The sequence below is a fragment of the Schistocerca gregaria genome, chromosome 10 (genome assembly GCF_023897955.1).
Source record: "Schistocerca gregaria isolate iqSchGreg1 chromosome 10, iqSchGreg1.2, whole genome shotgun sequence".
In the NCBI taxonomy this organism is placed as follows: domain Eukaryota; kingdom Metazoa; phylum Arthropoda; class Insecta; order Orthoptera; family Acrididae; genus Schistocerca; species Schistocerca gregaria.
Window position 1 is genome coordinate 90,686,113 of NC_064929.1, and position 72,089 is coordinate 90,758,201.

Consider the following 72,089-nt stretch of genomic DNA (forward strand, 5'->3'; position numbering starts at 1 on the left):
TGTTATTTGTGGGTGTTGTAATGGTACTTTGTATTGGCGGAGGCGAGGTAGTCAAAGATAAAACTTACGATCGCGCACGCAGAAGAGTGCTGCATCAGCGACCGATTTTTATAAATAATTTTGATCTTTTTTATACTTTTGTGTAGCTGTTTGTTTTTAACAACTAATTGGTTACTCTCTCTCTCTCTCTCTCTCTCTCTCTCTCTCTCTCTGTCTGCATACGAAAGACGTGTATTTTTCGGCGCTGCGTTGAATGTGCTTTTGGGTGGAAATTAAAATTACACTCCTGGAAATGGAAAAAAGAACACATTGACACCGGTGTGTCAGACCCACCATACTTGCTCCGGACACTGCGAGAGGGCTGTACAAGCAATGATCACACGCACGGCACAGCGGAAACACCAGGAACCGCGGTGTTGGCCGTCGAATGGCGCTACCTGCGCAGCATTTGTGCACCGCCGCCGTCAGTGTCAGCCAGTTTGCCGTGGCATACGGAGCTCCATCGCAGTCTTTAACACTGGTAGCATGCCGCGACAGCGTGGACGTGAACCGTATGTGCAGTTGACGGACTTTGAGCGAGGGCGTATAGTGGGCATTCGGGAGGCCGGGTGGAAGTACCGCCGAATTGCTCAACACGTGGGGCGTGAGGTCTCCACAGTACATCGATGTTGTCGCCACTGCTCGGCGGAAGGTGCACGTGCCCGTCGACCTGGGACCGGACCGCAGCGACGCACGGATGCACGCCAAGACCGTAGGATCCTACGCAGTGCTGTAGGGGACCGCACCGCCACTTCCCAGCAAATTAGGGACACTGTTGCTCCTGGGGTATCGGCGAGGACCATTCGCAACCGTCTCCATGAAGCTGGGCTACGGTCCCGCACACCGTTAGGCCGTCTTCCGCTCACGCCCCAACATCGTGCAGCCCGCCTCCAGTGGTGTCGCGACAGGCGTGAATGGAGGGACGAATGGAGACGTGTCGCCTTCAGCGATGAGAGTCGCTTCTGCCTTGGTGCCAATGATGGTCGTATGCGTTTTTGGCGCCGTGCAGGTGAGCGCCACAATCAGGACTACATACGACCGAGGCACACAGGGCCAACACCCGGTATCATGGTGTGGGGAGCATCTCCTACACTGGCCGTACACCTCTGGTGATCGTCGAGGGGACACTGAATAGTGCACGGTACATCCAAACCATCATCGAACCCATCGTTCTACCATTCCTAGACCGGCAAGGGAACTTGCTGTTCCAATAGGACAATGCACGTCCGCATGTATCCCGTGCCACCCAACGTGCTCTAGAAGGTGTAAGTCAACTACCCTGGCCAGCAAGATCTCCGGATCTGTCCCCCATTGAGCATGTTTGGGACTGGATGAAGCGTCGTCTCAAGCGGTCTGCACGTCCAGCACGAACGCTGATCCAACTGTGGCGCCAGGTGGAAATGGCATGGCAAGCCGTTCCACAGGACTACATCCAGCATCTCTACGATCGTCTCCATGGGAGAATAGCAGCCTGCATTGCTGCGAAAGGTGGATATACACTGTACTAGTGCCGACATTGTGCATGCCATGCACGGTCAAATTACAGCACGATCTCAATCAGTAATACCAAGTCCTCCTTATCCTTAACTTATCCCATCAAAATTCAAAACGCAATCAGATTTTCTATTTTATATTTTTCACGGCAGAGCCCCGAGGAAAGGAAACACTACAGTGTCGACCCCTTGTCTCTTACTGCTTCCCGGTGTCCTGTAAGATTTCACAGCAAAACTGACCTTTCTAGGCGGAGGCTGAGCCAGAAACACAGAATGCCACAGAAACACACAGATTTTCCATCAACTGAAAAAGGGGGTTTCGATTGGATATCTTTTGCAATTACTTACTATTGTAATTTAAACATATAAAAAATTGAACTGCAGTGTCCCAAAAAAACAGGCCCTTATTCTGAAAGAACAAACAGGAGGGGCGTAATGTTAATGTTGTTCGTCAAATGAAGTGTATTTAACGTCTTGCAGTTCTCTGGGGCACACAGTTGTTATTGAACTCATTTTGAAGGGTTCTGTCGGGTGAATGACTGCTCCCCACTTTAGTGTATTCTTCTGAGTGGTATTGTAAGGTTTTTTGGATATTTGACACTGGGGTGTACTGATTCAATTTTTTCTCCTTCTTTTGAATTACGCAGAATTGTTTAGTTTATCTATTTATTGGCTTAACTCGCCCTTAGCGCGCTAAATGAGCTGATATTTAAAATAAATGTGTTGAAGTTTCATTTGAATCTGTCTGACATTAAACAGGAATAAAAATATCAATTTTCAATAACATAAATGGACTTACCTTAATGACTTATGTGCAATCTAAGTAAGGGACCCAGTCCTTCATTAGTGGTTAACAGTGGCGCGTGGTCCAGGTTGTGAGCCCGTGCTCGGATCAGTACGCTCAGCACACAGCCGAACCTCCGGCGGCAGGGGCCACGCGATTCGTGTCATGGCGCCTCTAACCATGCGGCCACTCCGTCAGCAAAGGGAGAAAAGGTCGTTAGAATGAGTTAAGGAAATCAGAGCTCGCACGGCAAGATATAGGTGCTCTTTATTACTGCACTCTCGAACAGAGCACGGAAAACACGAATTATTGTGGAGGTGGTTCGATGACCCCTCTGCCAGGCACTTAGGTGTGTAGACGTAGATGGCAATACATATACGAAGCTTACAAAACTACACCCCATCTCTCCAGATTGTATGTAGTAACTTGTGATATTGGTCTCTGAACTGTCACAATTGACACTCGTTGCTGTCAGCAAATCTTTCGAAAGCACGCCGATACTTGCACATGCTGTATCAACAGGTGCCACATATGCCTGTCTGCTCTAGTGGGGCAAACCTGTGACTGTGGTGAAAAACACACTCACATCTTCCACGGCCCATTTAGAAGCGGTTGAGGGTGAGATCCCTCTTCATATCTCTCCCTCTATACATATCTCCTTTCCTGGGTGTGTTTTGGGACGGCGAAGGTTGTTACGGCGCCCGCTTATTTCCAAGTCCATATCGATCTTAGTGCTGAGTTTTCACTGAGACGGCGTTAGGCGGTTGTTTCCATGTGTGATCGCTGGCCGGATCTTAGCTGGAGGCGTGTGAGGAGGAAAGGGGTGGCTGCCTTGGCGTGGAGACAGTTCGGCTCGGCTGGGGTTGTTTGCGTCTGGACGCCGGGTGGAAAGACCGGACAGTGATTTCACGGTTAAGTGAGCGCAGCGGCGTGCTGTGACGTTAAACTTGATCAGCAAGGGGAGCAAAATCTCGCCCGTTGTAGTTTGTCGAGCCTGAGTTTGAAATACCTTCTGTGTGCGGCGGGGTGTGATTTCGTCCTCCTGTCCCTCCGTCGCTGGGCTTGCTATCCTCGTTGACCGTCCCACGGATGTATATCGATGGGCTACGCTGCTCGCCGTACTCTACTAGCCGCTGGTGATGGAAGTGCGTCGTTCAGCGGCACGTTAGTCTGGCTGCTTTTATGTCTGGCACTCCTTAGAGTTTGCCTTGCGCAGTTCTACTGGAGTTTATTTTGTCTTGTGGTGCTTCCGCTTTCCCTCAACGAAGGTTGATCTCGATTCGGCACTCCGTACGACGCTCGGCACCTCAGCAGGCGGGTCGCAGCCGCCTTCGCGACTGAACGGAAGCCTTTGGACTGAGAGGTCTCGTGCTTTGCATGTTGTTCAAAAACTGTTTTGGTGTTACGTTGGCTGAGGTTTCTCAGGGATTTCCCGGCATTTGGTCTGTTGTCCGGCCCGGGCTACGCCTCGTTATTTTAAGTCGGTCCTAGTTTGGGCTCAGTACGACTCTGGTTGGCTGCCTGGTGGTTCTGGTAGTACGCCGGCTCGCTGTGGTTGTGTGGCATTCTGTACGGGGCTGTGTGCTCGGAGCCGTGGAGTACCGTCGTGTGAACAGCTTCACTGGGCAGTACTGATCGGGCCATTCTTGGTCCTCCGCTGTATGAAATGATTTTATTATTTTAAAGTAACATTAACACTTAAATGATTTAATTTTTGTTGCGTTAATTGCAACTCGGGTACTGAGAAATTTAGCAGTGTCATTACTCAAGATTTAATAGTGGCACACGCCCCTTTACCTGTTTCGTAGTCTGTTAATTACCGAAAGACCTTAAGCTCATACACATATGATGTGATTTTCTTAAATTATTGTATTTTTATATCATTTCATTTTTTAATTTGCTAATCACTGGTGTACTGTTCCAAGTATTAAAATGTTTCAGGTAGCTGTTTCTTGGGTGGAACGCGCGGAACCGCAACGGAGAGAGTAGTTGCGTGCCTTACGTGTCCGTTGTTTGTTTTGGTGCACCTGAGTTCAGTATTGTGTCGCCTCCTCCCTTGCGGCCCCATCGTGTTCTTCTCATAAACTTTTCCTTCAAGGCATTTTAGTTAATAATAAATAAAAAGCACCAGTTTGCTTTTGTTCTACACTATTACTTTCATTATTATTATTATTATTATTAAAAGTAATATTGTTGAACAAAAGCTAACTGGTGATTTTCATTTATTGTAATCTTGTTCTACCAAGAACCGAGATTGTTAGTATCATTTTAGTTAATTTTATGCGAGTATTACTTAAGTTTCTTACATTGGTAAAATTGTGCATCCTTCATTGTGCACACTGTTTGTCATAGCGGAGTTGACGTGCCATTGTAGTTTCTTAAACTCCATTGTGTGTGCCGTTCGTGATACATATTGTTTGTCGTAACAGATCTGAGTATGGCAATTATAGTGCCTCATATATGATGATGTGCGTGTGTAATGGTGCAATAAAGGGATGATTATTTCTGGTTTTGGCGCCCTTCATACCTCCTCCTTGGTACGCTATCCTTGTACTTGCAGTCCAAATTGCCTGACGGTGACCATATCCAGGGGATTTGCGCTGGGTGCAGGGCAGTTTCAGGAATTGTGGAAGAGTGTTTTGTTGCCAGCAGTGTTTCTATTAATCGACGGGATTGAATTCAGTTTCCGTAAGGGTCCTGGCTATGATAAGAGTGGGATGCCTCGATCTTTGTATTTCGTTCGGAGCGAAGAAGACTTGGTTCAGTGCTGAAAGGTTTGTGTTGTCAGCAGTCTTCTGGTACTCGCGCGCTACTGCGTTCTTCCAACTGGTATTAGGGAATGGATTCATCAAGTTCTATGTACATTGTTAAGGGGTGCTATCTACTCGCACGTAGAACGTTGCTCAAGATATGTAAACACTAAGTCTGCCTTAATGCTCTGCTGTGCGTCTTCTGCTCCCAGATTGGTGCAGTGAACAGCAGAGCACGTGCAGAAAAAAACGGACACTCTGCCAGTATCAGCAGACGATCCCCAGCGAGTGCCACAGGGTTTTTGGTGAATGTTGTTCCTGCTTTTTGAGCTTAGCACTGTCTGACGTGTTCCCAAGGCACATTGTATGCACGTTGTACTCAAGCGTAGCGCACACAGCCCCTGGCTTCTACTGTATTTTGGGGCAGACAATCCAATAAACAGTAGTTGCACGTTTTCATCTATGCAGTAGACTGTGGTTGTAACCTGCAATTACGGAAATATTGGCTTAAGAAAGTTGTTTCAAATGTTTTATTAAACAAGAGAAGCGAGGATAAGATCCTGTGATAAGGCATTATACAATACTTTTGGACACCTAGTGTCTTCAACAACATGTTAGCTCGAAGGACATATGCAGTAATTACAGGTAATTCGTTTCATAGTCCATTTGCGTGGGTCAAGTTAGAAGTGAAGCACAGTTTAGAGGAATGGACTGCTTTATGAATTATGTCAATGAAACCAACTGATGTATATTGAAGCTAACATCGTTTTCTGCTTCATTTGATATTTAAAGATAAAACTTGATTAGCGTAGCTCTGGATTGCTCCATAGAAAGGCGCTGAAAGATCACTGGATTAATTCGACTGTACAGTATTCTTTCGAGCAACTTCTAAATATCGCTCAGTAGTGTGAGTGTGCGATAATTCCAGCAAGGCATCTGACCAGCCGAAGAACTATTCCTACGATTTTTCATTGCTTGATTTTTTAGTTGCTTGATTATTCGTGGTATTGAATCACATGTGAAATCAGAACAAATCCACCAGCATCTTTTTGCATGGGACTGTGCAGAAGAAATTCTTGATAGATTCCACCATTTTCCGTACCTTTCCAGGTTTTGGAGTTTAAAGAGCAGCAGGAAAGTCAGATACAGAGGAAGCTCTTGAGAATTAAGATTGTTCATTAGTGTTCTTTTTGAGGGATGTCAGTTTGACACCGACTGTCCACATCAAGAGGAGCAAGGGATGAAACTCATAAAACAGACGCACATATTCCTATTAGCTGGCATGTGAGTGTTGAAGCTGGTGGAAACGTAATTAAAATAAGCGACCTTAAGACTGGCCGTGCTTCTCTACTTCTCTAGTGGGTTATCCGCTATTTCCGCATCACTGCTTTTAGAAATCCAGAATATTGTTTCTCATTAGTTTCATTCCAACATGAAATATATTGCTTCCGGTGGCTCCTAGGGATTTCCTTCTCTTCTGCAGTTATATAATAGCCCCAACAGGCCTCTATCCTTATTCTTTTCTTTTAGGCGAATCTAACAAACATATCCCGGTTTGCTTTTCTAAAAATCTGGACGTATGTCTGGGTTATAGTTCCCTCTACGTCGTGGAAAGGATGAAATCGGGAGAAGTATCCCACTCGTACTATGAACCACGAACACCGTCCAACCTTGATTGATACAAGACTTCCCATACATCGAACTTGGGAACATCATCTGAGAATACCTTCCTTGGCAAATCATAGTTCGCGATGATACTCCCGTCTCCAAGCTCCTCATACAAATGTTCCTTTATCCTTTGCAGTAGGCAACAGCTTATATTTGGCGCCTGATGAAGAGATCCTTATATTTCCACTGCGTATGGTGACTTACTAAACATTGGAAGGAAGCCTGGTAGCGAGGCGAAACTAATGTAAGTTTTTGAAGGATTTCGTGATGTCTTCAGCTGCCATTCTCTTTATTTCATGCACGATTGTACAATTTCGGCCTTAGCTCATTTTCAAGAATGTAAAATGGAAGCATTAATATATTGTTCACGTTAGTGAGACTTCTGATTTTGATTTAGGAATAAACCATATGTGGGAGCAGAAGATGTTGCTTCTCGAGAGCACAGGATGACCAGCTTAGGTTTCCAATACCTGAAGAGAGAGGTTTGCCCATCTTAGTCGAGAGCTGTGTCGAAGGCTGTCGTTGTGTGTGAGGTTGGAGACGGAGGGCTGGAGGGCTACCCTATGGTAGCCTCCGCTGCACGGGGAGCTAGGTAATCAGGAAAGACAAGGGCACTCTTCGGTGAACGCTTGGTGAGCACGAATTGTAGCTCTTAAGGTGGGTTTCAGGTGATAGCAAAGTTCTAACTTAACCTGATTCCTATGTTTAACTGGTGAAATACTTAAAAACTTCAGCTTATCTGAAGAGAGTTATTTTTTTAAATGATTTTTAATCTTATATTTTGTGGAAATTGCTTTTGTCTTTGTGTGTCGATTTTGTGCCACTTGTTTGGTAATCAGTGACCCTTCTGGTTCACCACGGCACCGCAGTAGGCTTTATTTTAACAGTTCGCTTGTTTAATGAGCAAGAATATCTGTTCTTTCGTGCGCTTTCTACAAAGCAACACAACAGTTTGAATCAATGCACCACGTGCTCTATTTCGGCTGTTTCCAAGTAGCGGACGCAGTTAGTATGTTAATTATCGCACAGCCTTGTGTATTGGTTAAACTTCTGTCCAGAATTGAGCATGCGTAGAATCGTAATGCAAATCTCACTGAGATATTCTTATTGTATTAATGCAAAGGAGATGACAGAAGACGGTGGTGGGAGACAATTATATTGTTTCTTCTTGCTGTAGTTAAACTGTGCTCTGTTTCATTCTCACGTAATTCTTACTCTAATATTTAGAGTCAGGCACTAGTTATGTGTAGTTAGGACGTGCAACCAAATACTTAGTTACAATAAATAATTTACGTGAAAGATTACTTCAGGAATCGAAATCAGAGTATGGGGGTAAGATAGACACCAAAGAATTTATCAAGTTGCTTCATGCACGACAGGGAGTGCTATTTATTTGGCTGCTTAAAGAAAACTTGCGTACTTGTAATTAAACTAATAAATTTCCAGATACGCTTTTTTAAATGGATAGGAAGGGCCTGCACTGGTGGCGACCCTGAATTTCTGAATCTTTATCTCGCATTTCTAGCTGCTTCTCACACACAAATAACGTGTATGGTTCGATGAGCAGCGTCGTAAACATAGTGATACGTTAAAAGAAGAATTAGAAAATGGCTACAAGTAACAGTTATCCTTTTTCTAGTGGTAAGTTGTTTAGTCCGTGTATCATAAAATGAAACTATGCGAGTTTGTGTGCTGTCGGGTGGCATGGCTGGTTGTGAATAATGATGTCTGATGTCTGTTGTCGTTGGTTTCCGAAAAATATCTAGTATGTGTTCGGATTTAAGAATTTTAAACGAAATCTAAAAGTTATTCTCAATTTTTTCTCTTGCCATAGTGAAATTGCAATCAAACATTAAACGCCATGCATTCACAAATCAATTTTCATCTTTTGTGCCATCAAATATGATTATTACTATAAAACGTCGTCGACGTATCTACAGGATTTTTGTTGGCTGTTTGCGTGAACTTTAGAAGAAAAACTTTTCACGTGTTTACATCATATTTTTCCTCATGTATCTGTTACGCATGAGCCCATTGCTACTCGATCTTCTTGGAGATTAATTGTAGAAGTTCCACTATTTTCCATTTCAGAACAAACTTTATCACTTCCTACGAACGTCTACTTGAGTGATTCTTATATTTGAGAAAGTTCGTTTTAATGATTTCTATACATTCCGTAACTGGAATGTTGGGCTCTTTAGTGTGTACCTATTAGGCAAGTGTATCAGTTTCTTTGTATCTAATATCGTGTAGGGCCAACGCGAGCACGCAGAAGTGCCGCAACACGACGTGGCATAGACTCGACTGATGTCTGAAGTAGAGCTGGAGGGAAATGACATAATGAATCCTGCAGGGCTCTCCATAAATCCGGAAGGGTACGAGGGGTAGAGATCTCCCGAACAGTACGTTGCAAGGCCTCCGAGATATCCTGTCCTGGGAGTCTGGCGGCCAGCGGAAGTGTTTAAGCTCTGAAGAGTGCTACAGAGTTGCTCCAGGAACATTGTCCTGCTGGAATAGTCCCACACAAGTCCGTCAGAATGCGCGATGGGCACGAATGACAGGTGACACGTACGTAAGCATCTTGTGGTGTGCGTAGTGTAGTACCTACGGTACACACACCATCAGATTATTTGAGTTGTCGCTCTAGCGAAGTAGGCGAGTGTCAGCAATATGTCTCGTGGTCTTATTGTGGCGTGTTTATCTTCTGCCGTTAGGTCAGACCATAGAAATGCCACTTGCACGCTTAGAGTAACAGATTGACAGTGACCAACTGTAAACAGAACTTAATTTTCACACACATTTATTAAAATAAGTAATTTCATGTTAACTTGATTCTGGATGCTGTTTACAGTTGACAATCTGAAGTTCCTTTGGTCTTGATACGTTAATCTTATTCTCACATATCTCTGATACTTGAGAAAGTGTTTATCGTATTCGTGTACATAGCCACGAAGAGAAATGTATAATCACATTAGGCGCAGACGAACTTGACTATAGACTGGTACAGAGTGGTGCAGATAAGTGCAGACTAACTAATCAGAGGTCAGTACACTCGTTATAATACCTTGAGTGTTCAGGTATCACTGCGCGAGTGTGATCCGTGAGGAGAAAAGGTTCCATGTTAGCAGCAATCTCATTGGCTGCGTTACATATTAATAAGTGGATCGGCGGAAGCAGAATTTGGTCCGTCTCTAAGGCAGCGCCATCTCGTAGTGCGGAGATGGACGAGTGCTTCGCCTGCGCTGTTGTGCTTAGCGGGGTGCACTCTAGTGGGAAAGTTGTGTACGCGTTGACTACACGGAACTATGTACACAAGACATCCTGTCTGAAGACTCTGAAGTTAGTGATATGGGACCTCTCATGACCTGCATCCAAACGCCCGTCACCATTACAGAGCCTCCACCCGCTTGAACAGTCGCCTGCTGAAATGCGCGGTCCATGGATTCATGACGTTGTCTCCATAACCGTACACGTTCTTCCGGCTCAATACAATTTGAACGACTGATGGCTGGTAACATGTTGCCTGGTCAGATGAGTCTTGTTTCAGTGTCGGTGTTGACGGACCCAGGCGAGATGTAAATCTTTGTCGTGCAGTCATCAAGGGCATACGAGTGGGCCTTCGACTGCGAAAGCCCACATTGATGAATGTTGAGGAATGGTTCAAGCGCTGACACTTGAAGGCCCAGCAGCAATCTGCGGAAGGGCTGCACTTCTGTCACGTTGAACGATTCTCTTCAGTCGTCGTTGGTACCGTTCTTGCAGGATCTTTTTCCGGCCAGAGCGATGTTGGGGATCTGTAGCAGCAGTAACCGGTCTGGGAACCGCGCCATACACTTGTCGCCTCATACAAGCGTTGCCGACCGCTGATCCGTATTCTGCCTCTTCATGTGTATCTGGTATGAGCATGCGTATTAAAGTCCACTTTCTTTGGCGCTTCAGTATCATGTGAGGGGGTTCCAATTCCTGGTATTTTTACATTTGTAATTTTATTCATAATAACGTAAAACATTTTGTAATGTATTCCGTCTCGTATGTGTAATACTACTTAAGTAATATGTTGAGCTTTTTTCTGACAGCATTGTTAGTGCGGCACATGTTAAGTTGGAGTAACCGGGATTAGTTCTCTATGTATCTTCGGCTGTGCACACAATGTCTTTCTGTGCATATGACGTTAGCATTCTTAGATTTATTACTACGGAATCTCTTGTCTATGTTTTTAGAGCTTTCTTTAGCTGTGCATTAAATTTGGGGTTGGAACCCTATCGATACTTTTGATATTATTTCGGTCTAAATTCTAGTACTTTCCTGCTGTAGCCTTCTTTTGACATTATGTTCTTTAAGCTTAAATGTCACACAAGTAATACGCTTACTGTCCTTTGCTCTTAAAGTAGGACCACTGTATTTTTTTTAACCTCCTCGTTTCATTTGTATAAACAGAAGTAATTTGGTTTTGCTCATGATGTGGCATAGTTAGTTTTAATCATACTACCCTACCTTGGAAACAATTATCTCAAACTTGAGACCTTTGTTCAGTACGTTTAGCATAGAGTGCGTTTCTGTGAGTGAATCTAATGGTGGTCAGATTTTGAACCTTGTGAAAGAATTTGAAATTACTGTGCGTGTGATTTTTTTATGAGCCTTTGTGACCTTTTGACGTCTTAGTATTCTATCGATGGAGAAGAAATAAAACGTTGACGTTCGCCGATGACATTGTAATTCTGTCAGAGACAGCAAAGGACTTGGAAGTGCAGTTGAATGGAATGGACAGTGTCTTGAAGGGGGGATATAAGATTAACATCAACAAAAGCAAAACGAGAAGAATGGAATGTAGTCGAATTAAATTAACTGGTGCTGGGAGAATTAGATTAGGAAATGAGACACTTAACGTAGTAAAGGAGTTTTATTATTTGGGGAGCAAAATAACTGATGAGGGTCGAAGTAGAGAAGATATAAAATGTAGACTGGCAAGGAAAGTGTTTCTGAAGAAGAGAAATTTGTTTACATCGAGTATAGATTTAAGTGTCAGGAAGTCGTTTCTGAAAGTATTTGTATGGAGTGTAGCCATGTATGGAAGTGAAACGTGGACGATAAATAGTTTGGACAAGAAGAGGGGGATAGAAGAATGCTGAAGATTAGATGGGTAGATCACAAAACTGAGGCATTGAATAGCATTGGGGAGAAGTAGTTCGTGGCACAACTTGACTAGAAGGTACCGGTTGGTAGGAAATGTTCTGAGGCATCAATGGATCACAAATTTAGCATTGGAGTGCAGTGTGGAGGGTAAAAATGGCAGAGGAAGACCAAGAGATGAATACACTAAACAGATATAGAAGGATGTAGGTTCGGGTAGGTACAGGGAGATGAAGTAGCTTGCACGGGATAGAGTAGCATGGAGAGCTGCATCAAAGCAGTCTCAGGTCTGAAGACAAAGACAACAACAACATCAACATCCACTGCGCCTTTAGATTCTAACCTCTCGTCTGACGAAGACAGTGTAAGTGTTATGATGAACTTGATTACTTAAATGAGATAGCTCTTGCAAATGTGAAACGTCCCCCATTGAATGGCTTTCATGACAGCAAATATTAGTAATACTACTCTGTCAATTACATTGCTTGTAATTACTGATAGCAAAAATGTTTAATTTTGCAGACGCAGTTCCCACCCTGATAAAAGAATTACTGGTTTCTGTAAGTATCTATCCACTTAAGGGCTCTTGAGAGAGAATCGTGAATATTCAAGACAGCTTTTAGAGGATTTGCAGTTTAAAAGTGCCAAAATTATGAAATAAGTGTCCATAATGAGTGATTGAACTGTGTTTAATATTCGTTTAAAATCACATAAGTACTTCAAATTAAATACAGTGAGTGAATAAATGAAATATTTTCCACATGTTAAGCCGTCCTATACCTGAAAATTTACCAATAATTAAATGGTGGAAAAGACTTGTTGGAGAGTGTGACATTCCCCGCACCCCTTTATCACAGAAGCTTGGTGTGACACTCACGTGGAACATAGCCCAAGGTCTAGAGTATGCATTTTGAGCCCGTTATGAAAGTGGGAAGAACAGAGCTTCCAGTTAAATCAGGAATCATTTAAGTGCAGTACTTGAAGGTAAACCAGGAACAGTTTACTTATGTCGGAGCTTGTAGTGTCAGTAGAAAGTCCTTGTGTGCAGTTGCCATCTACGCCAGGTGTAGAATTTTTATCCATCGTTTTGAACTGTCGGAACAAAAGTGAGGCATTCAATACTATTGTCTTTGTTTCATTACACTTGTACAGATGTCAGAGTTCTGCTGTCTTAACATTGATTCTGCTTCCAATATGACACTTGTGGTAAATACTCCACCTGCCTACAGGAATTTGCAAACCCATTTTTTAGGTTACTTGTTTCTAAATGATATTTTCAGGAGAAATGGGCAATGCTGCTTCTTATTGATATAATAGTGTTACACCTGTTTGACCAACCATTACTGGTGCTGGATGTGCATGTCATACAGTATGCACACATAGTCCCAAGCTGAGGCATATTACAAGTGTTTAAACCACTGAGGCATAGTTCGTTTTTTAATATGTAAAGTAAGTTGCCAATAACTTTCAGTATGAGGTTATTGGAGTTGGTCTTTGTTAACTACACTATTTTTAAAAACAAGTAATACTTCAGTAATCCTGTTGAGATAAAATTTAAGGGCAAACACCTAGATCATGAGGCCAGTATGAAGCCTCATTTGCAATTGCTTTCCCAGTGCCTAAGTTTAAAATGTATAGGCCCTATGTACAAGTGGCTGGATTGGAGCAAGCAAATTGAACAATTCACAGCAGTTTAGTGTCACCATCTTCTTCAAAATACAGCTACATTTAGGGAATAACATATGCATAAAACAGATATTCAAATTTTCGACTTGGGTAAAGGCTCCCATTTCAATGTGAAGAATTTGAAGATGAAGTTTAACATTTCATCTTTCTAATAAACTTGTCTGCAGCCCTTGCTCTTAAATTGGTTCGAAGAAAGACACTGGGTGTTGGAAAAGGTACATTCTCACCTTGTGAACTTACCTGCAAGTGCAGGAACAAACTCCATTAAATTCTTCACATTTTTAGCTTGGTAAGAGACCTGACAGTGCATCAGCACGTGGCCCTGGGAAATGCTAGCAGTGAGTACGGTGAGCGGTAACGATGTGGCCTTGAGCACGTGTCTCTTGCAATAGCCACTCGGAGGGCATTAGATAAGAGATTTCCTACAAGGTAAACTGCACACTTACATAATTTAGTGAACGGGTTCAGGAACTGTCATGTGGTGGCAGCTACTGTATTTCTGTTTTAAATCTATTTGAATTTATATTTACTGACAATGCCACATGTAAAACCATAGGTAAATGAAATCATATGTTGGTGTAAATAGTTACATTGTTATGTAGAAGAAACAGCTTGTCTACATAATTACTTCAGTCTTTAAAGTTAGACAGACTGCAAATATTTACAAAAGTTACAACTTGCATTAATATGACACATTCTTAATAAAATCTGTGTTACAGGAAGCATTTTTCTTTTGGTATTTATCTACAGCATTTTACTGACAAATTGATGAAAATGAGCATTTTCAGAGCTGGAAACTTCTCATTTGCCCACAGTCTGAAGGAAGACCAGCTCCTCAGAACCCCAGAAGGACGTTATCAAATGTGTACAGTTGTTGTGCTACATGTTGAATATTTTATTTTGCAGCCTTGAGGGATCATCATCGTCATCCTCCTCCTCGAATCCAGGGTTCGCCTCGTCAGTCACGTGAGACACTTGTACGTGTCTGACACGTGTGTACCAGTATGAGCAAAACACACGCCCCACATGTTCATCTTGTTACTGGATGAATAATAAAATCTCAACAGTCCTGGTCCTCTCAAAGTGCAGCTGGCTCTGTTGTTTAGAACTTTAATTAATGCAATTTAAAAAAGTAAAATTTGCTAGTTGGGATGGTTATCATTTTTAGCAGGAGACACTGATTTTCCTTTTTTTTGTTGATTGTAGATGTACATATGTTCCTCCTGGAAAAATTTGTTCCAAATGCACACTAACTCGTTGTTTTTTTTTGTCTTAAATTTGGTTGGTATTCTTTGCCCATTCCAGTTTTGATCCACATGTCACCAAGCTCTGCTCTCTCTCTCTCTCTCTCTCTCTCTCTCTTGCGCTCTCTCTCTCTCTCTCTCTCTCTCTCTCTCTCTCTCTCTCTCTCTCTTTCTCGCGCGCGCGCTCTCTCTCTCGCGCTCTCTCTCTCTCTCCCTTGCTCTCTCTCTCTCTCTCTCTCTCTCTCTCTCTCTCTCTCGCACGCGCGCTCTCTCTCTCGCGCGCTCTCTCTCTCGCGCGCTCTCCCTCTTGCGTTCTCTCTCTTGCGCTCTCTCTCTTGCGCTCTCTCTCTTGCGCCCTCTCTCTTGCGCCCTCTCTCTTGCGCCCTCTCTCTTGCGCCCTCTCTCTTGCGCTCTCTCTCTTGCGCTCTCCCTCTTGCGCTCTCCCTCTTGCGCTCTCCCTCTTGCGCTCTCCCTCTTGCGTTCTCTCTCTTGCGCTCTCTCTCTTGCGCTCTCTCTCTTGCGCCCTCTCTCTTGCGCCCTCTCTCTTGCGCCCTCTCTCTTGCGCCCTCTCTCTTGCGCTCTCTCTCTTGCGCTCTCTCTCTTGCGCTCTCCCTCTTGCGCTCTCCCTCTTGCGCTCTCCCTCTTGCGCTCTCTCTCTTGCGCTCTCTCTCTTGCGCTCTCTCTCTTGCGCCCTCTCTCTTGCGCCCTCTCTCTTGCGCTCTCTCTCTTGCGCTCTCTCTCTTGCGCTCTCCCTCTTGCGCTCTCCCTCTTGCGCTCTCCCTCTTGCGCTCTCTCTCTTGCGCTCTCTCTCTTGCGCCCTCTCTCTTGCGCCCTCTCTCTTGCGCCCTCTCTCTTGCGCTCTCTCTCTTGCACTCTCTCTCTTGCGCTCTCTATCTTGAGCTCTATATCTTGCGCTCTCTCTCTTGCGCTCTCTTTCTTGCGCTCTCTCTCTTGCGCTCTCCCTCTTGCGCTCTCCCTCTTGCGCCTTCCCTCTTGTGCTCTCCCTCTTGCGCTCTCCCTCTTGTGCTCGCTCTCTTGTGCTCTCTCTCTTGCGCTCGCTCTCTTACGCTCGCTCTCTGGCGCTCGCTCTCTCGCACTCGCACTCTCGCGCTCGCTCTCTCGCGTTCGCTCTCTCGTGCTCGCTCTCTCGCTTTCGCTCTCTCGCGCTCTCTCTCTCGCGCTCTCGCTCTCGCGCTCTCTCTCACGCGCTCTCTCTCTTGCGCTCTCTCTCTTGCGCTCTCTCTCTTGCACTCTCTATCTTGCGCTCTCTATCTTGCGCTCTCTCTCTCGCACTCTCTCTCTTGCGCTCTCTCTCTTGCGCTCTCTCTCTTGCGCCCTCTATCGCGCCCTCTCTCTTGCGCCCTCTCTCTTGTGCCCTCTCTCTTGCGCCCTCTCTCTTGCGCTCACTCTCTTGCACCCTCTCTCTTACGCCCTCTCTCTTGCGCCCTCTCTCTTGCGCTCTCTCTCTTGCGCTCTCCCTCTTGCGCTCTCCCTCTTGCGCTCTCTCTCTTGCGCTCTCTCTCTTGCGCTCTCTCTCTTGCGCCCTCTCTCTTGCGCCCTCTCTCTTGCGCTCTCTCTCTTGCGCTCTCTCTCTTGCGCTCTCCCTCTTGCGCTCTCCCTCTTGCGCTCTCCCTCTTGCGCTCTCTCTCTTGCGCTCTCTCTCTTGCGCCCTCTCTCTTGCGCCCTCTCTCTTGCGCCCTCTCTCTTGCGCTCTCTCTCTTGCGCTCTCTCTCTTGCGCTCTCTATCTTGAGCTCTCTATCTTGCGCTCTCTCTCTTGCGCTCTCTTTCTTGCGCTCTCTCTCTTGCGCTCTCCCTCTTGCGCTCTCCCTCTTGCGCCTTCCCTCTTGTGCTCTCCCTCTTGCGCTCTCCCTCTTGTGCTCGCTCTCTTGTGCTCTCTCTCTTGCGCTCGCTCTCTTACGCTCGCTCTCTGGCGCTCGCTCTCTCGCGCTCGCACTCTCGCGCTCGCTCTCTCGCGTTCGCTCTCTCGTGCTCGCTCTCTCGCTTTCGCTCTCTCGCGCTCTCTCTCTCGCGCTCTCGCTCTCGCGCTCTCTCTCACGCGCTCTCTCTCTTGCGCTCTCTCTCTTGCGCTCTCTCTCTTGCACTCTCTATCTTGCGCTCTCTATCTTGCGCTCTCTCTCTCGCACTCTCTCTCTTGCGCTCTCTCTCTTGCGCTCTCTCTCTTGCGCCCTCTATCGCGCCCTCTCTCTTGCGCCCTCTCTCTTGTGCCCTCTCTCTTGCGCCCTCTCTCTTGCGCTCACTCTCTTGCACCCTCTCTCTTACGCCCTCTCTCTTGCGCCCTCTCTCTTGCGCTCTCTCTCTTGCGCTCTCTCTCTTGCGCCTCCTCTCTTGCGCCCTCTCTCTTGCGCCCTCTCTCTTGCGCCCTCTCTCTTGCGCTCTCCCTCTTGCGCTCTCCCTCTTGCGCTCTCCCTCTTGCGCTCTCCCTCTTGCGCCTTCCCTCTTGCGCTCTCCCTCTTGTGCTCTCCCTCTTGTGCTAGCTCTCTTGTGCTCTCTCTCTTGCGCTCGCTCTCTTACGCTCGCTCTCTGGCGCTCGCTCTCTGGCGCTCGCTCTCTCGCTCTCGCTCTCTCGCGTTCGCTCTCTCGTGCTCGCTCTCTCGCTTTCGCTCTCTCGCGCTCTCTCTCTCGCGCTCTCTCTCTTGCGCTGTCTCTCTTACGCTCTCTCTCTTGCGCTCTCTCTCTTGCGCTCTCTCTCTTGCGCTCTCTCTCTTGCGCTCTCTCTCTTGCGCCCTCTCTCTTGCGCCCTCTCTCTTGCGCTCTCTCTCTTGCGCTCTCTCTCTTGCGCTCTCCCTCTTGCGCTCTCCCTCTTGCGCTCTCCCTCTTGCGCTCTCTCTCTTGCGCTCTCTCTCTTGCGCCCTCTCTCTTGCGCCCTCTCTCTTGCGCCCTCTCTCTTGCGCTCTCTCTCTTGCGCTCTCTCTCTTGCGCTCTCTATCTTGAGCTCTCTATCTTGCGCTCTCTCTCTTGCGCTCTCTTTCTTGCGCTCTCTCTCTTGCGCTCTCCCTCTTGCGCTCTCCCTCTTGCGCCTTCCCTCTTGTGCTCTCCCTCTTGCGCTCTCCCTCTTGTGCTCGCTCTCTTGTGCTCTCTCTCTTGCGCTCGCTCTCTTACGCTCGCTCTCTGGCGCTCGCTCTCTCGCGCTCGCACTCTCGCGCTCGCTCTCTCGCGTTCGCTCTCTCGTGCTCGCTCTCTCGCTTTCGCTCTCTCGCGCTCTCTCTCTCGCGCTCTCGCTCTCGCGCTCTCTCTCACGCGCTCTCTCTCTTGCGCTCTCTCTCTTGCGCTCTCTCTCTTGCACTCTCTATCTTGCGCTCTCTATCTTGCGCTCTCTCTCTCGCACTCTCTCTCTTGCGCTCTCTCTCTTGCGCTCTCTCTCTTGCGCCCTCTATCGCGCCCTCTCTCTTGCGCCCTCTCTCTTGTGCCCTCTCTCTTGCGCCCTCTCTCTTGCGCTCACTCTCTTGCACCCTCTCTCTTACGCCCTCTCTCTTGCGCCCTCTCTCTTGCGCTCTCTCTCTTGCGCTCTCTCTCTTGCGCCTCCTCTCTTGCGCCCTCTCTCTTGCGCCCTCTCTCTTGCGCCCTCTCTCTTGCGCTCTCCCTCTTGCGCTCTCCCTCTTGCGCTCTCCCTCTTGCGCTCTCCCTCTTGCGCCTTCCCTCTTGCGCTCTCCCTCTTGTGCTCTCCCTCTTGTGCTAGCTCTCTTGTGCTCTCTCTCTTGCGCTCGCTCTCTTACGCTCGCTCTCTGGCGCTCGCTCTCTGGCGCTCGCTCTCTCGCTCTCGCTCTCTCGCGTTCGCTCTCTCGTGCTCGCTCTCTCGCTTTCGCTCTCTCGCGCTCTCTCTCTCGCGCTCTCGCTCTCGCGCTCTCTCTCACACGCTCTCTCTCTTGCGCTCTCTCTCTTGCGCTCTCTCTCTTGCACTCTCTATCTTGCGCTCTCTATCTTGCGCTCTCTCTCTTGCGCTCTCTCTCTTGCGCTCTCTCTCTTGCGCTCTCTCTCTTGCGCCCTCTCTCGCGCCCTCTCTCCTGCGCCCTCTCTCTTGCGCCCTCTCTCTTGCACCCTCTCTCTTGCGCCCTCTCTCTTGCGCCCTCTCTCTTGCGCCCTCTCTCTTGCGGTCTCTCTCTCTTGCGCTCTTTCTCTTGCGTCCCCTCTCTTGCGCCCTCTCTCTTGCGCCCTCTCTCTTGCGCCCTCTCTCTTGCGCTCTCTCTCTTGCACTCTCTCTCTTGCGCTCTCTCTCTTGCGCTCTCTATCTTGCGCTCTCTATCTTGCGCTCTCTATCTTGCGCTCTCTATCTTGCGCTCTCTCTCTTGCGCTCTCCCTCTTGCGCTCTCCCTCTTGCACTCTCCCTCTTGCGCTCTCCCTCTTGCGCTCGCTCTCTTGTGCTCGTTCTCTTGCGCTCGCTCTCTTGCGCTCGCTCTCTCGCGCTCGCTCTCTCGCGCTCTCTCTCTAGCGCTCTCTCTCTCGCGCTCTCTCTCGCGCTCTCTCTCTCGCTCTCTCTCTCTCTCTGTCTCTCTCTCTCTCGCTCGCTCTCTCTCACCCTCTCGCTCTCTCTCGCCCTCTCGCTCGCTCTCGCCCTCTCGCTCTCTCTCGCCCTCTCGCTCGCTCTCTCTCTGTCATCCACGATGGTTCCGTATGGCATATAGGGAGATGGAAAGTCGGTCTGCCTTTTTTTTTTCTTTATTGAATTTCGATTCCCTCCGAAGGGGGCGGGCCAGCAGCAGCTTAGCTCTCTGCAGCGTACAGACTTTTTAAAACGTATGGAGTTAAGAAACAATAAAAGGCGATAAAATGGGGACTTAAATTGTAAAACGGTGGTAAATTGGGGAACGTTAAAACATAAACCAAAGGGTTGGCGAAGCAAATAAAATACACAGGAAGTAGGCAGGTAACATAGTAGACAGACTATTAAAAAACATGGCGACAGTACGATGCCCGTTCGCAACACTTCGGTAATACACACAGCACTGAACACTCACTGTAAACACTGCACTAAAATATCGGCACAGAGAGGACACACACCATAGCCGAGGGCAGATGGAGGGGTGGACCTGGACAGATGAGGGGGAAAACAAGGAGGGAGGGGAGGAAAAACGAAAGGGGGGAACCAAAGGAGGGAGTGGACTCATAAGGGGGGAGAGACAGGGCAGATGCGAGAGGGAATGGGAAAAGGCAGGGGAGGGAAATGCAAAAGGACTCAGGGGGAGAGAAAGGGGGCAGAGAGAGGGTAGGTGTGGAAAAAACAGGATGGAAGGGGGGGAGAAGATCCCGGGGAAAGGACAGAGGAAAGGAGGGGGAGTGAGGATCAGAGTGGATAAGGGGGATAAATGGAGGGAGTGAGGGCATCATCCGGGAGGCAGTTGATGGAAGCCTCCTTGGGAAAGGAGATGAAGGGTGTAGACATGGAGAGTAGAGGGAACACAACAGTGAAGACATGGCAAGAAGCGTGGATGGGAGAGGTTAGGAGCAACAAGGGGGTGAGGGGGATCGAGGCAGTAGGAGGTGTAGAGGACGCGGATATGTTCGAGGAATAGGAGCAGATGGGGGAAAGGAACGAGGTCGTAGAGGATCCGCATAGGTGACAGGAAGCATATACGGAAGGAGATGCGGAGTGCATGACGCTCAAGAATGTGAAGGGACTTACAGATTTTAGGGGGGCAGATATCCAAGCGGGACTGGCATGACAGAGGATTGGACGGATTAAGGATTTGTAGGAGTGGAGGATGGTAGAGGGGTGCAGCCCCCGTGTCCGCCCAGAGAGGAGTTAGAGGAGTCGGAGGGGATGTGGGCTTTGGATTGGATGGAGCGGAGATGAGGGACCCAGGTGAGGTGGCGGTCAATGGTGAGGGTTGGTCGGCCTCCTGTATTTCTGTTTTGAGGTTTTATTTCCGATACTAATCGAAATGAAATTTAAAAACCGAAATACCGACATTTCAGGGACATTAATTCATAAAATCTACTTGCTTCGTTGCTGTAAGTGTTAAAAAGTCCAGGCTATATCCGAGCCCTCTGCTATGAAGAGCAAACTGTTTTCTTTTTCTTTTTGTTGCCTTTCTTCTTCGAATATGAAATGAGTCTCTTAAATTTACCGGCCTCCTTTTACGGTACTGCCATAAATAAATTAATAATATTACCACCATTAATAAATTAATAACAAAATTGTCACGAATGTCTTTTGTTTTATTTATTTTGAATTTTCAGCATTGTAGCACGTCAGCAATCGTAAGTATCGAAATAATTATAAAAAATCCGCCTCGATTGCACAAACTACCTGCTGTTTACCTAGGTTTCAGCGTGTGTAACCACGCATTCTTCAGAACAAATATAAAACAGCTTGCCTAAATGGGCATAGTCAAAGGCTGAAATCAACACCTACAGCGGCAAGACCCCTTTAAATTCTTTTTTCTACAAATACAAAAAAAAATGGTTCAAATGGCTCTGAGTGCTATGGGACTTAACTTCTAAGGTCATAAGTCCCTTAGAACTTAGAATTACTTAAACCTAACTAACCAAAGGACATCAAACACGTCCATGCTCGAGGCAGTATTCGAACCTGCGACCGTAGCGGTCGCGCGGTTCCAGACTATAGCGCCTAGAACATTTACAAATACACGGTACATATGTACCAAGTCAATAATATTGACTTGGTACATATATACCGTGTATTCGTAAAAAAAAATTAAGGTGTCTTGCCGCTGTAGGTGTTGATTTTAGCCTTTGACTATTCCCAATTTCGGCAAGCTGTTTTATGTTTGTTCTGAAGAAGGCGTGGTTACCCACGCTGAAACCTAGGTAAACAGCAGGTAGTTTGTGCAATCGATGCGGATTTTTCATAATTATTTATTTATTTTGCTTTACCGTGATGTATTTTCTCAGTCGACTATAAATCATGTAGCAGGTTTTGGGAACAATTTTAGTTACTCATTGTGAGGATCTAACAGTACAGCATCTGAGGTCCTCTTAATTTCTGCAAAAAATGGTTCAAATGGCTCTGAGCACTATGGGACAACATCTAGAACTTAGAACTACTTACACCTAACTAACCTAAGTACATCACACACATTCATGCTCGAGGCAGGATTCGAACGTGTGCTACCGTAGAGGTCACGCGGTTCCAGACTGAAGCGCAGAGAACCGCTCGGCCACGGTGGCCGGCTTAATTTCTGCAAGTGACTGGAAATCGCAGCTGACAGCCTCTGCCATGACTGCATTATTTTTCGTTGAGAATGGTTTGATGACTATCAGCAGCTCCGAAATGCACGATTTACCCAATGTGAAGTAATTACAAAAATCATTGGCTCGCATCTGCTTAAGTAACAGAATTTGGGCAAATTTCTTTCCTTAGATTAGCCACTTCTCTGCCCACAGCTTTCTCTCGGCTTTGCTTGGCCTGGTTATTTCTAAAACAGCCAACAGGGATCACGCAGAACATAACTCTAAGAACTTATGAGAATCAAAACAAAAAGGCGGCTCTGTAATCGCTGAGTGCGGTTGGTCGGGACGTGTATAGGCTGACATGAAATCGGTCGGCCGATAAATTGTGCGTGTCTAGGAAGGGGCCTTAAACGTAGTTTTCCGCATACAACAGATTTATTATCCATACGTGACCATTGGTACGATTTCTTATCATTAAATGTGTGGGCGCGCGAGTGTGTGTTTGTGTGTGTGTGTGTGTGTGTGTGGGTGTGTGTGTGTGCGCGCGTGTGTGTGTATGTGTGTGTGAATTACGAGGGACGAAACCGCTGAGGTCGTCAGTCCCTATATGATTAAATGTCAATAACAGATAACGCACTGGCGGTAAAAGCCTTCCGGGAACGCTGGGGATGAATAATAATAACAATGCTGCCGACTACGTGTAATTAAGTGTGGATCATTGTTCGCGGGCTGCTGTAAGCTATTTTTTTTTTCATCTTTGCCTCTGTAAGATATTCTCGGAGCACCAATCACATTTTCATTCGTCATTATGCAAAACTAACATGTCATATATGGTTGTTTTCGTATTTATACCTGCGTATTACGAAAATACGCAGTTTTAGTGATACACCGCGTTAAACGTTTCTCCAAAATCGTGTCATTTTTTAGTACGCCTTGTTCTGTAAGTGCCGGGAAATGTACGTAACTGTGAAACGTGCAGAAGTGAATGTGAACACTGAACTGAAGTTCCAGCTTGGCGGTGCACGTACGTTTGTTTGTAGGTTGACAGTTTTTGCTGGCTTCTGGTTACAACTGAGGACGAAATCTGAAAGCAGTGCAATAATTAACAACAACCAGCTTAACGCGAAGGTGGGCCGAGATTAGCAGCAGTCGGAAACATTTACATCAGCGACTGTTTGGCATCTCAGTAGGTGACATGTCTGAACTGTGGCCTCAGTGTAGAAATCTAGACATCGTAATTCGAATTATCTTTACGCCACTTTCGAGAAGTTTCAATTTAGATAATGATGTAGGAACTTCAGAGCTGATATACATGTTTTTAAAGGTTTAAAGTGTCTGGGGTTTTTAAAGTCAACTTCGCTGTCTTCTACTTTAATGAGAAGCTCACGTGTAAGATGACAGTCTGCAATTGTTTTGCGGTTACACGTACCTACAGGGTGTTTCAAAAATTACCGGTATATTTGAAACGGCAATAAAAACTAAACGAGCAGCGATAGAAATACACCGTTTGTTGCAATATGCTTGGGACAACAGTACATTTTCAGGCAGACAATCTTTCGAAATTACAGTAGTTACAATTGTCAACAACAGATGGCGCTGCGGTCTGGGAAACTCTATAGTACGATATTTTCCACATATCCACCATGCGTAGCAATAATATGGCGTAGTCTCTGAATGAAATTACCCGAAACCTTTGACAACGTGTCTGGCGGAATGGCTTCACATGCAGATGAGATGTACTGCTTCAGCTGTTCAATTGTTTCTGGATTCTGGCGGTACACCTGGTCTTTCAAGTGTCCCCACAGAAAGAAGTCACAGGGGTTCATGTCTGGCGATTAGGGAGGCCAATCCACGCCGCCTCCTGTATGTTTCAGATAGCCCAAAGCAATCACTCGATCATCGAAATATTCATTCAGGAAATTAAAGACGTCGGCCGTGCGATGTGGCCGGGCATCATCTTGCATAAACCACGAGGTGTTCGCAGTGTCGTCTAAGGCAGTTTGTACAGCCACAAATTCACGAAGAATGTCCAGGTAGCGTGATGCAGTAATCGTTTCGGATCTGAAAAATGGGCCAATGATTCCTTTGGAAGAAATGGCGGCCCAGACCAGTACTTTTCGAGGATGCAGGGACGATGGAAGTGCAACATGGGGCTTTTCGGTTCCCCATATGCGCCAGTTCTGTTCATTGACGAAGCCGTCCAGGTAAAAATAAGCTTCGTCAGTAAACCAAATGCTGCCCACATGCATATCACCGTCATCAATCCTGTGCACTATATCGTTAGCGAATGTCTCTCGTGCAGCAATGGTAGTGGCGCTGAGGGGTTGCCGCGTTTGAATTTTGTATGGATAGAGGAGTAAACTGTGGCGCATGAGACGATACGTGGACGTTGGCGTCATTTGGATCGCAGCTGCAACACGGCGAACGGAAACCCGAGGCCGCTGTCGGATCACCTGCTGCACTAGCTGTGCGTTGCCCTCTGTGGTTGCCGTACGCGGTCGCCCTACCTTTCCAGCATGTTCATCCGTCACGTTCCCAGTCCGTTGAAATTTTTCAAACAGATCCTTTATTGTATCGCTTTTCGGTCCTTTGGTTACATTAAACCTCCGTTGAAAACTTCGTCTTGTTGCAACAACACTGTGTTCTAGGCGGTGGAATTCCAACACCAGAAAAAATCCTGTGTTCTAAGGAATAAACCATGTTGTCCACAGCACACTTGCACGTTATGAACAGCACACGCTTACAGCAGAAAGACGACGTACAGAATGGCGCACCCACAGACTGCGTTGTCTTCTGTTTCACATCACTTGCAGCGCCATCTGTTGTTGAAAATTGTAACTACTGTAATTTCGAAAGTTTGTCCGCCTGGAAATGTACGGTTTTCCCAAGCATATTGCAACAAACGGTGTATTTCTATCGCTGCTCGTTTAGTTTTTATTGCCGTTTCAAATATACCGGTCATTTTTGAAACACCCTGTATTTTTCTAATTAACATATTTTGGGCTTTCCACTCTGCATTTGCATATTTTATTTGTCAAATGTTGGAAAAATCGAGAAATAGTAAGTACATATGGTTCATTTGTCCGAGCACGTGTGACAAAGTTTGAAGGCTTTGTTCCGTTACGCAACGCGAGCAAGCTCTGCAGCGGGACGTAATCCTCCACATGTCGTCAGCTGCGCCCAGGCCGCTGGCACGGCACCTCACGTGCTGGTATGCGCCTCTAGTTGGCAGCCAAACAGGTGGACAAGTGAAGAACGACAATGCGTGGGGCGTGAACCGATCCCAGCGCGCTGATATCCGCCCCTGGTAACTAGGTGGTCAGCGCGACGGAATGTCGTACCTAAAGGCCCGGCTTCGATTCCCGGTTGGGCCGCAGATTTTTCTCCGCTCAGGGACTGGAGTTGTCCTTATCATCATCTCATCCGCATCGACACGCATGTCTCCGAAGTGACTGGAAAGACTTGCACCAGGCGACGGGAGGCTCTCGGCATTTATACTTACAAGGAACTTCCCCATCGCACCTCGCTCAGATTTAAAGTTGGCACAGTGGATAGGCCTTGAAAAACTGAACACAGATCAACCGAGAGAACAGGAAGAAGTTGTGTGGAACTGTGAAAAAAAAATAAGCAAAATATACAAACTGAGTAGTCCATGCGCAAGATAGGCAACATCAAGGATAGTAAGAGGTCAGCAGCGCCGTGGTCCCGCGGTTAGAGTGAGCAGCTGCGGAACAGTAGATCCTTGGTTCAAGTCTTCCCTCGAGTGAAAAGTTCGATTTTTTATATAATCTACTTCGCTCTCCGAAATTCCAGGAGATCTTCAGATTTGCTTGGACATTTACAGGATTTGCCGGTCTACACACGTAAAAATTTGAAAACGTTAAAAACTTATGTTTTGACAGAGCACAGGGAAAACTGTGCGACTGTGAAACTGTTGCATTCATTTGTTGCAGTCCGTCTTCCTGTCGGCTCCTGATCGTTGTCAGGAGGAGGCTAGTTTTTGATTACGCAAAGACTTCTAGTATTTGGAAAAGAACAACCCAGGTTTCTTTACGTAATCAGTGTGAAATTTATAATCACCTAACAGACCTTTAACTATGAACAATAAAAAATTGCATTTGCAAATGAAATCATTAATAAATGGGGCAGCTATGAGTTGTATAGCAGACAAGGAGCGGCCTTGTGTCTACGACCAGGGTGTCGCTGTATTCTCTGCTGCAGTAAAGGCTGTTTGACATTTATAAAAATAATATGACATGGAGGTAAAAAATTATAAAGGAAAAGAATAGAATAAGAAATCTGGTAAGCACTAAATATATTCAAACAATTCTCACTAGCAAATTAGGGCTTATTTATAAACAGTATAACTTACATAAGTACTTTTCTAACTGTATGGTTCGATCAGATTTCAACCTGTCCTGTGCTAGCTCCTTGGTTCGAGTTTTTGTCACAAATTACAGTCATTACTTTTCTCCTTCCTTCAATACAATTCTTGCACCGTTCAACTCCTTCATAGCAATAACTTGCCGGTTTACAGTATCGAACATAAATTACTCGAATTTTATTAATTAATAATATTGTCTGCACGCTGGCAAGACCGCTCACATTCATGGTTTACAGACGGCCTTCTTTACGCTTTCACATTACAACCAGAAGTACGATAAAATCTGAAGATCTACAAAAGTTTTTACTGTCGTCTTTTATTTAGATCGAAGCGGAACGTTCAGTTGAGCTTCTGTTACAATGTTTCTTTGACTGCGAAACCGATGTATTAGCGTCCGCGCTGGATGCGCATATTTACAGTTACGTATATTATATAAAACAAGTGTCTTGCAAAGAATAGGTCTCATCTCATAAGTTGATCATTTAATATGCAGGTACGTGAATGCCTTTCCGTGGGTACTCACAGCTTTCATACGACGGGAATCCCAATAATATTACAACCTTCAAACTGCCTCTGTGCCGTTCCAGTCTCGAAAGGCGCGCGAGACAAACGAGCAATTTTTCTGTGCGAGCCCTGTTTTCTCTTATTTTATCGTGATGATCATTTCTCCCTATGTAGGTGGATGCCAACACAATGTTTTCGCAATCGAAGGAGAAAACTGGTGACTGAAATTTTATAAGAAAATCCCGTCGCAACGATAAAGGCCATCGTTTTAATTACTGCAATTCACGAACCATGTCTGTGATACTATCTCACCTATTTCGTGATAATAGAAAACGAGCTGCCCTTCTTTGTACTTCTTCGATGTCATCGCTCAGTCCCACCTGATGCGGATCCCACACCGCACAACAGAAGAACAGGACGGACAAGCGTGATGTAAGCAGTCTCTTTAGTGGATCTGTTGCACCTTATGAGTGTTCTGCCAATGAATCGCAGTCTTTGGTTTGCTCTACCCACAACACTATCTATGCGATCATTAAAATTTAGGTTATTTGTAATTGTAATCTCTAAGTATTTAGTTGGATTTACAGCCTTCAGATTTGTGTGACTTGTCGCGTAATCTCAATTTCTTTTACTAATGTGAATAACTTCATACTTTTATTTATTCAGGGTCTATTGCCACTTTTCGCATCATACAGATACCTTACCTAAAGCATTTTGCTATTCCTTTTGGTCAGCTGATGACTTTAGGAGACGGTAAATGACAGCATCGTCTGCAAAAAATGAGAGGGCTGGTCAGATTGTCTTCTATATCGTTAATAAATATCAGGAACATTAGAGGGCCTATAACACTTCCTTGTGGAACGCCGGATATTAGTTCTGTTTTACGCGATGAATTTCCGTCTGTTGCTACGAACTGAGGCCTTTCTGACAGGAAATCACGAATCCAGTCGCACAACTGAGACGATATTCCATAGGCACACAGTTTGGTTACAAGACGCTTGTGAGGAACAGTGTCGAAAGCCATCTGTAAATCTAAAAATATGGAGTCAATTTGACATGCCTTGTCGATAGCACAGAATACTTCATGAATATAAAGAGCTGGTTGTATTTCATAACAGCGATATTTTCTGAAACCGTGCTGACTGTGTGTCAATAAATCGTTTTCTTTGAGGTAATTCATAACGGTCCAAAACAGTATATGTTCCCAAACCCTACTGCAAATCTACATTAGTGATGTTGTTGTCATGGTCTTCAGTCCAGAGATTGGTCTGATGCAGCTCTTCATTCTACTCTATCCTGTGTAAGCTTCTTCATCTCCCAGTACCTGCTGCAACCTACATCCTTCTGAATCTCTTTAGTATATTCATCTCTTGGTCTTCCACTACGATTTTTACCCTCCACGCTGCCCTCCAATATTAAACTCGTGATCCCTTGATGCCTCAGAACATGTCCTACCAACCGATCCCTTCTTCTAGTCAAGTTGTGCCACAAACTTCTCCCCAATCCTATTCAATACTTCCTCATTAGTTATGCGATCTACCCATCTAATCTTCAGCATTCTTCTGTAGCACCACATTTCGAAAGCTTCTATTCTCTTCTTGTCCAAATTATTAATCGTCCATGTTTCACTTCCATACATGCCTACACTCCCACAAATACTGTCAGAAATGACTTCCTGACACTTAAATCTATACTCGATGTTAAATTTCTCTTTTTCAGAAACGCTTTCCTTGCCATTGCCAGTCTACATTTTATATATTCTCTACTTCGACCATCATCAGTTATTTTTCTCCCCAAGTAGTAAAACTCCTATACTACTTTAAGTGTCTCATTTCCTAATCTAATTCCCTCAGCATCACCCGAGTGAACTCGACTCCATTCCATTATCCTCCTCTTCCTTTAGTTGATGTTCATCATATATCCTCCTTTCAAGACACTATCCATTCCGTTCACCTGCTCTTCCAGGTCCTTTACTGTCGGACAGAATTAAAATGTGATCCGCAAACCTCAAAGTTTTTATTTCTTGTCCATTGATTTTAATACCTACTTCTAATTTTTCTTTTGTTTCCTTTACTATCGGGGAGAGGGTACAACCCTGTCTCACTCCCTTCCCAACCATTGCAACCATTGCTTCCCTTTCATGTCCCTCAACCCTTATAACTGCCATCTGGTTTCTGTACAAATTGTAAATAGCCTTTCGCTCCCTGTATTTTACCCCTGCCACCTTCAGAATTTGAAAGAGTATTCCAGACAACATTGTCAAAAGCTTTCTACAAATGGTGGAAACGTAGGTTTGCCTTTCCTTAATCTAGCTTCTAAGATAAGTCGTAGGGTCAGTATTGCCTCACATGTTCAACATTTCTACAGAATCCAAACTGATCTTCCCCGAGGTCGGCTTCTACTAGTTCTTCCATTCGTCTGTAAAGAATTCGCGTTAGTATTTTTCAGCCGTGACTTATTAAACTGATAGTTCGGTAATTTTCACATCTCTCAACACCTGCTTTCTTAGGGATTGGAATTTTTATATTCTTCTTGAAGTCTGAGGGTATTTCGTCTGTCTCATACATCTTGCTCACCAGATAGTAGAGTTTTGTCAGGACTGGCTCTCCCAAGGCCGTCAGTAGTTCCAATGGAATGTTGTCTACTCCGAGGGCCTTGTTTCGACTCAGCTCTTTCAGTGCTCTGTCAAACTCTTCACGCAGTATCGTATCTCCCATTTCATCTTCATCTCTATCCTCTTCCATTTCCATAATATTGTCCTCAAGTACATCGCCCTTGTATAAACCCTCTATATACTCCTTCCACCTTTCTGCTTTCCCTTCTTTGCTTAGAACTGGGTTTCCATCTGAGCTCTTAATATTCATACAAGTGGTCCTCTTTTCTCCAAAGGTCTCTTTAATTTTCCTGTAGGCAGTATCTATCTTATCCCTAGTGAGATAAGCCTCTACATCCTTACATTTGTCCTCTATCCATCCCTGCTTAGCCATTTTGCACTTCCTGTCGATCTCATTTTTGAGACGTCTGTATTCCTTTTCCCTGCTTCATTTACTGCATTTTTATATTTTCTCCTTTCATCAATTAAATTCAATATTTCTTCTGATAACCAAGGATTTCTACGAGCCCTCGTCTTTTTACCTACTTGATATTCTGCCGCCTTCACTACTTCCTCCCTCAAAGCTAACCATTCTTCTTCTATTGTATTTCTTTCCCCCATTCCTGTCAATTGCTCCCTTATGCTCTCCTTGAAACTCTGTACAACCTCTGGTTCTTTTGTTTATCCAGGTCCCATCGCCTTAAATTCCCACCTTTTTGCAATTTCTTCAGTTTTAATCTACAGGTCATAACCAATAGATTGTGGTCAGTCAACATCTGCCCCTGGAAATGTCTTACAATTTAAAACCTGGTTCCTAAATCTCTGTCTTACCATTATATAATCTATCTGATACCTTTTAGTATCTCCAGAGTTCTTCCATGTATACAAATTTCTTTTATGATTCTTGAACCAAGAGTTAGCTATGATTAAGTTATGATCTGTGGAAAATTCTACCAGGCGGCTTCTTGTTTCATTTCTTACCCCCAATCCATTCACCTACACGTTTCCTTCTCTCCTTTTTTCTACTACCGAATTCGAGTCACCCATAACTATTAAGTGACTTGAGCAATTTTCCTGTATTTAGGAACGAATCTCTGTGTGAGCGACCGGTTGTATGTGATTGCTAAATATGGAGCTATTGTATCAGCGTAGTCTGAAAGGGACACGAGTGGTATACAATCTGCATCGGACGCCTTGCCTTTATTAAGTGATTTAAGCCCTGTGCCGAGACATTTCACGGTTACAAGCTCGCGCTACAGACCTTGTGTTTGCGTACCAACTCCACGGCCGATGTCGAAAAGGCCCGACTTTGTTCTATGAAGTTTTGCTCCACACGCATTTCTATGTTGCGTTACTGTTTGTAGTGCGCTCTCTACTTGAATACCATTCACGACTATAAAACCAACATCTTTTCTCTCTTTATTTGTAGTCCTTGTAGAAGTGTCATAAGGGACGCAAGCAGGAGCTCTGTGGCGATGGCGAAGTATGCCACTGACGCTGGAAACCCTCGCCTAATGGTGTGGCGACTTGGACCGGGCGGCTAACGTGTCCATTCATGACGTACCCGGCTGAGTTGCTCGTTAATGTATTGCGTACTACTGCGACGAATCTGCGGGGGGAGCTCATTGCGCCCGTGGTCCGAAGCAGGAAACGACGATTAACCCTGTCGAAGGCTTTATCGGAGTCTATAGAGATGAGTGCGCACTTTATTTTGCAGACGTCGGCCGTTGAAATTAGCTCCCTGTAATGACAGAGGGTCTGCAGTACTTTCCTGCCTTTGTCCACACTCGCCTGGTAAAAAGCGCAGGTGGCGCCTGTATATAACAAGGGTAGAAGAACGGATCCTCAAAATTACAAACCAATATCTTTAACATCGGTCTGTTGCACGATTCTCGAGCATATTCAGTTCGAATATAATTAATTTCCTTGAGACAGAGATGTTGCTGTCCATGCTCCAGCACGGCTTTAGAAAACATCGCTCCTGTGAATCGCAACTTGCCCCTTTTTTCACATGATATCTTGCGAATCATGGATGCCATATTCCTTGACTTTCGGAAAGCGTTCGACTCGGTGCCACACTGCAGACTCCTAACTAAGGTACGAGCATATGGGATTGGTTCCCAAATATGTGAGTGGTTCGCGGACTTCTTAAGTAATAGAACCCAGTACGTTGTCCTCGATGGTGAGTGTTCATCGGAGGTGAGGGTATTATCTGGAGTGCCTCAGTGAAGTGTGGTAGCTCAGCTGTTGTTTTCTATCTACATCAATGATCCTTTGGATAGGATGGATAGCAATGTGCGGCTGTTTGCTGCTGATGCTGTGGTGTACGCGAACGTGTCGTCGTTGAGTGACTGTAAGAGGATACAAGATGACTTGGACAGGATTTGTGATTGGTGTAAAGAATGGCAGCTAACTGTAAATATAGATAAATGTAAATTAATGCAGATGAATAGGAAAAAGAATCCCGTAATGTTTGAATACTCCATTAGTAGTGTAGCGCTTGGCACAGTCACGTCGATTCAATATTTGGGCGTAACGTTGCAGAGCGATATGAGGTGGGACAAGCATGTAATGGCAGTTGTGGGGAAGGCGGATAGTCGTCTTCGGTTCATTGGTAGAATTTTGGGAAGATGTGGTTCATCTGTAAAGGAGACCGCTTATAAAACACTAATACGACCTATTCTTGACTACTGCTTGAGCGTTTGGGATCCCTATCAGGTCGGATTGAGGGAGAACGTAGAAGCAATTCAGAGGCGGGCTGCTAGATTTGTTACTGGTAGGTTTGATCATCACGCGACTGTCACGGAAATGCTTTAGGAACTCGGGTGGGAGTCTCTGGAGGAAAGGTGGTGTTCTTTTCGTGAATCGCTACTGGGGGAAATTTAGAGAACCAGCATTTGAGGCTGACTGCAGTACAATTTTACTGCCGCCAAGTTGCATTTCGCCATAAGACCACAAAGATAAGGGAAATTAGGGCTCGTACAGAGGCATATAGGCCGTCATTTTTCCCTCGTTCTGTTTGGGAGTGAAACAGGGAGAGATGCTAGTTGTGGTACGAGGTACCCTCCGCCACGCACCGTACGGTGGATTGCGGAGTATGTATGTAGATGTAGATGTAGATGTAGATGTAGATGTAGATGTAGATGTAGAAGTGAATTGGCCTCAGAGCGCTCACTGCTTTCGTGTCGGTATTTTTCGGCACTAACGCTACGAGTGCCTTTCGAAATTCTTTCGGGACGTCACTTTCAGGGTTTAGTACTACATTGCAGATGAGAGTAAACAAGGCCACTGAATATGCGATAAAATCTGCCGGAATTCTGTCTGCCCTTGGAGCCTTATTTTTCATCCTTCCATGCTTCACGCTTCTTCGACATCATCTTCAGTCACTTCAGAGACGAGAGTTTGAGCTTGCGCGTGGCATACTTTGCCTCGTACGTTCATCATTAACTCGTCTTAAAGCTGCTCGCCAACGGGTCGACTGGACGTTAAGGAGGCAAATTGCTGTGCGATCGCCTCTTTAATCTCACCGTGCATCGTCATCTCCCTCCAGTCACCAGTCTTTATTTCAGATAATATCTTGCGAGACGCCCTTTGGCTTTCACGAATGACATGACTTCGCGCTGTGCTATATTCTGCGCACGCGACCTTATTTGGTTGCCTTCCAGTTGTTTACGCCGAAGTGCCAAAATTTTTGCTTTAATTTTTATAATTCTTTGGCAGCTGACCACAACTGTTGCATCTGACTTGTACAAATCCTTAGACACTGGAAGTAGAGCTCTATAGTTTGTTTGTACCAAAAGCTTTCGTCAATGCCAGAGTTGTACGAGCTACAAGTGCTTTCACACTCTCTTCGTACTTTATGAAAAGCCTCCTGACACGCATGCTCTTCCAGGTGTGACACGTTGAACTTCCATGTGCTTCTACCTTGGTAGCTACCTTGTTTTATCAGATCGATTGTGCATATTTACGCAGCGTGATCCGTAAAAACGGTAGGCCGTACTGCGGACTCCAAAATGAGGTGTTTCGTATTGTACGTTTTGTATATCCTGTCTCCATGACTCGCCGCGTGGCTTGTGGTGTGGGTGAAGGCAGGGGCTGCGCCGTCCATATGCTCCCGTGAGTCTGTTAGCATTAATGCATCAGCTATGCGTTCCAGTTCAGTACACTGCGGAAATTGCGAGTTTGGTCTTTGACATGCAGCACACACACACAATCTCTCAGGATAAATGTTCATATCAGGTTCCAAACAGATGAACAACTCCTTTAAAGAACTCCGTTCTGCGGTGCCTCTTGCTAGACCCAGAAGGGGCATATACGTTAATGAGTCGCATATTGTTTATTGTGCCCTCTATGCCTTTACTGTTTGATAGTTTTACCACATCTTGGACTACTCTGCCATCCTTTGTGAGAAGAGCTGTGCACATTTCAGTACCACGCCCTGGGTTTGTTATGGCGTTGAAGCCAGGTACGTTATCAAGCTCGATGTCTCTCATTTCTTGTAAAAGGATAATGCCACTGTCAGAAGCATGTACAGGGTGGCGCACGAAATGTGATACCAATTGTTTCTTTCACAGTTTACGACGTTCATTAGACATCCCGCTGGGATCTCTACAGCAGTACCAGCAGAGCTTGGAAAAACAAATGAGTTACGAAATGACGTGTAATTCACGATAGTGCCGCTAGGAGACAGTAAGCGGCAATGGCTGATAATGGAAGACTGACGACACAGTAACAATCGGCAATTGTTACTTTTTCATGAAACGAAAAGCCTTGTTGTGACTGAGAGGCGTTTTCGACAACAGTTCAACACACGATGGGTCCCTAGCAAGAACACCATCCACAGGTTTTACGATAAATTTGTACAGGAAGGAACAGTATTGGAAGCGAAGCGACCTCGGCCTAAACCTGTTTGTTCGCCGGAGAATATTGAAGCGGTACGAGTTGCTGTACAGAAAAGTTCCGGGAAATCGTGTAGAAAGGCAGCAGTGCAACAGGGAATATCCAGACGCCCCATTCAACGCATTCTTAAAAGTGACCTCCATATGTACCCGTACAAGATGACCTGTGCACAGAATCTCACTGAAGAACACGAGCAGCAGAGACTACAGTTCGCTCAGTGGGCGGAGGATAGGGAAGAAACTCTCAATAACGTTTGGTTTTCAGACGAGGCGCATTTTTATTTAGACGGTGTGGTTAACAAACAAAATGTACTGTTTTGGGCCACTGAAAACCCACAAATGCTTCACGAACGACAACATTATGCTCCGAGGATTACAGTGTGGGCAGCAATTTCCAGGCACGGACTTATTGGACCCTTTTTCTCTGAAGAAACTGTGAATAGCGAACGTTATTTTAGCATGCTTCGCAATAGCTCCATTCCATACCTTCTTGCCACTGCCTTGCCCTTCAACACGCAGTGGTTCATGCAACATGGAGCAAGGCCACATACTGCAAACACTGTGTTGGAGTTATTACGCGAGCATTTCGACACCCCCCCCCCCCCCCCCCATTAGTCCAGACCTCAATCCGTGCCGCCGTTGGATAAGCAGCTGCCACCAGAAAGTCGTATACTCCTAGCTCACTCATTTGTTACATAGTTTAATTCTTAATTTATTTGCGTGTTTTTGGTACTTGCATTGTTTAATTCATAAATTTCGGGCGTATCATAGTATTTGAGAGTTGTAGCATCGCGTTTTAGTACCTGAACAGTGTGAACTAGCGTAGTCTCCTTCCGCCGCCCAGCAGTGAGTCAGCAGTGCGCAAGTACCAGCATTACTGCATTTACTAGGCAGTCTTGTATTTTAATAACCGTTTAAATTTTGTGTCGATTTGTTTGTGCTCTCTGTAGATTAATTCAGATGTTCTTCGCACAACAGTTTTTAGCATGGATAGGGGCTGCAACTGCTGTGTTCGGATGCAGGCTGAGTTGGCATCCATTCGTTCCCAGCTTCAGGCAGTGTTGGCTTCGGTCACACAGCTTGAGGCTGTTGCCAATGGGTCCGGATGGGGGTTTGTCGGGGACGGCCAGCTCGTCCCACGCATCCCCCGATCGGACTACGACTGTGGCTGCCCGGGATACTGCCCGCATTGAGGCTGATCCCTCACCTGTGGTAGTGGGAGGTCGTCTCAAGGTGTGGCAGGGGGCGAAAGACATTCCGGAGGGCTGAACGGAAGGCCTCTCCAGTTTGTCTGACGAACCGGTTTCAGGCTCTGTCTCCGGCTGATACTGATCTTCGGCTGGAGATGGCTGCTTGTCCTGTTCCAGAGGTTGCCCCTCAGTCTGCAAGATCCGGGCAGTCGCAGAGGGTGGGCTTACTGGTAGTTGGGAGCTCCAACGTCAGGCGCGTAATGGGCCCCTTAGGGATATGGCAGCATGAGAGGGGAAGAAAACCAATGTGCACTCCGTGTGCATACCGGGGGGAGTCATTCCAGATGTGGAAAGAGTCCTTCCGGATGCCATGAAGGGTACAGGGTGCACCCATCTGCAGGTAGTCGCTCATGTCGGCACCAATGATGTGTGTCGCTATGGATCGGAGGAAATCCTCTCTGGCTTCCGGCGCCTATCTGATTTGGTGAAGACTGCCAGTCTCGCTAGCGGGATGAAAGCAGAGCTCACCGTCTGCAGCATTGTCGACAGGACTGACTGCGGACCTTTGGTACAGAGCCGAGTGGAGGGTCTGAATCAGAGGCTGAGACGGTTCTGCGACCGTGTGGGCTGCAGATTCCTCGACTTGGGCCGTAGGGTGGTGGGGTTTCGGGTTCCGCTGGATAGGTCAGCGCAGCAAGCGGCTACACGGGCAGCAGGGGTTGTGTGGCGTTGACTGGGCGGTTTTTTGGGTTAGATGGCCTCGGGCAAGTACAGAAAGGGCAACAGCCTCAAATGGTGCGGGGCAAAGTCAGGACATGCGGGGACCAAGCAGCAATCGGCATTTTAATTGTAAACTGTCGAAGCTGCATTGGTAAAGTACCGGAACTTCAAGTTCTGATAGAAAGCACCGAAGCTGAAATCGTTATAGGTACAGAAAGCTAGCTGAAGCCAGAGATACATTCAGCCGAAATTTTTACAAAGGCACAGACAGTGTTTAGAAAGGATAGATTGCATGCAACCGGTGGTGGCGTGTAGTAGTTTGTCCTGTAGTGAAGTAGAAGTGGATAGTTCCTGTGAAATATTATGGGTGGAGGTTACACTCAACAACCGAGCTAGGTTAATAATTGGCTCCTTTTACCCACCTCCCGACTCTTCAGCATTAGTGGCAGAACAACTGAGAGAAAATTTGGAATATATTTCACATGAATTTTCTCAGCATATTAAAGTCTTAGGTGGAGATTTCAATTTACCAGATATAGACTGGGACACTCAGATGTTTAGGACGGGTGGTAGGGACAGAGCATCGACTGACATTATACTGAGTGTACTATCCGAAAATTACCTCGAGCAATTAAACAGAGAACCGACTCTTGGTATAACATCTTGGACCTACTCATAACAGACCCGAACTTTTCGACTCTGTAAGTGCAGAACAGGGAATCAGTGATAATAAAGCCGTTGCAGCATCCCTGAATATGGAAGTTAATAGGAATATAAGAAAAGGGAGGAAGGTTTATCTGTTTAGCAAGAGTAATAGAAGGCAGATTTCAGATCACCTAACAGATCAAAACGAAAATTTCTGTTCCGACACTGACAGTGTTGAGTGTTTATGGAAAAGTTTAAGGAAATTGTAAAATGCGTTTTAGACAGGTACGTGCCGAGTAAAACTGCGAGGGACGGGAAAAACCCTCCGTGGTTCAACAACAAAGTTAGGAAACTACTGCGAAAGCAAAGAGAGCTTCACTGCAATTTTAAACGCAGCCAAAACCTCTCAGACAAACAGAACCTAAACGATGTCAAAGTTAGCGTAAGAAGGGCTGTGCGTGAAGCGTTCAGTGAATTCGAAAGTAAAAATTCTATGTACCGACTTGACAGAAAATCCTAAGAAGTTCTGGTCTTACGTTAAATCAGTAAGTGGCTCGAAACAGCATATCCAGACACTCCGGGATGATGATGGCATTGAAACAGAGGATGACACGCGTAAAGCTGAAATACTAAACATCTTTTTCCAAAGCTGTTTCACAGAGGAAGACCGCACTCCAGTTCCTTCTCTAAATCCTCGCACAAACGAAAAAATGGCTGACATCGAAATAAGCGTCCAAGGAATAGAAAAGCAACTGGAGTCACACAACAGAGGAAAATCCACTGGACCTGACGGGATACCAATTCGATTCTACACAGAGTACGCGAAAGAACTGGCCCCCTTCTAACAGCCGTGTACCGCAAGTCTCTAGAGGAACAGAAGGTTCCAAATGATTGGAAAAGAGCACAGGTAGTCCCAGTCTTCAAGAAGGGTCGTCGAGCAGATGCGCAAAACTATAGACCTATATCTCTGACGTCGATCTGTTTAGAATTTTAGAACACGTTTTTTGCTCGAGTATCATGTCGCTTTTGGAACCCCAGAATCTGCTCTGTAGGAATCAACATGGATTCCGGAAACAGCGATAGTGTGAGACCCAACTCGCTTTATTTGTTCATGAGACCCAGAAAATATTTGATACAGGTTCCCAGGTAGATGCCATTTTCCGTAACTTCTGGAAGGCGTTCGATACAGTTCCGCACTGTCACCTGATAAAGTAAGAGCATTCGGAATATTAGACCAGCTGTGTGGCTGGTTGAAGAGTTTTTAGCAAACAGATCACAGCAAGTTGTTCTCCGTGGAGAGACGTCTACAGACCTTAAAGTAACATCTGGCGTGCCACAGGGGAGTGTTATGGGACCATTGCTTTTCAGAATATTTATAAATGACCTAGTAGATAGTGTCGGGAGTTCCATGCGGCTTTTCGCGGATGATTCTGTAGTATACAGAGCAGTTGCAGCATTAAAAATTAGTAGCGAAATGCAGGAAGATCTGCAGCGGATAGGCACTTGGCGCAGGGAGTGGCAACTGACCCTTAACATAGACAAATGTAATGTATTGCGAATACGTAGAAAGAAGGATCCTTTATTGTATGATTATATGATAGCGGAACAAACACTGGTAGCAGTTACTTCTGAAAAATATCTGGGAGTATGCGTGCGGAACGGTTTGAAGTGGAATCATGATATAAAATTAATTGTTGGTAAGGCGGGTACCAGGTTGAGATTCATTGGGAGAGTCCTTAGAAAATGTAGCCCATCAACAAAGGAGGTGTCTTACAAAACACTCGTTCGACCTATACTTGAGTATTACTCATCAGTGTGGGATCCGTACCAGATCGGGTTGACAGAGGAGATAGAGAAGATCCAAAGAAGAGCGGCGCGTTTCGTCACAGGGTTATTTGGTAACCGTGATAGCGTTACGGAGATGTTTAACAAACTCAAGTGGCAGACTGCAAGAGAGGCGCTCTGCATCGCGCTGTAGCCTGCTCGCCAGGTTTCGAGAGGGTTCGTTTCTGGATGAGGCATCGAATATATTGCTTCCCCCTACTTATACCTCCCGAGGAGTTCCCGAATGTAAAATTAGAGACATTCGAGCGCACACGGTGGCTTTCATACAGTCGTTCTTCCCGCGAACCGTACGTGACTGGAACATAAAAGGGAGGTAATGACAGTGGCACGTAAGGTGCCCTCCGCCACACACCGTTGGGTGGCTTGCGGTGTATAAATGTAGATGTAATTAAAACGAAATGGTCGACATATTGAGTATGCTGAGTTAGAACAAATCTTCACGGACGGCTCTTCATTGTAGTACATTCCTGGAAATGGAAAAAAGAACACATTGACACCGGTGTGTCAGACCCACCATACTTGCTCCGGACACTGCGAGAGGGCTGTACAAGCAATGATCACACGCACGGCACAGCGGACACACCAGGAACCGCGGTGTTGGCCGTCGAATGGCGCTAGCTGCGCAGCATTTGTGCACCGCCGCCGTCAGCGTCAGCCAGTTTGCCGTGGCATACGGAGCTCCATCGCAGTCTTTAACACTGGTAGCATGCCGCGACAGCGTGGACGTGAACCGTATGTGCAGTTGACGGACTTTGAGCGAGGGCGTATAGTGGGCATGCGGGAGGCCGGGTGGACGTACCGCCGAATTGCTCAACACGTGGGGCGTGAGGTCTCCACAGTACATCGATGTTGTCGCCAGTGGTCGGCGGAAGGTGCACGTGCCCGTCGACCTGGGACCGGACCGCAGCGACGCACGGATGCACGCCAAGACCGTAGGATCCTACGCAGTGCCGTAGGGGACCGCACCGCCACTTCCCAGCAAATTAGGGACACTGTTGCTCCTGGGGTATCGGCGAGGACCATTCGCAACCGTCTCCATGAAGCTGAGCTACGGTCCCGCACACCGTTAGGCCGTCTTCCGCTCACGCCCCAACATCGTACTGCCCGCCTTCAGTGGTGTCGCGACAGGCGTGAATGGAGGGACGAATGGAGACGTGTCGTCTTCAGCATGAGAGTCGCTTCTGCCTTGGTGCCAATGATGGTCGTATGCGTGTTTGGCGCCGTGCAGGTGAGCGCCACAATCAGGACTGCATACGACCGAGGCACACAAGGCCAACACCCGGCATCATGGTGTGGGGAGCGATCTGCTACACTGGCCGTACACCTCTGGTGATTGTCGAGGGGACACTGAATAGTGCACGGTACATCCAAACCGTCATCGAACTCATCGTTTCCATTCCTAGACCGGCAAGGGAACTTGCTGTTCCAACAGAACATTGCACGTCCGCATGTATCCCGTGCCACCCAACGTGCTCTAGAAGGTGTAAGTCAACTACCCTGGCCAGCAAGATCTCCGCATCTGTCCCCCATTCAGCATGTTTGGGACTGGATGAATCGTCGTCTCACGCGGTATGTACGTCCAGCACGAACGCTGGTCCAACTGAGGCGCCAGGTGGAAATGGCATGGCAAGCCGTTCCACACGACTACATCCAGCATCTCTACGATCGTCTCCATGGGAGAATAGCAGCCTGCATTGCTGCGAAAGGTGGATATACACTGTACTAGTGCCGACATTGTGCATGCTCTGTTGCTTGTGTCTATGTGCCTGTGGTTCTGTCAGTGTGATCATGTGATGTGTCTGACCCCACGAATGTGTTAATAAAGTTCCCCCTTCCTGGAACAATGAATTCACGGTGTTCTTATTTCAATTTCCAGGAGTGTATATGTCTTTTCAGATTGTATTGACAATAAAGTGTATATCTTTTAAGTTTTGTAATTTAAAGGAACTATGAATCTTAATGAGGTTCACTGCAGCGATCTTGTATGCTTGTACGTCAGACGTAGTTCGTTCGTTCTACTTGAACAAACATTAAGAAACATTCTTCAGTTTCATCTTGCAAGCGTCAGGTTGAAAATAAATTTTAGTAATATACAACAGTAGTAAACGGTTCAGGGGCGTGTCGCTTTTTTAGAAAGTTCGTTCATTGAGATGTAATTGTTGCAGAATCCTCGTCGTTTGGGCAGGCGTGCCTACAGTCTGTCTTAGTTTCGGAAACTCCCTTCATTTCTTCATCCACGCTGTTGCGGTGGCTTTCGTCTCACCAGCCAGTTGACTTGTCGTCTTGGGTGGTGTGGTGGATGATTATCTCCTGGTAAGTATATATTATGAAAAGGTGGAGTTGACGTTTGCCCAACACAGTGTATTTATAATAAAAGACACCAGCATTCACCTATTGTCAGCAGCCACTCCTAAAAAATGGCTGTTATTTCTCAACGTTTTTAATATCTATGTGAATGATAAGCCACTTTTCCCTGAGTGCCACCTAGCACAATGGGTGTTATTACCCATCCCTTGAAATATATATATGTGATTGATGTGCAAGTTATCCACGAGTGCCACCTAGCACAATGGGTGTTACTACCCATTCCTTGTAATACCTATGTGATTAATGTGCCAGGTATCCATAAGTGCCACCTAGCACAATGGGTGTTATTACCCATTCCTCGTAATATCTACGTGATTGATGTGCCAGTTATCCCTGAGTGCCACCTAGCACAATGGGTGTTATTACCCATCCCTTGTAATATATACGTGATTGATTTGCCAGTTATCCATGAGTGCCACCTAGCACAATGGGTATTACTACCCATCCCTTGTAATACCTACATGATTGATGTGCCAGTTATCCCTGAGTGCCACCTAGCACAATGGGTGTTATTACCCATCCCTTGTGATATATACGTGATTGATGTGCCAGTTATCCATGAGTGCCTCCTAGCACAATGGGTGTTATTACCCACTCCTTCTAATATCTACGTGATTGATGTGCCAGTTATCCCTGAGTGCCACCTAGCACAATGGGTGTTATTACCCATCCCTTGCAATATATACGTGATTAATGTGCCAGTTATCCCTGAGTGCCAACTAGCACAATGGGTGTTATTACCCATTTTTTGTAATACCAACATAATTGACGTGCCAGTTATCCCTGAGTGCCACCTAGCACAATGGGTGTTATTACCCATCCCTTGTAATATATACGTGATTAATGTGCCAGTTATCCCTGAGTGCCACCTAGCACAACGGGTATTATTACCCATTCCTTCTAATATCTATGTGATTGATGTGCCAGTTATCCATGATTGCCACCTAGCACAATGGGTGTTATTACCCATTCCTTGTAATATATATGTGATTGATGTGCCAGTTATCACTGAGTTCCACCAAGCACAATGGGTGTTACTACCACTTCCTTGTAATACCTACGTCATTGATGTGCCAGTTATCCATGAGTGCGACCTAGCTCAATGGGTGTTATTACCCATTCCTTGTAATATCTACGTGATTGATGTGCCAGTTATCCCTGAGTGCCACCAAGCACAATGGGTGTTATTACCAATCCCTTGTAATATCTATGTGAATGATGAGCCAGTTATCCCCAAGTGCCACCTAGAACAATGGATGTTATTACCTATCATTTGTAATATCTATGTGAATGATGCGCCAGTTATACCCGAGTGCCACCTACCACAGTGGGTGTTATTACCCAGCCCTTGTGTTATCTATATGAATGATATGCCAGTTATCCCTGAGTGCCACCTAGCACAATGGGTGTCATTACCCATCCCTGTAACATATACGTGAGTGATATGCCAGTTATCACTGAGAGCTATTAGCACAATGGGTATTATTACCCATCCCTTGTAATATCTACGTGATTGATATGCCAGTTATCACTGAGAGCTATTAGCACAATGGGTATTATTACCCATCCCTTGTAATATACACGTGATTGATGTGCCAGTTATGCCTGAGTGCCACCTAGCACAATGGGTGTTTTTACCCATCACTTGAAATATATACGTGATTGATGTGCCACTTATCAATGAGTGCCACCTAGCACAATGGGTGTTACTACCCATTCCTTGTAATATCTATGTGATTTGATGTGCCAGTTATCCATGAGTGCCACCTAGCACAATGGGTGTTATTACCCATTCCTTGTAATATCTACGTGATTGATGTGCCAGTTATCCCTGAGTGCCACCAAGCACATTGGGTGTTATTACCAATCACTTGTAATACCTAGGTGATTGATGTGCCAGTTATCCATGAGTGCCACCTAGCACAATGGGTGTTACTACCTATTCCTTGTAATATACACATGATTGATGTGCCAGTTATCCCTGAGTGCCACCTAGCACAACGGGTATTATTACCCATCCCTTGTAATATATATACGTCATTGATGTGCCAGTTATCCCTGAGTGCCACCTTGCACAATGGGTGTTATAACCCATTCCTTGTAATATCTACGTGACTGATGTGCCAGTTATCCATGAGTGCCACCTAGCACAATCGGTGCTGCTACCCATTCCTTGTAATATCTATGTAATTGATGTGCCAGTTATCCCTGAGGGCCACCTAGCACAATGGGTATTATTACCCATCCCTTGTAATATATACATGATTGATGTGCCAGTTATCCATGAGTGCCACCTAGCACAATGGGTGTTATTACCCATTGCTTGTAATATCTACGTGATTGATGTGCCAGTTATCCCTGAGTGCCACCTAGCACAATGGTTGTTATTACCCATTCCTTGTAATATATACGTGATTGATGTGCCAGTTATCCATGAGTGCCACCTAGCACAATGGGTGTTATTACCCATTCCTTGTAATATCTACGTGATTGATATGCCAGTTATCACTGAGAGCTATTAGCACAATGGGTATTATTACCCATCCCTTGTAATATACACGTGATTGATGTGCCAGTTATGCCTGAGTGCCACCTAGCACAATGGGTGTTTTTACCCATCACTTGAAATATATACGTGATTGATGTGCCAGTTATCAATGAGTGCCACCTAGCACAATGGGTGTTATTACCCATTCCTTGTAATATCTACGTGATTGATGTGCCAGTTATCACTGAGGGCCATTAGCACAATGGGTATTATTACCCATCCCTTGTAATATACACGTGATTGATGTGCCAGTTATGCCTGAGTGCCACCTAGCATAATGGGTGTTTTTACCCATCCCTTGAAATATATACGTCATTGATGTGCCAGTTATCCATGAGTGCCACCTAGCACAATGGTTGTTATTACCCATTCCTTTTAATATCTACGTGATTGATGTGCCAGTTATCTCTGAGTGCCACCTAGCACAATGGGTATTATTACCCATCCCTTGTAATATATACGTGATTGATGTGCCAGTTATCCATGAGTGCCACCTAGCACAATGGGTGTTATTACCCATTCCTTGTAATATCTACGTGATTGATGTGCCAGTTATCCATGAGTGCCACCTAGCACAATGGGTGTTATTACCCATTGCTTGTAATATCTACGTGATTGATGTGCCAGTTGTCCCTGAGTGCCACCTAGCACAATGGGTGTTATTACCCATCCCTTGTAATATATACGTGATTGATGTACCAGTTATCCATGAATGCCACCTAGCACAATGGTTGTTATTACCCATTCCTTGTAATATCTACGTGATTGATGTGCCAGTTATCCCTGAGGGCCACCTATCACAATGGGTATTATTACCCATCCCTTGTAATATATACGTGATTGATGTGCCAGTTATCCATGAGTGCCACCTCGCACAATGGGTGTTATTACCCATCCTTTGTAATATCTACGTGATTGATGTGCCAGTTATCCATGAATGCCACCTAGCACAATGGTTGTTATTACCCATTCCTTGTAATATCTACGTGATTGATGTGCCAGTTATCACTGAGGGCCATTTGCACAATGGGTATTATTACCCATCCCTTGTAATATACACGTGATTGATGTGCCAGTTATGCCTGAGTGCCACCTAGCATAATGGGTGTTTTTACCCATCCCTTGAAATATATACGTGATTGATGTGCCAGTTATCCATGAGTGCCACCTCGCACAATGGTTGTTATTACCCATTCCTTGTAATATCTACGTGATTGATGTGCCAGTTATCCATGAATGCCACCTAGCACAATGGTTGTTATTACCCATTCCTTGTAATATCTACGTGATTGATGTGCCAGTTATCCATGAATGCCACCTAGCACAATGGTTGTTATTACCCATTCCTTGTAATATCTACGTGATTGATGTGCCAGTTATCACTGAGGGCTATTAGCACAATGGGTATTATTACACATCCCTTGTAATATACACGTGATTGATGTGCCAATTATGCCTGAGTGCCACCTAGCATAATGTGTGTTTTTACACATCCCTTGAAATATATACGTGATTGATGTGCCAGTTATCCATGAGTGCCACCTAGCACAATGGGTGTTATTACCCATTCCTTGTAATATCTACGTGATTGATGTCCCAGTTATCACTGAGGGCCATTAGCACATTGGGTATTATTACCCATCCCTTGTAATATACACGTGATTGATGTGCCAGTTATGCCTGAGTGCCACCTAGCATAATTGGTGTTTTTACTCATCCCTTGAAATATACACGTGATTGATGTGCCAGTTATCCATGAGTGCCACCTCGCACAATGGTTGTTATTACCCATTCCTTGTAATATCTACGTGATTGATGTGCCAGTTATCAATGAGGGCTATTAGCACAATGGGTATTATTACCCATCCCTTGTAATATACACGTGATTGATGTGCCAGTTATCCCTGAGTGCCACCTAGCACAATGGGTGTTATTACCCATTCCTTGTAATATCTACGTGATTGATATGCCAGTTATCACTGAGGGCTATTAGCACAATGGGTATTATTACCCATCCATTGTAATATACACGTGATTGATGTGCCAGTTATGTCTGAGTGCCACCTAGCATAATGGGTGTTTTTACCCATCCCTTGAAATATATACGTGATTGATGTGCCAGTTATCCATGAGTGCCACCTAGCACAATGGGTGTTATTACCTATTCCTTGTAATATCTACGTGATTGATGTGCCAGTCATCACTGAGGGCCATTAGCACAATGGGTATTATTACCCATCCCTTGTAATATACACGTGATTGATGTGCCAGTTATGCCTGAGTGCCACCTAGCACAATGGGTGTTATTACCCATTCCTTGTAATATCTACGTGATTGATATGCCAGTTATCACTGAGGGCTATTAGCACAATGGGTATTATTACCCATCCCTTGTAATATACACGTGATTGATGTGCCAGTTATCCCTGAGTGCCACCTAGCACAACGGGTGTTATTACCCATCCTTTGTAATATATACGTGATTGATATGCCAGTTATCCATGAGTGCCACCTAGAATCCCTTGTAATATATACGTGATTGATGTGCCAGTTATCCCTGAGTGCCACCAAGCACAATGGGTGTTATTACCAATCCCTTGTAATACCTACATGATTGATGTGCCAGTTACCCATGAGTGCCACCTAGCACAATGGGTGTTATTACCCATCCCTTGTAATATATATACGTCATTGATGTGCCAGTTATCCCTGAGTGCCACCTTGCACAATGGGTGTTATAACCCATTCCTTGTAATATCTACGTGATTGATGTGCCAGTTATCCATGAGTGCCACCTAGCACAATCGGTGCTGCTACCCATTCCTTGTAATATCTATGTAATTGATGTGCCAGTTATCCCTGTGGGCCACGTAGCACAATGGGTATTATTACCCATCCCTTGTAATATATACGTGATTGATGTACCAGTTATCCATGAGTGCCACCTAGCACAATGGGTGTTATTACCCATTCCTTGTAATATCTAAGTGATTGATGTGCCAGTTATCCATGAGTGCCTCCTAGCACAATGGGTGTTATTACCCATTGCTTGTAATATCTACGTGATTGATGTGCCAGTTATCCCTGAGTGCCACCTAGCACAATGGTTGTTATTACCCATTCCTTGTAATATATACGTGATTGATGTGCCAGTTATCCATGAGTGCCACCTGGCACAATGGGTGTTATTACCCATTCCTTGTAATATCTACGTGATTGATATGCCAGTTATCACTGAGGGCTATTAGCACAATGGGTATTATTACCCATCCCTTGTAATATACACGTGATTGATGTGCCAGTTATGCCTGAGTGCCACCTAGCACAATGGGTGTTTTTACCCATCACTTGAAATATATACGTGATTGATGTGCCAGTTATCAATAAGTGCCACTTAGCACAATGGGTGTTATTACCCATTCCTTGTAATATCTACGTGATTGATGTGCCAGTTATCACTGAGAGCCATTAGCACAATGGGTATTATTACCCATCCCTTGTAATATACACGTGATTGATGTGCCAGTTATGCCTGAGTGCCACCTAGCATAATGGGTGTTTCTACCCATCCCTTGAAATATATACGTGATTGATGTGCCAGTTATCCATGAGTGCCACCTAGCACAATGGGTGTTATTACCCATTCCTTGTAATATCTACGTGATTGATGTGCCAGTTATCACTGAGGGCTATTAGCACAATGGGTATTATTACCCAACCCTTGTAATATACACATGATTGATGTGCCAGTTATGCCTGAGTGCCACCTAGCATAATGGGTGTTTTTACCCATCCCTTGAAATATATACGTGATTGATGTGCCAGTTATCCATGAGTGCCACCTCGCACAATGGTTGTTATTACCCATTCCTTGTAATATCTACGTGATTGATGTGCCAGTTATCCATGAATGCCACCTAGCACAATGGTTGTTATTACCCATTCCTTGTAATATCTACGTGATTGATGTGCCAGTTATCCATGAATGCCACCTAGCACAATGGTTGTTATTACCCATTCCTTGTAATATCTACGTGATTGATGTGCCAGTTATCACTGAGGGCTATTAGCACAATGGGTATTATTACCCATCCCTTGTAATATACACGTGATTGATGTGCCAGTTATGCCTGAGTGCCACCTAGCATAATGGGTGTTTTTACCCATCCCTTGAAATATATACGTGATTGATGTGCCAGTTATCCATGAGTGCCACCTAGCACAATGGGTGTTATTACCCATTCCTTGTAATATCTACGTGATTGATGTGCCAGTTATCACTGAGGGCCATTAGCACAATGGGTATTATTACCCATCCCTTGTAATATACACGTGATTGATGTGCCAGTTATGCCTGAGTGCCACCTAGCATAATGGGTGTTTTTACTCATCCCTTGAAATATATATGTGATTGATGTGCCAGTTATCCATTAGTGCCACCTCGCACAATGGTTGTTATTACCCATTCCTTGTAATATCTACGTGATTGATGTGCCAGTTATCCCTGAGGGCCACCTATCACAATTTGTATTATTACCCATCCCTTGTAATATACATGTGATTGATGTGCCAGTTATCCATGAGTGCCACCTCGCACAATGGGTGTTATTACCCATCCTTTGTAATATCTACGTGATTGATGTGCCAGTTATCCATGAATGCCACCTAGCACAATGGTTGTTATTACCCATTCCTTGTAATATCTACGTGATTGATGTGCCAGTTATCACTGAGGGCCATTAGCACAATGGGTATTATTACCCATCCCTTGTAATATACACGTGATTGGTGTGCCAGTTATGCCTGAGTGCCACCTAGCACAATGGGTGTTTTTACCCATCCCTTGAAATATATACGTGATTGATATGCCAGTTATCCATGAGTGCCACCTAGCACAATGGGTGTTATTACCCATTCCTTGTAATATCTACGTGATTGATGTGCCAGTTATCACTGAGGGCTATTAGCACAATGGGTATTATTACCCATCCCTTGTAATATACACGTGATTGATGTGCCAGTTATGCCTGAGTGCCACCTAGCATAATGGGTGTTTTTACCCATCCCTTGAAATATATACGTGATTGATGTGCCAGTTATCCATGAGTGCCACCTCACACAATGGTTGTTATTACCCATTCCTTGTAATATCTACGTGATTGATGTGCCAGTTATGCCTGAGTGGCACCTAGCACAATGGTTGTTATTACCCATTCCTTGTAATATCTACGTGATTGATGTGCCAGTTATCCATGAATGCCACCTAGCACAATGGTTGTTATTACCCATTCCTTGTAATATCTACGTGATTGATGTGCCAGTTATCACTGAGGGCTATTAGCACAATGGGTATTATTACCCATCCCTTGTAATATACACGTGATTGATGTGCCAGTTATGCCTGAGTGCCACCTAGCATAATGGGTGTTTTTACCCATCCCTTGAAATATATACGTGATTGATGTGCCAGTTATCCATGAGTGCCACCTCGCACAATAGTTGTTATTACCCATTCCTTGTAATATCTACGTGATTGATGTGCCAGTTATCAATGAGGGCTATTAGCACAATGGGTATTATTACCCATCCCTTGTAATATACACGTGATTGATGTGCCAGTTATGTCTGAGTGCCACCTAGCATAATGGGTGTTTTTACCCATCCCTTGAAATATATACGTGATTGATGTGCCAGTTATCTATGAGTGCCACCTATCACAATGGGTGTTATTACCCATTCCTTGTAATATCTACGTGATTGATGTGCCAGTCATCACTGAGGGCCATTAGCACAATGGGTATTATTACCCATCCCTTGTAATATACACGTGATTGATGTGCCAGTTATGCCTGAGTGCCACCTAGCATAATGGGTGTTTTTACCCATCCCTTGAAATATATACGTGATTGATGTGCCAGTTATCTATGAGTGCCACCTATCACAATGGGTGTTATTACCCATTCCTTGTAATATACACGTGATTGATGTGCCAGTTATGCCTGAGTGCCACCTAGCATAATGGGTGTTTTTATCCATCCCTTCAAATATATACGTGATTGATGTGCCAGTTATCTCTGAGTGCCACCTAGCACAATGGGTGTTATTACCCATCCCTTGTAATATATACGTGATTGATGTGCCAGTTATCCATTTGTGCCACCTAGCACAATGGGTGTTATTACCCATTCCTTGTAATATCTACGTGATTGATGTGCCAGTTATCACTGAGGGCTATTAGCACAATGGGTATTATTACCCATCCCTTGTAATATACACGTGATTGATGTGCCAGTTATGCCTGAGTGCCACCTAGCATAATGGGTGTTTTTACCCATCCCTTGAAATATATACGTGATTGATGTGCCAGTTATCCATGAGAGCCACCTAGCACAATGGGTGTTATTACCCATTCCTTGTAATATTTACGTGATTGATGTGATAGTTATCACTGAGGGCCATTAGCACAATGGGTATTATTACCCATCCCTTGTAATATACACGTGATTGATGTGCCAGTTATGCCTGAGTGCCACCTAGCACAATGGGTGTTATTACCCATCCCTTGTAATATATACGTGATTGATGTGCCAGTTATCCATGAATGCCACCTAGCACAATGGTTGTTATTACCCATTCCTTGTAATATCTACGTGATTATGCGCCAGTTATCCCTGAGGGCCACCTATCACAATGGGTATTATTACCCATCCCTTGTAATATCTACGTGATTGATGTGCCAGTTATCCATGAATGCCACCTAGCACAATGGTTGTTATTACACATTCCTTGTAATATCTACTTGATTGATGTGCCAGTTATCACTGAGGGCCATTAGCACAATGGGTATTATTACCCATCCCTTGTAATATACACGTGATTGATGTGCCAGTTATGCCTGAGTGCCACGTAGCATAATGGGTGTTTTTACCCATCCCTTGAAATATATACGTGATTGATGTGCCAGTTATCCATGAGTGCCACCTAGCACAATGGGTGTTATTACCCATTCCTTGTAATATCTACGTGATTGATGTGCCAGTTATCACTGAGGGCCATTAGCACAATGGGTATTATTACCCATCCCTTGTAATATACACGTGATTGATGTGCCATTTATGCCTGAGTGCCACCTAGCATAATGGGTATTTTTACCCATCCCTTGAAATATATACGTGATTGATGTACCAGTTATGCCTGAGTGCCACCTCGCACAATGGTTGTTATTACCCATTCCTTGTAATATCTACGTGATTGATGTGCCAGTTATTCATGAATGCCACCTAGCACAATGGTTGTTATTACCCATTCCTTGTAATATCTACGTGATTGATGTGCCACTTATCACTGATGGCCATTAGCACAATGGGTATTATTACCCATCCCTTGTAATATACACGTGATTGATGTGCCAGTTATGCCTGAGTGCCACCTAGCATAATGGGTGTTTTTACCCGTCCCTTGAAATATATACGTGATTGATGTGCCAGTTATCCATGAGTGCCACCTAGCACAATGGGTGTTATTACCCATTCCTTGTAATATCTACGTGATTGATGTGCCAGTTATCTCTGAGTGCCACCTAGCACAATGGGTGTTATTACCCATCCCTTGTAATATATACGTGATCGATGTGCCAGTTATCCATGAGTGCCACCTAGCACAATGGGTGTTATTACCCATTCCTTGTAATATCTACGTGATTGATGTGCCAGTTATGACTGAGGGCTATTAGCACAATGGGTATTATTACCCATCCCTTGTAATATACACGTGATTGATGTGCCAGTTATGCCTGAGTGCCACCTAGCATAATGGGTGTTTTTACCCATCCCTTGAAATATATACGTGATTGATGTGCCAGTTATCCATGAGTGCCACCTAGCACAATGGGTGTTATTACCCATTCCTTGTAATATCTACGTGATTGATGTGCCAGTTATCTCTGAGTGCCACCTAGCACAATGGGTGTTATTACCCATCCCTTGTAATATATACGTGATTGATGTGCCAGTTATCCATGAGTGCCACCTAGCACAATGGGTGTTATTACCCATTCCTTGTAATATCTACGTGATTGATGTGCCAGTTATCCATGAGTGCCACCTAGCACAATGGGTGTTATTACCCATTCCTTGTAATATCTACGTGATTGATGTGCCAGTTATGACTGAGGGCTATTAGCACAATGGGTATTATTACCCATCCCTTGTAATATACACGTGATTGATGTGCCAGTTATGCCTGAGTGGCACCTAGCACAATGGGTGTTTTTACCCATCCCTTGAAATATATACGTGATTGATGTGCCAGTTATCAATGAGTGCCACCTAGCACAATGGGTGTTACTACCCATTCCTTGTAATATCTACGTGATTGATGTGCCAGTTATCCCTGAGCACCACCTAGCACAATGGGTATTAATACCCATCTCTTGTAATGTCTACCTGATTGATGTGCCAGTTATCCATGAGTGCCACCTAGCACAATGGGTGTTATTACCCATTCCTTGTAATATCTACGTGATTGATGTGCCAGTTATCCCTGAGGGCCACCTAGCACAATGGGTATTATTACCCATCCCTTGTAATATATACGTGATTGATGTGCCAGTTATCCATGAGTGCCACCTAGCACAATGGGTGTTATTACCCATCCCTTGTAATATATACGCAATTGATGTGCCAGTTATCCATGAGTGCCACCTAGCACAATATGTTGACAACACAGCAGTATATACCACTGGCTGCATTACTGATGCCATCGTCGCGCATTGCCGGGAAGGTGGTCGCCATGTTCGCCTGATGCCGGACAAACGCCGCCAAAACTACGGCAATCTATTTCACCAAATGGCGCCCAGTCATCCGCCCGAATATTTCGATTGCACGTGTGCAGGTGCCCTGTTCCCCGACAATGACCCATATCGGGTTCTAGGTTGATTACAAGTTGCTACACCTCTGTCATGGGGAGTATGTCGCCAACAATGGGCAAAATCTGACCAGGGCTTTGTACCCACTCTTTCACAGTAGGGAATTTAACCTGCATAACGAGCTCCGCATCTACTGTATGGCTCTGCTGCACGGGCCACGATTAGTGTGACCGGGATGCGGACGTTGCAGCGCCTGCAGAACAAGGTGCTCGGGTGGAGCCTGCACCCCCCGCTACCTACGCGAATTGTCACCCTCCGCGAGGAAGTGGATATCGTCCTCCTAAAGACGGTCATACGCAACAACTCGCGGACGCCCTATGAGAAAGTGTATGCCCTGCAGGACACTCCATGGTTTACGCCACGTTGGGACCACACTTCCACACCGCCGGCATCGACATCCGGTTCCCCTAACCGTCCCAGAATTCTGACCGTGGCTAACGATAGACCTGGCACGCCCACCACCTACGCATCCTTTGGCAAGCACTCGACCAGTGTTGTTCTCGGGACTCTTTGGTGTGCGGTATTCAAGATGCTGTTATTGCTCTCGCCGAGTGTGGTCGTTCAGCGACGTTTGTGTGGACCGCGGGCCACATCGGCATTCCAGGAAACGAACGAGTCGATCGGTTGGCCAAGCTCTGAATGGTCTGGCTTGAACACGCCATATAAGGCCCGCACGGTCAAGTCGTTCACGGCCGTACGGAACTCGTCCTTGAGGGGCATGCGTAGGACTCAGCTGTTCTCTGTCGTATCCAAATTGGACGCACGCGATTGACCCATAGCTGTCTCCTTCGCCGTGAGAACCCGCCCCTGTGTCGCTGTGATGCAGGGCTGGCAGTGGTCCATCTTCTGATGGACTGTCGCCTTTTAGCCCCCTTGTGGCAGTCCTAAAATTTACCAGCTGCACTTCTTAAATCCTTTGTGACGATGCCTCTATAGCTGACTCAGTTTCAGGTTTTTTCCGTGCAGTTGGGTTTTATCACTCGCTCTAGTGTGGGCGCTCTCGCACGATTTCTCAAGCTACACCCACTCCAGCGACTTTTTAAATTGTGACGTGGATACGAAAATAGTGTCTTTTATGGTAACGAGTTGTGTTGGTACCTCTATCAACGCTTTCCAGCTGGAGGTTCTTCGTTTGTAGTTCAGTGGTTGACCTTTTACCTGATCCACCAACCACTGTAGTCTATTTTACTCTACTCAAATATTTGCTCTGCTCCTCTTAAGTGTCCTCTGTTTTGTGTTACTGCAGTGTTCATTTTAGGCCTGTACCCCTCGGTGCTCTCTCCCTCTGGGTGCAGAGGTTACGCTTTTACTGTATAGGCGTTCTACAAGTACGTCTGTTTGGAACTGGGACTGATGACCACGATGTTTAGCCCCCATCAAACCCCAAAACCAACCAACCAACCAACCATCCTTTGGCGGGACTAGCCCCCATTCTACGTCCAATACTTTCCCACCCCACCTGCCGACGTTGGGATGAAATTTTCTGCCTGACTGATGTAGTACCGTCACCGTCGGAGGGTGGTACGGGACTGCAAATCCCACCAACCACACCTCCAAAGTGTATTGCAGTGACGCAGTGTCACTGCCCTGTGGATAAATTTGTTGCCTCACTAACACAGTTAGACCGCAAAAGACCGGTGATGCTGCATTGTAACCACGAAGAAACCAAAAAACAAATTACTAGGTATGTGACTGTAGTTCTTCTCTTCTTCTTATTCTTCTTCTTCTTACTTAGCGTTTGTCCAGCGTGCTGGCGGGGTCCGCTGTTTTGGCTCGTTGTCGCCACAGCTTGCGATCTTGTGCCTGATCTACATCTACATTTATACTCCGCAAGCCACGCAACGGTGTGTGGCCGAGAGCACTTTAAGTGCCACTGTCATTACCTCCCTTTTATGTTCCAGTCGCGTATGATTCGCCGGAAGAACGACTGCCGGAAAGCCTCCGTGTGCGCTCGAATGTCTCTAATTTTACATTCGTGTTCTCCTCGGGAGGTATAACTAGGGGAAAGCAATATATTTGATACCTCATCCAGAAACGCACCCGATCGAAACCTGGACAGCAAGCCACACCACGATGCAGAGCGACCCTCTTGCAGAGTCTGCCACTCGAGTTTGCTAAACATCTCCGTAACGCTATCACGCTTACGAAATAACCCTGTGACGAAACGCGCCGTTTTTCTTTCGATCTTCTCTATCTCCTCTGTCAACCCGATCTGCTACGGATCCCACACTGATGAGCAATACTCAAGTATAGGTCGAACGAGTGTTTTGTAAGCCACCTCCTTTGTTGATGGACTACATTTTCTAAAGACTCTCCCAATGAATCTCAACCTAGCACCCGCCTTACCAGCAATTGATTTTATATGATCATGCCACTTGACATCGTTCCGCACGCACACTCCCAGACATTTTACAGAATTGCTACCAGTGTTTGTTCCGCTATGATAAAGGCTCCTGCGTGGAGGCCTGAGCCCTCGAGCCCTCCGTGCAGGGTGCCGAGCCATCGCTCTTTGGCCGTCCTGCTAGCCGTTTCCTTTTCACACTTTGGTTGAAGATAGTCTCTGCCACTCGTGTCTCGTCTGCTCGGAGGACACGTCCGTACCAACGTAGGCGGCTCTCCCCATTTTGTCAATAATTGGTGCAACACTCTATAGCCTGCGAACTCCGTTATTTGTAATGTGGTCATGCATTTTCGTTTCCACAATAGCAAGTCTTTGCTCTGCTTCCTCTGCTGAAGGCCAGCGTTGAGCCCCACGCAACGCAGTCTGACCCGCCTAACCAGCTCTTGACGTATTCTGTGCTCTCGCAGGGCAAACCGAATTAATTCGTGTCGCACTCGGTCAAACGCCAGTTCGAGATCGAGAATGGCGAAATGTAGATATTTTGTCTTCTCACGGTGCTTTTCGATAAGCTAGAGAGCTGCATTTCACTTGTAACCTCCCAACAGTGAAAAATATAAATCTCCCAAAAGAACAAATCTATTTATAATAACCTCCCAACAGTAAAAAATATAATCATATAATTCATTTACATTCAGGATAACTTACCAACAGATGAATTCCGTAACCTACCAATAATGAAATGTGATTAACCTCCTAAAAAAATTTGACTCATGTTTACCTTACAAAAATTAACTGTGTGAATTTAAACTGGTAAATTTGGACGTCAGCAGTGCTGCGTCATGGCCCTGAAAGATCATTCTGAATAAATTGAAAATTCTTACCTCAGTAAGGTCGCCGGATAACGCGTATATATCTGCTCCTATAAGAAATTTTTCTGGCTCAGCCCAGTGTAATGCTGGCCGATGGATTTGTCATGTATACAAAGAAACAACTGATTTTTCTTTTCAATAATCGGGATGACCATGGATTGGAGAAATTAGTAAATTCTTTAAATTGAGATGAATGATTGTCAAAAGTTAATTTATATAAGAAAGATTATTATTAAGAGATTTTTAAAAACATTTACATGGACATGATATAACACTAGTACATAAGCGCGACGCTCCTTTTACCATATACTACATCGTTCAGGCTCCGCCATCGCTCCCACGACCGGCCCAGCCAACTCCATACACACGACTGCTGGCCACTACTTACTCCTACTGCCACACAGTTCCTACTGCAGTCAACACTGCTCTCTGGTCTAAGATTCTCTTACAGTTTACATATCGCAGGCAGCGCGTGAGCAATCCATCGAAATTACATCTGCTCGAGTGCGCTAGCAACAAATTTCTTAGTCATGGACCTCTTACAGACTGTAATAGTTGTTAAAATCGATTTTTGTCAATTATTTTTACTTAGTTGAAAATGCAAAGCTAAGGAGATTCTCGCGATTTCTGAAGCGGGGATCGAAAAAATTTACTGAACTGTTTACTCAAATATTATTCAGTATTGGAAATATTGATTGCTTTTATTGTTTCAAAGGAAGAACCGCTAATCAAGAGCAATTTCCTATATTCCCATTTATGTTTACGTGGTACTTGTCAAAATTAGCGAATACTAAGATATTCATTACGGCTCTGGGCCGTAATCATTTAGAGCAATGGGGCTGACCTCTGCACCAATGTTCCCCTATAAAATTTGCATAAAGAATGTAAATCTACCACTTCATAAATATAGGAGCTGCTACAGATAAATATTAGCAACACTTTTAAGTAATATTTGATTATATTTGGGCTAAATATTACATGAAACTTTCGTTTTCTTGCCTGGTCACAAATGGCTTCTTACACTACGAACAAACAAAAGGGAAGAGCGAGGGATCTTTTTGCAAAAGAAAAACAAAGATTGCAATTACATTCGCAGATCATATTAATGGATTACAGAGTCTTTGTTATTTTTCTGAGATAATGTTTGCGTTTTCGTTATGAAGTCAGTTTTGGTACATTTACGAAGCTATTCAATATCATTTTTATGACGTTGTGTGGCCTACGGCCACAGTGGGACGCTCGAATCCTCAGGACAGTGGGACAGTGGGTCCTTCTTGAGGGTGCTGCAGGTGCTTTCCTTGTCGGTTTTCCTCGGGGAAACCTCCTCGGAAACTGCCGTCACTTTCGTGTTGCTATCCCTCTGCTGGCCCAAGCTACTACCTATCTTCTTCGGTTTTTGTCGCAGATTGGGAGCTGTCCCCTCTGCACATTTGCGCACAAGCCTGCATCTCATCTTTTTTCCTCGGACGCTCGCCTCTCGACGGACTTTCTTCAGTGTCCGAGTTAGTTCCGCTTTCCTGTGACGACTTTCGGTCATCAGCCGCCGGCGGATCTGCTTCCTTTATAGTTGCAGGGCCCTGTTTAGGCGGAACTTGGACATGCTTTGTAGATTGTCAGGACTCTGGTAGGTCGTGAGCTATGACTGCAGTGGCGTCCATCGCAATTTCGGAGTCTGGAATACTTGTATACGCGCACGCTTCAGGGGCTGAGGGGGCAGTCGGCCGTGCGCGTCACACGGAGGCCTAAGTCGCGGGAAGTGTCGTCTTCACCTTGTTACAGCCCGCACAGCCTCTCGGTAGGTCGCCACAAATTACAATCCCATGTCGTGGAGTCCTGACCTTCATTGCTTACGTATTCCGCCCTCAAAATCATGCTCCGCACATCAAGACGCTTCATTCGAACCCATACTCGATAAGACAAGTCAATGTTGTATGAATTCATGTAAACGATATGCAATTGACAAGTGAGTGCACTGTGGTTGAAATACTCGAGGCCGGCGTGCACACATACATTCCAGACACGACGGTCACAGAGGCTTTTAGTTCGGGAGAGAGGCTGGTGACTGCCCGTGTAAAGGACATCGTGGCCCCGAGTGAACGGGGGGAACGACCCCGTGTTCGGCTTAAAACCAAATTCCGCTACACTGTGTGGGTGCGGCCAGCCTGCGCATTCTTTACACATAGCATGCAGTTTCAGAGATTTTCACAGGGAGACAGCAAACGCCAAACGCCGATACTATATATTTCCGGATTGGTCGCCTTAAACGAAACGTCATTCTCCCGTTTCAGAAGAGCAATGCTGATGGGCAGACGATATTTCTGACGCCTTGAGCTGAAGGAATAATGGAAGAGACCAAAAGATATACCCCTTCACGTCTGGCGTGGAGAGGGGCCATTACGTTGTCGCTCTTGGAGTGAGAACACGTAACGAGAGCGTGCGCGCTCGTACATGTACTCAAAGAGCGATTAACAAGTCTCTCCTCAGTACTTCACTGGGAGAGCACCTCTGTCGAGAGCAAATCGGAGTGCGACTTTATATTGAGTCCTCGCAATCAAGCGTTGTTCACTTTGTTGGCTGCCACACTTATAGCACGGTGTGAACGGACAGAGTTATAGTTAATGCCTGCGAGCGAATTTTTGACTGGCATCGTGGTGGACTGGAATTTCTGACCGGTATCCCACATCAACAGTTAGACTAGGGGCGAATAGGAATCCTCGACTTTATCGAGGCGTAGGGAGAGTTTGATTGGCGAAGGTCAATCCAGATAGAACGAGAGTCATCTTATTTGTCAGCAACGAGCGGCGCAGACAGCAGTCATCGCAGCTTACGGTATTGTACGCTACAGCTCTTGCAAGCCCCATATTTCCTCCACAACAGTACACTTCACTGCATTTCACACGCGACAGCGTCGACCGTACCTAGAAACATTCTAACGGATAATTATTCGAGTTGAGTAGGCGCGCCTCTCAGTAATTCTGCCAAGTTAACAACCGTCTTAAACTTTGTATAGAAATTTCATTAGCGAATCCTATCCTTGAGAGGTAACTTCACATTCCAAAAAGAACCAAGATATAACTTGTTGAATTCATAACTGAAAGTGCCATTGTGATTTCTCAGAATTTTTGCAAAACAAATAATAATTTTCGTTAGTTTCGTGTTTTTCTTACACTAATTAGCACTACTCCAGTACCCAAGTATCCCACTAGTTACGTAAGAAATTTTGTAAATTTTTGTGTCTTTTCCTTACTGAGGATGACTCCAGAAGACATTTATTGCTGACAGTTTTTCAGGCATTTCTCTTTAGAACGTTAGGAGCATCTGACTTCTATAGTAGTGTGGGGGTGAAAATTGCATCTTGCAGGAGCCACAGGGTAAAGGGTACATCTCAGATTAATCCGTTGCGCAGAATGACAGAATAATAGATCCATCCCACACACCTCAGACCCTCTATACTCGCAGACAATAATATATACTATGTGATCAAAAGTATCCGGACACCTGGCTGAAAATGACTTACAAGATCGTGGCGCCCTCCATCGGTAATGCTGGATTTCAATATGGTGTTGGCCCACGCCAGGCATACGTTCAGTGAGCTGCTGGAAGGTTTCTCGGCGGATGACAGCACATTCTTGCGATACGAGTGTTAACATAACTGCTGCATCCTTGAGCCTCCAGTTCTAGATGTACCCTTGACCGGTTAGTGGCTGACGCTACAGATCTTCATTTATGGAAATATACAGTACAATCACCAACAAATTTGTATTGTATTCACGCAGCAACACCCCCCCTGCCCCCCCCCCCCCCCCCCCCCCCCATGAACCATGGACCTTGCCGTTGGTGTGGAGGCTTGCGTGCCTCAGCGATACAGATAGCCGTACCGTAGGTGCAACCACAACGGAGGCGTATCTGTTGAGAGACCAGACAAACTTGTGGTTCCTGAAGAGGGGCAGCAGCCTTTTCAGTAGTTACAGGGGCAACAGTCTGGATGACTTACTGATCTGGCCTTGTAACAATAACCAAAACGGCCTTGCTGTGCTGGTACTGCGAACAGCTGAAAGCAAGGGGAAACTACGGCCGTAATTTTTCCCAAGGGCATGCAGCTTTACTGTATGGTTAAATGATGATGGCGTCCTCTTGGGTAAAATATTCCGGAGGTAAAATAGTCCCCCATTCGGGTCTCCGGGCGGGGACTACTCAAGAGGATGTCGTTATCAGGAGAAAGAAAACTGGCGTTCTATGGATCGGACTGTGGAATGTTACATCTCTTAATCGGGCAGGTAGGCTAGAAAAGTTTTAAATTGAAATGGATAGGTTAAAGTTAGATATAGTGTGAGTTAGTGAAGTTCAGTAGCACGAGGAATAAGACTTGTGGTCAGGCGAATACAAAGTTATAAATACAAAGTCAGATAGGGGTAATGCAGGAGTAGGTTTAATAATGAATAAAAAAATAGGAATGCGGGTAAGCTACTACAAACAGCATAGTTAACGCTTTAGTGTGGCCACGATAGACACGAAGCCCACGCCTACTACAATAGTACAAGTTTATATGCCAACTAGCTCTACAGATGAAGAAGAAATTGAAGAAATGTATGATGAAATAAAACAAATTATTCAGATAGTGAAGGGAGACGAAAATTTAATAGTCATATGTGACTGGAATTCGGTAGTAGGAAAAGAGAGAGAAGGAAACATAGTAGGTGAATATGGACTGGGGCAAAGAAATGAAAGAGGAAGCCGCCTGGTAGAATTTTGCACAGAGCACAACTTAATCATAGCTAACACTTGGTTTAAGAATCATGAGAGAATGTTGTATACATGGAAGAACCCTGGATATACTAGAAGGTTTCAGATAGATTATATAATGGTAAGACAGAGAATTAGGAACCAGATTTTAAATTATAAGACATTTCCAGGGGCAGATCTGGACTCTGACCACAATCTATTGGTTATGACCTGTAGACTAAAACTGAAGAAACTGCAAAAAGGTGGGAATTAAGGAGATGGGTTCTGGATAAACTGAAAGAACCAGAGGTTGTCCAGAGTTTCAGGGAGAGCATAAGGGAAAAATTGAAAGGGAAAGGGGGAAATAAATACAGTAGAAGAAGAATGAGTAGCTTTGAGGGATGAAGTAGTGAAGGCAGCAGAGGATCAAGTAGGTAAAAAGACGAGGACTAGTAGAAATCCTTGGGTAACAGAAGAAATATTGAATTTAATTCATGAAAGGAGAAAATATAAAAATGCAGTAAATGAAGCAGGCAAAAAGGAATACAAACGTCTCAAAAATGAGTTCGACAGGAAGTGCAAAATGGCTAAGCAAGGATGGCTAGAGGACAAATGTAAGGATGTAGAGGCTTATCTCACTAGGGGTAAGATAGATACTCCCTACAGGAAAATTAATGAGACATTTGGAGATAAGAGAACCAGTTGTATGAACATAAAGAGTTCAGATGGAAACACAGTTCTAAGCAAAGAAGGGAAAGCAGAAACGTGGAAGGAGTATATAGAGGGTCTATACAATGGCGATGTACTTGAGGACAATACTATGGAAATGGAAGAGGATGCAGCTGAAGTTGAAATGGGAGATACGATACTGCGTGAAGAATTTGACAGAACACTGAAAGACCTGAGTCGAAACAAGGCCCCCCGGAGTAGACAACATTCCATTGGAACTACTGACGGCCTTGGGAGAGCCAGTCATGACAAAACTGTACCATCTGGTGAGCAAGATGTATGAAACAGGCGAAAAACCCTCAGATTTCAAGAAGAATATAATAATTCCAATCCCAAAGTAAGCAGGTGTTGACAGACGTGAAAATTACCGAACAATCAGGTTAATAAGCCACAGCTGCAAAATACTAGCACGAATTATTTACAGACGAATGGAAAAACTAGTAGAAGTCGACCTCGGGGAAGATCAGTTTGGATTCCGTGGAAATACTGGGACACGTGATGCAATATTGACCTTACGATTATCTTAGAAGAAAGATTAAGGAAAGGCAAACCTACGTTTCTAGCATTTGTAGTCTTAGAGAAAGCTTTTGACAATTGTTGACTGGAATAGTGTCTTTCAAATTCAAAAGGTGGCAGGGGTAAAATACAGGGAGCGAAAGGCTATTTACAATTTGTACAGAAACCAGATGGCAGTTATAAGAGTCGAGGGACATGAAAGGGAAGCAGTGGTTGGGAAGGGAGTAGGACAGGTTTGTAGACTCTACCCGATGTTATTCAATCTGTATATTGAGTAAGCAGTAAAGGAAACAAAAGAAAATTTCGGAGTAAGGTATTAAAATCCATTGGAGAAGAAATAAAAACTTTGAGGTTCGCCGATGACATTGTAATTCTGTCAGAGACAGCAAAGGACATGAAGGAGCAGTTGAATGGAATGGACAGTATCTTGAAAGGAGGATATAAGATGAACAGCAACAAAAGCAAAACGACGATAGTGGAATGTAGTCGAATTAAGTCGGGTGATGCAGAGATAATTAATTAGGAAATGAGACACTTAAAGTAGTTAAGGAGTTTTGCTATTTGGGGAGTAAAATAACTAATGATGGTCGAAGTAGAGAGGATATAAAATGTAGGCTGGCAATGGCAAGAAAAGCGTTTCTGAAGAAGAGAAATTTGTTAATATCGAGTATAGATTTAAGTGTCAGGAACTGCTTTCTAAAAGTATTTGTATGTAGTGTAGCCATATATGGAAGTGAAACATGGACGATAAATAGTTTAGACAAGAAGAGAATAGCAGCTTTCGAAATGTGGTGCTACAGAAGAATGCTGAAGATTAGATGGGTAGATCACATAACTAATGAGGAAGTATTGAATAGGATTGGGGAGAAGAGAAGTTTGTGGCACAACTTGACTAGAAGAAGGGATCGGTTGGTAGGACATGTTCTGAGGCATCAAGGGATCACGAGTTTAATATTGGAGGGCAGCGAAGAGGGTAAAAATCGTAGAGGGAGACCAAGAGATGAATACACTAAGCAGATTCAGAAGGATGTAGGTTTCAGTAGGTACTGGGAGATGAAGAAGCTTGCACAGGATAGAGTAGCATGGAGAGCTGCATCAAACCAGTCTCAGGACTGAAGACCACAACAACAACAACACGTAGCAAAAAAACTCAATCCTAATGAATCTGTATTTATTTGGATAAAAGGTAAAGGTGTATGTGAATATGTGAAATTTGTTGGTGATTGTACTGGGGCAGCAAGAAAGTGCTTAAAACTTCAAAATAGGCCTGCTCTGTCATAGTGCAACGCGTAACAAGGGGTGGAAGCCCCCTCCATAGAAAACACGACTACATCTTAATACATCCGCCTACGAATTTTATTGTCGCCAGTAAACACGCTGGCAGGTGATGTTCACCGGGCATTCCTCATACACCCTGCCATCGGATCGCCACATTGTGTGCCGTGATTCGTCACTCCACACAACGATTTTCCACTCTTCAATCGTCCAATGTTCACACTTCTTACACCGAGCATGGCGTCGTTTGGCATTTACTTGCGTGATGTGTTGTTTATGAGCCGCCGCTCGACCATGAAATCGAAGTTCCCTCACCTCCCGCCTAACTGTCATAGTACTTGCAGCGGATCTTGATGCAGTTTGGAATTCCTGTGTGATGGTCTGGATATATGTCTGCTTATTACACATTACGTCCGTCTTCAATTGTTGCCTGTCTGTCAGTCAACAGCCGAAGTCGGCCTGTACGCTTTTGTGCTATACGTGTCCCTTCCCATTTCCACTTCACTATCACACCGGAAACAGTGGACCTAGGGATGTTTAGGAGTGTGGAAATCTCGCGTACAGACGTATGACACAAGTGACACATAATCACCTGACCACGTTCGAAGTCTGTGAGTTCCGCGGAGCGCCCCATTCTGCTCTCTCACGATGTCTGATGACTACTGAGGTCGCTGATACGGAGTACCTGGCAGTAGATGGCAGCACAATGCACCTAACGTGAAAAAAGTGTGTTTTGGTGGTGACCGGATACTTTTGATCACATAGTGTACGATGGGAGGTGCTTTTGTAACTCTACTCGAAGCTGCCGTACTCCGTTTAGTACTGGAAATTTGTCTGCGCTTGACCATTTCTCGGCAGAGTTCCTAAGCACTTTCCCAAAGGTTGATATTACGGTATTAATTTGTTCTGCTGTAACCTCAAACGGCAGTTCGAAGATTGGAATTGTACGAATATCGAAACCAGCATGTGCAACCGTGTCTTCACGAACGTTTCCATCAGAATGTTTAAATTTCATGACACATCCGCAAGACTCAACTATTTTCTCGCGGAACTCGGCTCTACTCGATTTTACAAAGACAACACAAGCTACAAGTGGCAGGTGAATCCCTATTATATCAGTAAAGGAGAACTTCTCGTCTACTTCAAACGAATTTTCTGCTTCGAACGACTTGGGTCGAGTTTATCGAGTATGAAAAGTAAATTTCAACGAATCCCGAAGAGAAGATTGTGTCATCTCTGCACACTATTAGTAACTTATCTTAGTGTCCTATCAAGAGAGGTACGAACTGCAACGAGGGCAAGACTTCACGGCGCGTTTTTTTTTTTTTTTTTTTCGTTAAACTCCGACCTACAGAATCTTCGCTGACAAGGCAACTCATACTTATCCTATTCATTTATTACCAACAATATACAAGCCCAACGCAAACTGACGACATTACTTCCAATAGTTAACATAAAACAATGGTCTGGAATTGCAAGACATCCTAATAATAATACAGATCCAAAAAAATGTGAAATTAAAGAAATCTAAAACTGTCTCCAACTCTGTTAATTGCCTAAACTCACTTGAATTATGAGTCCCGATGGCTGAAACCCCATCCTTTTTCATAAGTTACTTACCTCACAGAAAATCTTCATAATACGAACTACAGCACGTAGCAACAAGAGGCAGCTAAATAAAAAGATTCTAACTCTATAGACTGCAACTACCGGGAGACATATGGTTAGCAAAAGAAAGATTTTTTTGAAGAGCTAACAATGAATTTAGAAAAATTTACTTTATTCGTGTGGCAACCAGTTCCAAAAATTGTATACACTATTGGCCATTAAAATTGCTACACCACGAAGATGACGTGCTACAGACGCGAAATTTAACCGACAGGAAGAAGAGGCTGTGACATGCAAGTGATCAGCTTTTCAGAACATTCACACAAGGTTGGCGCCGGTGGCGACACCTGCAACGTCCTGACATGAGTAAAGTTCCCAACCGATTTCTCATACACAAACAACAGTTGACCGGCGTTGCTTGGTGAAACGTTGTTGTGATGCCTCGTGTAAGGAGGTGAAATGCGTACCATCACGTTTCCGATTATGATAAAGGTCGGATTGTAACCTAACGCGATTGCGATTTATCGTATCGCGACATTGCTACTCGCGTTGGTCGAGATCCAATGACCGTTAGCAGAATATGGAATCGGTGGTTTCAGGAGGGTAATACGGAACGCCGAGCTGGATCCCAACGGCCTCGTATCACTAGCAGTCGAGATGACAGGGCATCTTATCCGCACAGCTGTAACGGATCGTGCAGCCACGTCTCGATCTCTGAGGCAACAGATGGGGTCGTTTGTAAGACAACCATCTGCACGAACAGTTCGACGACGTTTGCAGCAGCGTGGACTATCAGCTCGGAGACCATGGCTGCCGTTACCCTTGACGCTGCATCACAGGGAGGAGCGCCTGCGATGGTGTACTCGACGACGAACCTCGGTGCACGAATGGCAAAACGTCATTTTTTCGGTTGAATCCAGGTTCTGTTTACAGCATTATGATGGTCGCATCCTTGTTTGGCGACATCGCGGTGAACCCACGTTGGAAGCGTGTATTCGTGATCGCCATACTGGCGTATCATCTGGCGTGATGGTATGGGGTGCCATCGGTTACACGTCTCGGTGACCTCTTGTTCGCACTGACGGCACTTTGAACAGTGGACGCTACATTTCAGATGTGTTATGCCCCCCGTGGCTCTACCCTTCATTTGATCCCTGGGAAGCCCTACATTTCAGCAGGATAATGCACGACCGCATGTTGCAGGTCCTGTACGGGCCTTTCTGGATACAGAAAATGTTCGACTGCTGCCCTGGCCAGCACACTCTGCAGATCTCTCACCAACTCAAAACGTCAGGTCAATGCTGGTCGAGCAACTGGCTCGTCACAATACGCCAGTCACTACTCTTGATGAACTGTGATATCGTGTTGAAGCTGCATAGGCAGCTGCATCTGTACCTGCCATCCAAGCTCTGTTTGACTCAATGCCCAGGCGTATCAAGGCCGTTATTACGGCCAGAGTTGGTTGTTCTGGGTACTGATTTTCCAGGATCTATGCACCCAAATTGCGCGAAAATGTAATCACATGTCAGTTCTAGTCTATTATATTTGTCCACTGAATACCCGTTTATCATTTGCGTTTCTTCTTGGTGTAGCAAATTTAATGGACAGTAGTGTAGTTGTTAATAGTTCCACTAGCCAAACATTCAACAACAGAATGAAATTTTCACTCTGCAACAGAGTGTGCGCTGATGTGAAACTTCCTGGCAGATTAAAACTGTGTGCCAGACCGAGACTCGAACTCGGGACCTTTGGCTTTCGCGGGCAAATGCTGTACCGACTGAGCTACCCAAGCACGACTCACGACCCGTCCTCACAGCTTTACTTCTGCCAATATCTCGTCTCCTACCTTCCAAAGGTCACAGAATCTTTCCTGCGAAACTTGCAGAACTAGCTCTCCTGGAAGAGAGGCAAAAGGTCCCGAGTTCGAGTCTCGGTCGGGCACACAGTTTTAATGTGCCAGGAAGTTCCATTGCGAACAACAATTGTCACCATCCAGTTCCTCGAATATTTTCTTACAAACGCATCATTTCGTCTCACTTAACATTGCGTGTCCGAGCGACGGACAGTCTTCACTAAAAAAATGGTGTTCATAGACTTCCCTGGCCACTCGCTGACTGCTAGACCGTCTGAGGACGGATTATCTTGCCGAGGGTGTGGAACTGTGTCTGTCCGTAGCGCTGCCGACATACTAGCAGGCTACTTACAATGCGCCGTTCCTGCACGATCTCGGCACCATGTGACCCACCCAGGAACGACCCACGACTCGTCCTCCATCCGAGATGTCACGCTGCGTCCTGCCCACCAAAAAGCCTTCAACCCAGTCACAAATTTCACTCGGGACCTCATACGCTCGCACTTTTCACAACAGCTGTAGGTTACCTGAGGCGGCTACTTTTCGGAAATCGGGCAATACTGCCTCTACCCGACTGCCTCGATCCATAGCATTCAGTATGTCAGACTTGAAGAAAATTGGGGCCTCCCAGGACTCCGACGAAGAATGTGTTACTTTAAACAACAGTGTACGGCAACCTGTTGAAAAATTCGTCATTGTAAGGTTTCTGAAGTGTGCCTTGTTAGCACGGAGACCAGCTTCCGTTTGGTAGTGACGTCGCTAGTGCTCTTAAAAATGTTGTGAAATCCTCAGCGTCCACTTTACACGTCGGAATGATGAAACCGTAGAATACGAGGTTGTGGTGGGGCATTCCTTCGAGAGCTTCCAGTTTTTACGAAGACATCCCCACTACCTGAGCCAGCGAAAGTCACAACACGAATGAAGATTTGTGCTTTGGGCCCACACGGAAGTTAACGTCAGGGAAATCGGTGGGACGACTTTTCGAAGATGTTCATATACACAGTGTAGGGTTACATCACTGATAAAGCTGGTTCACCATGTTGTTGTTGTAGTTGTGGTCTTCAGTTCTGAGACTGGTTTGATGCAGCTCTCCCAGTACCTACGACAGCCTTCTGAATCTCCTTAGTGTATTCATCTCTTGGTCTCCCTCTACGATTTTTACCCTTCACGCTGTCCTCCAGTACTAAATTGGTGATCCCTCGATGCCTCAGAACATGTCCTACAAACCGGTCCCTTCTTCTTGTCAAGTTGTGCCACAAACTCCTCTGCTCCCGTATTCTATTCAATAGCTCCTCATTAGTTATGTGATCCACCCATCTAATCTTCAGCATTCTTCTGTAGCACCACATTTCGAAAGCTTCTATTCTCTTCTTGCCTGAACTATTTATCGTCCATGTTTGACTTCCATAGAAGCCTACACTACATACAAATAATTTTAGAAAACAGTTCCTGACACTTAAATCTATACTCGATGTCAACAAATTTCTCTTCTTCAGAAACGCTTTCCTTGCCATTGCCAGTCTACATTTTATTTTATCTCTACTTCGACCATCATCAGTTATTTTGCTCCCCAAATAGAAAAACTCCTTTACTACTTTGTGTCTCATTTCCTAATCTAATTCCATCACCATGACCCGATTTAATTAGAGTACATTCCATTACCCTCGTTATGCTTTTGTTGATGATCAAGTTGTATCCTCCTTTCAAGACAGTGTCCTTAGGGCCCTTACGGTTCACAGCGCCTCAAATGAAAGAGACTAGCACCATCAAAGTTATTATATGTGCAACACTGGGAAACAAATGCAAGCGTTTACACGTTTTGCCGATGGACGTGGCAATTAGAAAATTGTGCCCCTCGGATGACACTGGGGTGACGGAAATCAGGGGACACCTGCAGGCGTCGCATCGGAGCCGCTCCTGCCCGGCGTCGTGGCGCGGATTCAGATCGTCGCAGGCCTCTGTGGCCGGCAACACCTGCAGGGAGCGTTCTGTGCACCAACTGACGTCTCCACTGTGTTCCACGAATTGCCGATGGGATTCGTGTCAGGCGATGTGACTGACCAAATCGTTACCCTGAGTAACCGTGAACAATTGTGACGTGACATCGTTGTTTGGAAAGTTCACGAATGGCTGCAAAGACAGGGTGTGTCAAAAAAATGTATACACACTTTGAACTGTCATAGACAATTTATTTATCGTTCTACAAGGTTAAATATCTGTGAGAAAGAAATGTTATGTTTCTTCAACAGGTGGCAGCAGTGGCATGGAAGTAACTGCAACATGGCGGACGTGCGTTTGAGCTTTTAAGCGCGGAAGCAGATAATTAAGCGGTACTGGAAGTGTGAGAAGACAGTGGAGAAGTGAGTGTGTCACAGAGCCAACTTCACGTTTAACGATTACACGTCTACGAGACAAATTCGAAATCCATTGAACAGTGTGTGACGTGCATAAAGGTCGATCAGGGCGACCTCGTACAGCTCCAAGCGACGATTCCACAACTGCGGTCTCGAAACTGTTTCGGCGTTCGCCTCAAAAATCTTCGAGGCAAGCGGCACGTGAGAGTAATGTAAGTGCTAGTAGTGTGCTACGCGTTATGAAGAAAGGCAAGTGCCGCGTGTACATTCCGAGGCTACCTAACGATGCTTGCTGACTCCATGTTGCCTGCCATTCGTGCATTATACGGTAATCAGTTTTGTTTCCAACAAGATGGCGCCCCGCCGCACTATCATAAGGTCGTACGAGCAGACCTGGATCACAGTGTGCCAGGCCAGTGGACAGGACGCAGGGGGCCAATCGACTTTCCTGCACGTTCTCCAGACCTCGCGCCGCTGGATTTCTTCTTATGGGGCCCAGTAAAAGATGAGGTGTACAAACGTACACCACGTAACCTGGACACACTTTGGAATGAGTCAGGCGGTGTGCACAGAAATCTCACTGGACACTTTGGTACGATGTACGGAATCAGTGGTGACTGGTACTCAGAAATGTACTTATGCTGAAGGCCACTAGTTTGAACATTAATCACATTTGGAAAGTACATTTATTTTTCCAATTGGACTTTAAGATTTCCATTTCCAGAAGTTTAACATTGTAGAACGGAAAATAAATTTTCTATGACGCTTCAAAGTGTGTATACAGCTTTCGACGCACCCTGTAGTCTCCGAGTAGCCCAGCATAACCATTTCTCGTCAGTGGTCGGTTCAGTTGGGACAGAGGACTCAGTCCATCCCACACGTAAACACAGCCCACACCGTTATGGAGCCGCACAGTCGGGTCCGCATCTTGGTGGGGTCTGCACCACACTCCCACACTACCGTCAGCTCTTACCGACTGAAATCGGTTCTCCAGTGGTCTGGGGTCCAAACGATACGTACGGTCGCGAGCCCAGGCGACGCAGACGCACTCGCGCCAGCCGCCCGCCGCCTGCTGCCGCAGCCCACTGACGCCAGAATCCGCCGCGCTCTCTCTCTCGCGCTCTCTCTCTCGCTCTCTCTCTCTCTCTCGTTCTCTCTCTCGTTCTCGCTCTCTCGTTCTCGCTCTCGCTCTCTCGTTCTCGCTCTCGCTCTCTCGTTCTCGCTCTCGCTCTCTCGTCCTCGCTCTCGCTCTCTCGTCCTCGCTCTCGCTCTCTCGTCCTCGCTCTCGCTCTCTCGTCCTCGCTCTCGCTCTCTCGTCCTCGCTCTCGCTCTCTCGTCCTCGCTCTCGCTCTCTCGCTCTCTCGCTCTCTCGCTCTCTCGCTCTCTCGCTCTCTCGCTCTCTCGCTCTCTCGCTCTCTCGCTCTCGCTCTCTCGCTCTCTCTCTCTCTCGCTCTTTCGCTCTCTCTCTTTCTCTCTCTCTCTCTCTCTCTCTCTCTCTCGCTCTGTCTCGCTCTGTCTCACTCTCTCTCTCTCGCTCTCTCTCGCTCTCTCTCGCTCTCTCTCGCTCTCTCTCGCTCTGTCTCGCTCTCTCTCTCTCTCTCTCTCTCTCCTGATACGTTCGTCGTACGCCTCCCGGGAGTTCTGCGGTCATTTCACGCTGAGAGCTCTAATTCATCGGAAACTTCAGAAACAACAAAGGACTTGGAAGAGCAGTTGAACGGAATGGACAGTGTCTTGAAAGGAGGGTATAAGATGAACATCAGCAAAAGCAAAACGACGATAATGGAATGTAGTCGAATTAAGTCGGGTGATGCTGAGGGAATTAGATTAGGAAATGAGACACTTAAAGTAGTAAAGGAGTTTTGCTATTTGGGGAGCAAAATAACTGATGATGGTCGAAGTAGAGAGGATATAAAATGTAGACTGGCAATGGCAAGGAAAGTGTTTCTGAAGAAGAGAAATTTGTTAACATCGAGTATAGGTTTCAGTCGTCAGGTTGCCCTCCATGGGTTGGGTGCACGCAATGACTGTGGTTATATTCGGTTAGATAGAGCAGCAATCAGTCGTAGAATTAATTTGCTTTGATATGATATGGGTTAGATAGAGCAGCAATCAGTCGTAGAATTAATTTGCTTTGATATGCCATTTAAAGTCACAACTCAGATCAGATTTCGACCTGTGTCAGGTCATTATCAATGCTGAAACAAATACAAGAGTATATATTACAATGTGATTCACAAAAGTTGTAAGTCCATCACATCGTTGTCTTTTAATGTTAACATTACATACCAGTGCGGAATATAGATAACTATATAGGAATGTAGAATATATAGGAATGTAGAGAAGAAATATGGTAATGAGATAAGTACCTTGCCTTATTATCGGAAAATGAGCATGAGAATTGCATCGATTTGCAGAAAATACAAACTGAAAATAGCCTTTGGAACAACAAATAATTTAGGATGTATCTTACAACATACTGTAGATGTAAAAAATGTACTTGATTCATCTGGGGTTTATAAAATTGATTGTCCTGACTGTGGAGCATGTTACGTGGGTCAAACAGGGAGGAGACTGGAAACTAGGTTTAAGGAACACGTTGCTCTAGAAAGCAAAGACGGAGCAGAGAAATCAAACATAGATTGCCAATGTTAACGTCAAATGTCAGGTTGCTACATAGAGGCAAGAAGGATGGACTCCTAGATCTTCTTGAGGAGATGGAGATCTTTTGCCACCAAAGAAATGCTAAGTGTAACCTGATCAATGATCAGGTCATAATGACAAATGCCCATTTCTGGGAATTGTTTGAAAACTGCCTACTTGAAGGCAGTGAAAAATTCGACCCTGGGGGTCCAAAGATCAGTCGCAACCTGACGCCATTATGTAGCAGCCACTAGCAAAGATCTAAAAGAGTACAAAATTTTATGACAGTAATGGTTGAACTGTGTAAGCATTCACTTGAGCACGAACAACTGCTACAATTCCGCACTGGTATGTAATGTTAACATTAAAAGACAACGATGTGATGGACTTACAAGAGGAAATATTACAATGTAATTTACAAAAGTTATATTTGTTTTACCATTGATAATGACCTGACACAGGTCGAAATCTGATCTGCGTTGTGACTATAAATGTCATATCAAAGCAAATGAATTCTACGACTGATTGCTGCTCTATCTAACCCATGTCATATTAAAGCAAATTAATTCTACGACTGTTTGCTGCTCTATGTAACCCAATACATTTAAGTGTCAGG